Source organism: Populus alba, chromosome 14, assembly GCF_005239225.2.
Source record: "Populus alba chromosome 14, ASM523922v2, whole genome shotgun sequence".
Taxonomy (NCBI): domain Eukaryota; kingdom Viridiplantae; phylum Streptophyta; class Magnoliopsida; order Malpighiales; family Salicaceae; genus Populus; species Populus alba.
In genome coordinates, this window is record NC_133297.1 from 5,337,209 (window position 1) to 5,407,343 (window position 70,135).

The 70,135-nt window shown below is 33.3% G+C and overlaps 9 protein-coding genes and 1 non-coding gene across 14 annotated transcripts in view; 5 read left to right on the forward strand and 5 right to left on the reverse strand.

The window, feature by feature from the left end:
* Positions 1-998, forward strand: part of LOC118041329 (auxin-responsive protein SAUR36-like) — a 1,227-nt gene extending 229 nt beyond the window's left edge. The window contains exon 1 of the mRNA XM_035048614.2: positions 1-998. This exon is cut by the window's left edge and continues 229 nt beyond it. Within this exon, the coding sequence (XP_034904505.1) occupies positions 242-754 (513 nt within the window). The 5' untranslated portion in view covers positions 1-241 and the 3' untranslated portion in view covers positions 755-998.
* A 5,230-nt stretch (positions 999-6,228) lies between these two features.
* LOC118041328 (plasmodesmata-located protein 8) lies at positions 6,229-9,030 on the forward strand. The gene is made up of 3 exons (XM_035048613.2): positions 6,229-7,091; positions 8,613-8,720; positions 8,811-9,030. Exons 1-3 carry the CDS (start codon positions 6,338-6,340, stop codon positions 8,813-8,815), a joined length of 867 nt encoding a protein of 288 aa, XP_034904504.1. The 5' UTR covers positions 6,229-6,337; the 3' UTR covers positions 8,816-9,030.
* A 2,320-nt stretch (positions 9,031-11,350) lies between these two features.
* LOC118041326 (pectinesterase 2) lies at positions 11,351-14,517 on the reverse strand. Its single transcript, XM_035048611.2, has 2 exons — positions 13,553-14,517; positions 11,351-12,340 (listed from the first exon to the last, which is right to left on the reverse strand). Exons 1-2 carry the CDS (start codon positions 14,406-14,408, stop codon positions 11,652-11,654), a joined length of 1,545 nt encoding a protein of 514 aa, XP_034904502.1. The 5' UTR covers positions 14,409-14,517; the 3' UTR covers positions 11,351-11,651.
* Positions 14,518-25,009: 10,492 nt separating this feature from the next.
* On the forward strand, positions 25,010-29,897 carry LOC118041325 (methionine aminopeptidase 1A). Its single transcript, XM_035048610.2, has 16 exons — positions 25,010-25,264; positions 25,371-25,421; positions 25,499-25,657; positions 25,775-25,850; positions 26,126-26,173; positions 26,294-26,338; positions 27,386-27,485; positions 27,631-27,682; positions 27,767-27,808; positions 28,067-28,128; positions 28,213-28,311; positions 28,627-28,700; positions 28,792-28,861; positions 29,037-29,102; positions 29,190-29,278; positions 29,564-29,897. Exons 1-16 carry the CDS (start codon positions 25,182-25,184, stop codon positions 29,639-29,641), a joined length of 1,194 nt encoding a protein of 397 aa, XP_034904501.1. The 5' UTR covers positions 25,010-25,181; the 3' UTR covers positions 29,642-29,897.
* A 671-nt stretch (positions 29,898-30,568) lies between these two features.
* Positions 30,569-39,152, reverse strand: LOC118041324 (tubulin-folding cofactor D). Its single transcript, XM_035048609.2, has 17 exons — positions 38,780-39,152; positions 38,156-38,703; positions 37,966-38,068; positions 37,637-37,813; positions 36,615-36,806; positions 36,066-36,182; positions 35,854-35,958; positions 35,235-35,405; positions 34,935-35,150; positions 34,365-34,563; positions 33,471-33,676; positions 33,152-33,376; positions 32,503-33,060; positions 32,136-32,405; positions 31,741-31,785; positions 31,269-31,454; positions 30,569-31,170 (listed from the first exon to the last, which is right to left on the reverse strand). Exons 1-17 carry the CDS (start codon positions 38,945-38,947, stop codon positions 30,880-30,882), a joined length of 3,777 nt encoding a protein of 1,258 aa, XP_034904500.1. The 5' UTR covers positions 38,948-39,152; the 3' UTR covers positions 30,569-30,879.
* A 141-nt stretch (positions 39,153-39,293) lies between these two features.
* Positions 39,294-39,366, reverse strand: TRNAE-CUC (transfer RNA glutamic acid (anticodon CUC)). Its single transcript has one exon. It is a non-coding gene; the product is annotated as a tRNA-Glu (tRNA).
* Positions 39,367-39,974: 608 nt separating this feature from the next.
* LOC118041323 (pectinesterase inhibitor 9) lies at positions 39,975-40,837 on the reverse strand. Its single transcript, XM_035048608.2, has one exon. The coding sequence runs from the start codon at positions 40,769-40,771 to the stop codon at positions 40,157-40,159; it is 615 nt and encodes a 204-aa protein (XP_034904499.1). The 5' UTR covers positions 40,772-40,837; the 3' UTR covers positions 39,975-40,156.
* A 1,424-nt stretch (positions 40,838-42,261) lies between these two features.
* LOC118041322 (protein GRAVITROPIC IN THE LIGHT 1) lies at positions 42,262-43,432 on the reverse strand. Its single transcript, XM_035048607.2, is given in 7 exon segments — positions 42,262-42,399; positions 42,401-42,424; positions 42,426-42,492; positions 42,494-42,713; positions 42,716-43,146; positions 43,148-43,351; positions 43,353-43,432. Coding segments are annotated over 7 exon segments (1,143 nt in total). The 5' UTR covers positions 43,412-43,432.
* Positions 43,433-46,456: 3,024 nt separating this feature from the next.
* Positions 46,457-49,186, forward strand: LOC118041321 (arginase 1, mitochondrial). 2 transcript variants are annotated; one of them, XM_035048605.2, is made up of 7 exons: positions 46,457-46,618; positions 46,780-46,907; positions 46,979-47,138; positions 47,262-47,395; positions 47,817-48,026; positions 48,414-48,524; positions 48,630-49,186. In XM_035048605.2, the coding sequence occupies exons 2-7, from the start codon at positions 46,782-46,784 to the stop codon at positions 48,888-48,890; spliced, it is 1,002 nt and encodes a 333-aa protein (XP_034904496.1). In that variant the 5' UTR covers positions 46,457-46,618; positions 46,780-46,781; the 3' UTR covers positions 48,891-49,186. The 2 variants fall into 2 exon arrangements, with proteins under 2 accessions (XP_034904496.1, XP_034904497.1); XM_035048606.2 differs by lacking the exon at positions 46,457-46,618 and having other exon boundaries at positions 46,625-46,907.
* A 2,470-nt stretch (positions 49,187-51,656) lies between these two features.
* On the forward strand, positions 51,657-56,997 carry LOC118041319 (probable tRNA N6-adenosine threonylcarbamoyltransferase, mitochondrial). Of its 4 annotated transcripts, XM_073404178.1 has the most exons (14): positions 51,657-51,990; positions 52,072-52,116; positions 52,286-52,360; positions 52,466-52,562; positions 53,127-53,217; positions 53,423-53,472; positions 54,083-54,273; positions 54,411-54,530; positions 54,619-54,705; positions 54,807-54,890; positions 55,015-55,129; positions 55,747-55,835; positions 55,935-55,990; positions 56,477-56,997. In XM_073404178.1, the coding sequence occupies exons 1-14, from the start codon at positions 51,727-51,729 to the stop codon at positions 56,502-56,504; spliced, it is 1,392 nt and encodes a 463-aa protein (XP_073260279.1). In that variant the 5' UTR covers positions 51,657-51,726; the 3' UTR covers positions 56,505-56,997. The 4 variants fall into 4 exon arrangements, with proteins under 4 accessions (XP_073260279.1, XP_034904490.1, XP_034904492.1 ...); XM_035048599.2 differs by lacking the exon at positions 55,935-55,990; XM_035048601.2 differs by lacking the exon at positions 55,935-55,990 and having other exon boundaries at positions 51,658-51,990; positions 54,411-54,496; positions 54,630-54,705.
* Positions 56,998-70,135: the final 13,138 nt, after the last annotated feature.

Genomic DNA, 70,135 nt, shown 5'->3' on the forward strand with positions numbered 1-70,135 from the left:
TAGACACAACTTGATACTTTCTGGAATGAAAATCTCATTTTGCAGCATAAGCTGAGATGTCCAACATACCAACTTCTCTTTCTGAAGTATGTCTTACTCTCTCTCGTTTAACCATGTCCGTAGCAGACCCATGGCCCTTTTCTTGAACCTCATCACGCTCTAAGTAAGCTCCCCTCTACCTCTTACAACCTCAAAAAGCACCCCTATTTTTTGTTTTCTCGTATTGTTAATATAACAAATTATGAGAAAGATAAGAGGTTTCAAGATTGGCAAACGGTTAGTCCGGATCTCCACATGGATCTTCCGTCGGACCCGGATCCACCCACCGGGTTACAACCTTTTAGGCCAATCAGAATCAACATGCAGGTCCAAGCCAAAGCCCATATCGAAAATCATCAACTGGGGTCGTCGTTTAACGAAAGGAGCTAAATCACTTTGCGGTGCAAAACCAGGGTCGGGTTACATACCCATGGGTCATGAACTGGTTTGCGATAAACCGGTTACTGTACCAAAAGGGCATTTGGCTGTTTACGTTGGTAAAAAAGACGGCGACTTTCACAGAGTTTTGGTGCCTGTGATTTATTTTAATCATCCTTTGTTTGGTGAGTTATTAAGAGAAGCCGAAGAGGAATATGGGTTTAATCAACAAGGTGGGATTACCATTCCTTGCCGATTCTCGGAGTTTGAGAGTGTCCAAACCCGTATTAAAGCTGGGTCTGGAAGGAAGCCGACGTGGAAACGTAACCACTATTGAGGAAGTGGGGTTTTTCCCCCTAGTGATGACGATGATGACGATAATGCTGTTTAGATGATGATTATGTATGGAATTTTTATTTAGGTAGTGGTTTACTTTCTTTTTCTTTTTTTTCTTTTCAAAGCTTTACATTTGTCTTTCTTTCTCTTTCTTTTCTTTTTTAGTGATGGATTTGCAGGTGTAAATTGTTAGAGGTGAGTTGATGATGAAGATAATAATAGTAGTAGAGATGTTGATAGTAGAATGATGCTTGCCATTTTAGTTGATTAGTTATTAATACTACCATATAATATAATCTCATCAAATTAAGAATATTGGAAGACCTTATTATTACGGATTACAATCCTTATAATTGCGATCACCTAAACAATTTTCTTTTATTGATGATTAGTGACTTTTATTTACAACACGTTCAAGGAAGAGATTCTAACACGAAACCTAGTGAAAATTAATGGGTGCCGCCAGCCAATTGCCACCAAAACCATAGCATGTTAAAGTTATAAAATAATGGAGACTTGAATTTAGATGTTCTGTGTTTTCAGTACTTTTTGTTGTACGGAAAATAATTATTCATAGTTTATTAAGGTTAGATCTTGGCTTCTCTCCTTCGGATAAGAATGGCACAGTGCATTGAAGTTACGGTACTCACTTGGGTGGCATGAAAGCTCCATGAAGTGATACGTGCTTGACTTGGGTGGGCATGATGGGTTCACTTACGTCTATAGATGTGAAGTTCTGGTTCCTACCATTGAAGTTAAATCTTGCTATTGCTTAGAAAAATTGTCTGATTTTCAGTGAGTTTTGCAGCCATAGATGGCATACTTTTTTACAGTTTGGGAGGCTAAAGAATGCAAGGGATTCTTCTGTTATGCAGAGTTTTCAAAGAATTTTTTCGGGTAAGATTTTAGGTAAGAAAGAAGCGCCTAAATGCTACACGATTGGACAGCGATTGAGGAATTTGTTTGTTTTTTTCCAATTTCACCTAAACCTTTAGTTTTGATTAAAAGGGATAAAAAGATAATTTGCCGTCCCTTCTTTAATCACCATTGGTGTCCTTATCAGCAGTAGTGGAGCATCTTATGACCGGAATCAACTTTAATATTACGCATACCAACCACAACTTGATAGGGCAAATACCAGTCATTTGATTGTGTCGAGGTCTCCGGATCAAACGGTGTATTGCTGTATATTGAAGCTTGGTGGGTGGATGTGAGCGACCCTTCAGCGAAAAATTATCAATTGGCAAGGTACTGTACCATGTTTCCACTTTCCAGGATGATATCAATCTTGCAGAATCTGGAAAAGGAAGGTGGGATTGGTTGTTGGGTTCATGTAACAATCGATTGCAAGGAGCAGCAGCAAGTATTTGCAGATGAAGAAGTACTTTGGCAATGGAGTTCCTTCGGAGTTACGAAAAATTTAAATGGTCGGTAAATTGAAGGCCCATAAAATTAATTGAAATATACATAAGCTGATTTAAATATCCACGTTAATAATGATATTTTGACAAATAATAATACTAGGGACCAAAAAATGCCTGGATTGGAAGATTTTGCTCTAGGCTTTTGGCAATATTCCGAAGAAAATATCTATAATGGCCAGTAAACATCCTTGTGGTTTGGTTTTAGCCGGTGTAGCTTTCAGTCGAAGTGTGGATGGTTCAATAAGGTCAAGAAAGGCAACATCAAGGTTCATAATTGTCAAGGTCAATGGACAAACTAGAACATTCAGCTCCCGGCACTTGAGAGTCATTCCTTACGCAAGGAATATCTTTAATCCGGTGTCTATTATTCACGTGAAGCGGAAAAGAAAATCACAAAATTTTGTTGCCATGTTCAAGATTTGCCAATTTGCACTGGATTTGGACCAATAGAAATAAAACCCATTTTGTGATCCAATCTGAATTGAGTTTTTAAAGGCAGGGATGCCAAAGCTTGGAAAGGTTCATTCTTTTCTTGTAGATAATGGCAGAAGGCTATGTTATGCGTGTCAATCCAGGAATTGGTCAATTGTCCATTCCAATGAAGTTTCTGCCAAAAATTAAGCAAGTGGCTGATGCGAGGGCGACCAACGTAAAGGCCACCTGGTCAAGTAGCTGAAGTGGTCCAATGGACCAAGCCCGATTTGCGAGGCCCCAGCAAATACGTCGCCGTTCTAGCAGTGAAAATTTATGAACAAGTGCGACGTCGTTTTGCAATGAAACAATAATTCTGAACCAGGAACAACGACTCTTTAAAGCATAACGCTCCCAACATTTGGGAGCCAAAGCGAGAGCAGGGGAGAGAGGGAGAAAGTGATCAACGCCAATTACATTTTTTTTGAAATTAGTGTTGATATTAGTTTGTATGAAAGATTTTTACTTACGCGGAAACCATTAGCTCTTGTTTTTTAGTCTTTGTAAATCATTTATTCCTTGCTTCAATCATTCACGTGCCTTTGTGCTGCACCAAACTAACTTACATACCATGCATGCATAATGATTCCTATAGAAGCTCTGTGTGATGCTACGCCAATTACATCTTGATGAAGTTTTGTTTTCCTTTTCTATTCATCAAATTAGAGGAAAGAATTTTAGTCAGCGCTGCATGATGCCTGCTGTCTTCTGCCAATATACTAAGAGACCTTTCACCCCTCTCCCGTAATCGAACTGACATCATTGCCTTTTTGAGTTAGCTTAATATAAGTGGTGAAAGATTTAATGTAGATAAAACTATTACATGTGATAGTGAATGATGTTTGCGTCAACCTTTAGAACTCTATCTCTACCATTATGACACAACTGTGTGTGTCTAGCGAATTGGAAATTTTGTTGCTATTGCAAAGCTTATTTGTAAAAAGCAAATGCCTCGTCACCAAATTTGACTATTGAAGTGTTTTCCCTTGTATTCAATGCTGCTTGTTCCTAGTTGCAGAGGTGGTAAAGCAAGTTCTTATGTTAATCCGACAATTTAACTGACTGCAAAACCGTTAGCCAATAGCCACTCTGTTGTCAGTAATGGAAAAGATAAGATTGTTTAGAGTGTTTTTACTTGTTTAATTAGCAACTTGGCATTCAATATTGTTTCTACTTGTCTCTTACAATGAATTACATTCTTGGGAGAGCCTCCTCAATGCCTTAAGCCACAAAACACTAATAACAATGAAGTTTCATCGGTCCTTAGAAACGTAAAAAGCCAAACCTTTTCTTCATTTAAATTATTTAAGAATTAGTGTCACGGGCCTCGGAATAAAATGGAAGAATACAATATTTAATAATTTGAGATTAAAAAATGAAACTAAAAACAAAAAAAAACTTTTATAAAAATACCAAGACCAAAAATAAAAAAGAAATGACTAAAGTTGAAATACCAACAACCAAGCAGGTCAAGTTATAATTTCCAAGAAAACAAGAGAAAAAAAAAAATCAACTAATAACAAATCAGACTACCACTAGAGATGTGTGTTACACCAACAGGAAGATGGAAGATGACATAACGATGCTTTTAATGACAATGTGAAAATATAGTTTTGAACACTAGGAGACAGAACATACATCTCCCACGCACCGTTGGGTGTGTCACACACTCACATCCTTTCTTGTTTTTTTTTTAATTTGCTAAATATCAAATTACTCCTAAGATGACTTTCTAATTACAAAAAAATAATTGTGAAAAAACCAGAAACACCTCTTGACCTCAAGCTTATTTTTTTATTTTAAGAGTATTTTCATCTCTTTATTGTGTATTTTAATTGTTTATTATATTTTATATTTGGTCAAATAACAAATTGCCAGCAACTTAAAATGTAATAACAAAAAAATCATTATGAAAATACTAAAATATCCTTTATGCTAGGTTTAAATGTTTTGCTTCCAAATGTATTCTAGTCATTTTACTATGCAATTAAGATAAAAAAAATACTTATTTATTATTGATCAATTTGAAAATGATAAATAGATCATATAAAAAGATTTCAATGCCCTTGAAAGCAAGCATTAAGTGTTTTTGGATGTAAAGGTAAAACTATCATTACACTGTTTCAATGAATAGTACTCGTAAGTCTAGAGCTATAGTGTTTTTCCATAGATCGATCCTTATATTCTTTTATTATTATTAATTTCAATTTTGATATTCTTGTATTTTTGTATAATTGAAATTTAAGTCATTTTGTTACTTTTTTTTTCAAAGCTGGTTTATATTTTTAAAAATTGTTATGGCATTTAGAAAGTAATTAGTGATATACTATTAGTTACTCACTAGATTTACTTTAAAGAAAAAGGTAGATATAAATAAATAAAAAAAGAATAAAATACATGACCAATAAAAATTAATAAGAATATTTCCATCTACAATTTCTCATATTTATTTGTATTTATCTATTTCTTCAAAGTCGGTTCATAAAATAGTTAATAAGATGCTACTAATTACTCCATATAAACACCATAAATTTTCTCATATTTTTCATATAAAATTAATTAAATAATTTAAATAATTGCAACTTCAATAATCTTTAATCTAACTTATCTTTTTTAATAATTTTTTCTATAGAAGTAATTTTATACCTCCCTCTCCACGATACATGAACAATAACGAATAGGATCCACATTGCAGTATTCACATTTCACACATAGAATTGATGGTGACGAGGTACAGAATGAGTAATGCAACAACTTGAGACAGGACAGGTCATCTTCTGTATCCTTACTGAGTCAAGAGGCACATATACACCGCTTGGTATAAAGAAAATTGCCACGAACTACGAAGGGGCACAATCCGCAGAATCAAGATGTATTTTCTTCTCTTGTGATAGTGTTTAGGACGCGGGAATCAAACTGAAAAATTGAGTAGGAACAGTGGCAAGACTTTCTTCTGCTGCTTACCTCTTTCTTTGAAAGATTAATTATTAACGATGACTGTTTTAAGGTTTCCTGAGTGCCTGCAGCGTTCACTGTAGAGGAGTTTAATCTTCAGAAACTTCCGATTACCGTGCCAAAAAAACAATAGTCGAGACAGATGGAATGGATCTACTCTGGCGAGCCTTGTACGTCGGAAGTAATTAGGCAAACACAAGAACAAGATAAATGTAACAGGCAAATAAACTACGCTTTCTTTTCGCGATAAAAAAAAAAAAGAAGAAGAAGCAGTTCCGGCATAGCATTCCCTGATCTGGTTTTTGATTCTTGCGGAACTGATCATCTGTTCATGTTTTAGACTTCTAGTTAATAGCTTAGTTACCTAAGCAGAGTGTTTTATATCGTGTCGCAAATATGTAAGAAGGCATCGTTACAATCTGATTGGCTGTGGCAACAATTTTCTCACTATCAAATCGGAATAATACTGATTTGTAACTGCTTTTTAGGTCTTGGCTAGAATTAAAAGCAATGGTATATGTTAATCTTTATCGAGGTTGAAGTAAAAAGTTGAAATGTCAGCATAAAAAAAAAAGGCCATGAAGACTAAATGGGCCCTTTTCTTGGTGGGGAAAAATTCTCCAAATAGAAATCCAAAAAGCAACCACATTCCCACTCTCTCACCATCAGAGCAAAGCACAAAACAAAAACAAAAGAAAGGAAGGCCAAGCTAGAAAAAAAACAAGAGAAAGGAAATGTTGAGAAGGCTTCACTTGCACTCCACTCACAAAACAATCCCAGCTCTGAGACTCACTGCACTCTTCTTTCTCTTCCTTTCTCTCAGTAACTATGGCAACTTAGTCAAAGCTTATGTTTTCATCTATGCAGGCTGCTCTCAAGAAAAGTATGATCCCAACTCTCCATTTGAAGGAAACCACAACTCGATTCTGTCTTCAGTTTTTAGCTCATCTTCTGAAGCTTCTTATCATAGCTTTGCCATTGGAAATGGAAGCTCAACACCCCCCGAAGGAATTTGCTATGGCTTGTACCAGTGCAGGGGTGATTTGAGGACTATTGATTGTTCAAGATGCATTGAAAGTGCTGTTAACCAGATAAGTTTGGTTTGTCCATACTCTTATGGTGCTGCTTTGCAACTTGAAGGTTGCTATGTAAGATATGAGCATGTTGATTTCTTGGGAAGGCTTGATACGAGCCTGAGATACAAGAAGTGCAGTAGAAGTGTAAACAATGATGTTGAGTTCTTTAAGCGTAGAGATGATGTTCTTGCTGACTTGCCAACAGCGATGGGATTTAAAGTTAGTAGTTCAGGTTCAGTAGAAGGTTATGCACAGTGTTTAGGGGATTTGAGCTCAAGTGATTGTTCTGCTTGCCTCGTGGCTGCTGTTGCGCAGTTGAAGAATCTATGTGGATCAGCTGCTGCAGCTGATGTGTACCTGGGTCAGTGCTATGCTCGTTACTGGGCATCTGGTTACTATGATCGCTCTTCAGGTTTGCTCCACGCTTCCTCCCTTCTTCATGTGATTCTAAAAGTAGAAAGGTGCCCTAATTTTTTCACTAAACACAAAGGTAAAATCTATTATTTCATCCTTTGTTTTCATAAATTCATCAAAAGAGCCCCATTATTATCGATTTTTTTCAAATGAACCACAACATTTTTTTTTCAAAAAATTAAATACAATCTGTCAAAATTAAATATTTATCTAGCAATTGAATTTTTTTTCACCTTTGAGTTATTATCATCAATTTTTCTTTCATATCCTTTTTAAGTTAGCAAATTGTATTCAATTGGATAAAATAATCAAAATTAATAGAGGGATTTTTCTTGATAAATTAGTAAAAACGCGAGCAAATTAATAATGGGTTTAGTGAAAAAACAAAAAAACAAAAGCTTATGTTTTTTCTGTTCACCAATCATAGAGGTAGGCTGCAAACAAACACATGATCCCTTTGTTACAAAAGGGGCTTAAAACACATTGAAATGGTTTTGAAAACCAGAGCAAGATTTTTGTAGAAGTTTCGTAGATATTAATATCTGTTTAAAATCTTTAAATTTGTATTACATTATGATCCTATCGAATGTCACAAATTGATTCATATAACCCATCCTAACTAGCTAGTTGGAAATCTAGCCTTGGCTGTTGTTGTTATATGCAACTGTGTCGCCATGCCTCCATGGATTGCTCTAAAAGCACAGTAGAATTTGCCCGCAGTGACAATGTATGCCATTCCATCCTTTGTCATTTTGTGCATCCACTAATCATTGGTTGTATTAGGTCAAGAAAACGAAAGTGACCACTTTAGTTTTTTTTTCTTTTCTAAGCAGTGAGAAGGGCGGTAGGAGACCATTTGAATTTTCTTCCCAAACAAGAAGTCAACAAATATTTCTTTAATAAAGTAAAGCATCAAGGGATAGGGGCACTTTGGTCGCTTTCTTTTAGGCACTTTCATTTCTTAATGCATTCCTCTCTATTCTATCTAGCTTTTCCCCCATCTTCTTCTTTTTTAATTACTCAAAAAAAGATTTCTTTTTCGTATGAGGCGTTGTTAAATAGTCCGGTGGATAGAAAAAGTGTCGACTTCCATTATTTTTCAGTGATCAGGTCACTTGCACACTTCTACTATGCAGATGGCACAATTAGGTGCCATGATTTCCCTCAAAGTTCCACTTGAAAGAAGAGCAAGATGGAATCTTAGAACAATGATTTTATACCCCAATTAGTTGAATGATTATGATCCTAAATTCCTTTGTCTTGTTACAATTCAATGGATTTAAAGAACAAAAATGTCTGAACTTTTCCAAGTGCGAAAATCTCCTTTTCACTAAATTATTTGCCACAATACTTGTTTATGTAGAATCTATTAATAACATAGTAGAATTGAAAGGTTGAGGATAAATGCTTTAAAAGGAACAACGTTATGTGCTAGTGGCAGCTTTGTTTAGTCTCTTTTCAAGCCAATTGCAGAGGACTAATTATTCTACTGCTTTTGCTGCTTTTGGTGTTCGTATAGATTCCTCCAGCGAGGACGATGTGGGAAAAACAGTAGCCATTATTGTTGGTGTGCTAGCAGGTCTATCCATCCTCATCGTTTTCCTCTCGTTTTGCAGAAGAGCTATGGGTAGGAATTTTTCTGCAAATTTATGTTACTTTTAGTCTCATTTTAATTATATATGATATAGGTTATTGAATGATAGCTTCTTCAATGCAGAGTAAAGCACAGACATCTCGCAAATTATTGAAGGGTAGTCATGTGGAAGCTAGGTCCCTATATCGTTTTTTTTTAATATTTTTGTGAGAGACCGTTTTTTTACTTCTGTCCTTTCAATTTTCAAATGTAATGAATTTTGACACAGAAAAAGTTGGTGTTATCCTCTGGTATAAAGTAACACTAACCTCAATCAACTTTAAAAGAGCTGCTGATTCCCTTCTCTTCAATTCTTTAGCATATTATTTTATTTTATCTTTGCTAGGTGTGTGTTTGATGATAAGCTTTTTTAATTTGAAAATACAGGTTTTGAAAAAGCTAAAAAGATTTTTAGTATAATTTATATAAAATTATGATGATTAATCAAATAATTTTAAATTCATGATTGGAACGAAACGCAAACTTTACCGGACCACTACACATAAATAAAGGAAACCTAATTTACAAGGCTATACATTTCTCTTCAATCTCTTTTGTTATCTATTATCTATTAGCCTATTACCACCTTGCATTATCGTGGGGTAATTCAGTTTTCTGTCAGCAGCACTAGAAATGTGTTAACTGACTGTTCAAAACCACTAAAATGGAATTTTTCTGACTATTCACTTTGCATTTCTTCAATTTCTGAAAAAATCTCTGGTCTTTTCGATCAGGAAACGGTTTTTCTTTAGGTTTTGATGGAATTTGTGATCACTATCACCTACAGGTCAATGAGCTCTCTTCAATATCTATGAGGTCTCGACAATTAAATTAAGAATCTTAAATTCAATCCTTTTTTTTAGTATTCTTAATCTTGAGCCAGAACCCAATTCCATGCATGGCCTTTTGTTAAAAATCTTGGATGATTTATCTGTTGTCTGCTGCTGTACCACTCCAACAATAGGCCCAATATTGACACCCTGCTTTTTAATGCCTTATGATCAGGAATACAAAGAGAAGTAAAAAAAATTATAAATCTTTTAATTATATGAAGAATATTTTTTTTATGGGATAAAAAGTGAACTTAATAACGCTTAACTATTAAACAAAAAAGATTTCCAGTTTTTGTGTATTCCTTGTTTTATAGAACATTGAGGTGTGGGTTGGGCTTGGGCCTCAAGGAAAATAAATTCTCCGGTTGTAAAAATATTTTTATTTTAGACGCATCACAGAATATTTTATACTCAAGACTGTTAAAATATTTCATTTTAGTGTATTTCGTATGCACCATGTGGTTTTGTAATTCTTATTTTCCAATATTCCCATTATGAATTATCATAATTAATTATTATTTTATGTTTTGTTTGATGGATGCACTTTCATATCAGACTGATATGTTGAAAAAAAACATCTATTATATTAATTTTAAAAGTTTTTAAAAAGTAAATTTCATTGATCCAAAACCGATGTTTTGAAGTTCAAAATTAAGTTATTGAGTATTAATTAGGACTTGGTTGGGCTTGAAGGGAGAAAAAAATATTTGGTTTGTGGAAATATTTGAGATTGTTTTTAATTGATTTTTTTAAAAATAATTAAATTGAGAATTGAATTTTATAATTTGATTTAATTTTAATTTTATAATATTATAATAATCTCATTATATGAGTTACAGGTTTGGAAAGTTAATACAGATTGTTTCAGGTAATTGTTTAGGTTTTTTTTATTAATTGATTTTTTTAACTTCAACTTTTAATTATTAGATTAATTAAAAATTAAATTTTATTATAAGATCGCAGATTTGACAGACCAATCGAATTGATATAATATATTGTTGTTTCAATAATAATAAAATAAATTTTTTTAACAAAATTATATTTTAATTAGTCATTCAAATAATTTTTTAATCCATCAAAATTAATCAGGTTATATTAAATTAAACCTCACATTATTTATTTATTTATTTTACTAAAAAAAACTTGTTAAGAACGCTTATCCGTGAGAGGAACATCCTCCAAACGCTAAAGTATGTTCCTTTCGTTTTCTTTTTGTTTTTGTTTTTTTCTTTCGTATGTGGCATTGTACCTCGTGGAGTACTTCTAAACTTGCTCACTTTCTTCAGCATCTAGGTGTACAAAAAGTCAACATTTATGAACACAGTAAGCAATTTTGTCGGTTGATTTACATGGGTTTGGGTTTTTATTTCTTCTAGTCTTTTGCTTGACCAAATTGAACACGTATGTTAACTATATATATAGACTCTAGTCGGATTAGAAATTTATATTAAAACCATGATGTTGTTTGTGACTTTTTATAATATTTAATATGGTATTCTGAGATTTAAAAAAAATAAAGGTGGTGGAAATACAAAAACATGTTTTTTATATTTTAATTTTTAAAATATAGGAATTCATTTCAAAAAATTTTATAGAGACTGATTTATTTCATGTTTATATTTCTTTAATCAAATATTTTTTATATTTCTTGTATCTATTTTTTTATCCTGAAATACTAGTTAAACAGAGTAAAAAAAATTAGATAAGTGTTTGGGTTTGAGCATTAATCTTGCCGCTTTGACTAGAAAAAATAATCATTACAAGATAAAATCAAAACGCTCTTCATCAAAATAATAAAATATATTTTTTCCAAGGAAATCATTAATACAATTGATATTACAAATGGTGATTACATTGACATGAATGAAAAATCACAATTATTTCTTATACTGAAAATTACAAAGAAAGAACACTATACTTGCTGGAATATACATCATGATAAACACCTTGTTCTTCCCTTTTTCTGCAAATGAAGATTTAATATTATTTTTTTTTTCCAAAAGAAACTAAATTTACTATACCCCAGAAATTAAGAACATTATATGTAAATAACAGCCCCTTAATCAACCATCTACATAATCGGAACGAATAATTAAAGGCCGGCGGTGAATGGCACGTTGGTGGCCGGCAACCAATTATTTCCCGAAATGAAGCTGGCCACAGTGAATTGTGATGCCACGGATGCACTAGTGATAACGTGGTAGCCTTTCCAGTTAACTCTATTGGCAGTAGAGGATCCAGGGCCAGTATTCATGTATTCTCCATAATATAAAGTATCGAGAGCAAAATTACCACTCCATGGCATCCAACCAGCTGAGTTAATCAAGCTATCAAGGTATGTTTTCATGAAAACAGTCCTTGAGTATTTTTGCCATGGCCTTCCGAGGTATGTTTTAACGGAGCTTTGGACTGACTTTAAGTCGGAAGCAGCAGTTACCTTACAATTGTGAATTGAAATTCCGGTGTTTTGGTTAGGGTCTGTCCTCCCCTGAGCGGTGACGGTGTTGGTCTTGTTAGGAGGGTTTCGTGCATAGATGTTACAGTTTTGAAAAACAACTGCAGCGTTGCCAAATATGAAGTCAACAGTGCCATAAATGTCACATTCTCTGTAGAACTGTCTCTGAGAATGGACATAGAGAGTGTCTTGGTATCCTTCGAAGCTGCACTTGTAGAACACCGATAAATCGGAGCCGGAACGTAAGGCAACTGCCTGATGATTTTTAGCGCCGGCTGTGTTTCTAAATGTCATGTCTCGAGCAATAAAATTATCTCCAACCACGGCTGAAGATATTCAAAACGATATTATTAGATTTCAGTAATTATATATTTTCATTAAAATAAATCATCGCGATTATAATATTGGTATATGCATAAAAGATGAATAAACTTGTTGCAAAATAGCAAATATCGAAATTAACTAATTAATACCTTCAGACCGGAGTATAAAACTCAGGATAATTATATAAAATACATGTCTAATCATTGATGGAGTTATATCATAATGATTAAAGTATATATCATGAACCGAGTTTTCTTGACAATATAGATTATTTTAATATTTATACTCTTCAAAGAAAGTTGCGATGTTAATTAATTACAAAAATGAATAGCATTCTGTATCGATATCAGTCTGATGAAGCAAAGTAAATTAATAAATAATAGATAATAAACAATTTTAGAATATAATGATTGGTGGCACAAAGACAATGCTTGTACTAAATTAATTAATCCTAGGCTAGCCTATAAGACCTTCCGAGTGGGGAACCCCCTAGCTTAGGCTTCTAGCTAGTAATTGCTAAAAATAATGTAGTTCCTTCCTCTCAACGCAATCCAGAACCTATCCGCTACCTTTTAGCATAAAGGACCATCCAAACCTATGTAGATACTGTGTGGTCCCTAATTAATATGAGAGACGGGTTCCAAAAGATTTAAATTTCTAATTATCAGTTTTGTCTCTTTCAAGATGATATGCAAAACTAATTAAGGACCCTCGTGATTTACATTTTCTTGATGTTGGAACTTCGCAAATTCTTTCATTTGTAAATTAGTAAAATAAAATTACAAATCTAACAATATCTTTCTATAGTTTCTTATTTTTTTTAATCCAATAACATATTTAGTTAGTGTTTGTGCTCACCATTTAAATAAGCTTTGATAAATATTTAATTTTTTTATATAATTTTAGATTATTTTAATATGCTAATATTAAAATAAATTTTAAAAAATATAAACTATATTATTTTAATATATTTTCAAATAAAAAATAATTATAATTACAATAACAAAAATTAATCCAATAATCTATCCAAACTTTGATGGGACTTTTTTTTTTTGTTTGACGTGACCGTGTGACCTTAACTAAAAAGCAATATCCATGTATCAAAACTTTCCAGCAATGTACAATTAATTCTCAACAAGGTCAAAAATATTCATTAGGTTATAAAGACAAATTGATTGAAATTAAATGTTTATGAATTGATTGGGGATACTCACCAAAAGTGGCTGACTTGAAAGTTGTAGAGCCTCCTCCGACGCTTTTGCTACCGGTGACAATTGTCTTCCCAATGCCATCACCTACCACCATAACATTCTTCACTTTTTGTCCTACCTCAACGTTTTCGTTGTATGTGCCTGCCTTCACATATATCACATACCTCCCTGACCCTGATCTTTTCGATGCCGCATCTATGGCCTCCTTAATGGTCTTGACGTTCCCTGACCCATCTTGTGCCACCACAATGTTCGCCTGAGAAGCTGGTGAAGATGATTGCAAGAGTTTCCGGTCGCCAGGTCTGACCCACGAAGGGAACCCACCATTGAAACTAGGTTCGCTATACGGTGCCTTGTTAATAGCCAAAGTATTGCTGATTAACTGGGACACATTATTACTCATCAAAGGCAGCATATAGTCAGTCATCCCGAATTCAGCGAACCCGGTTCGGCACGTTTCTAGGTTGGTTAGAGCCGTGCTGAGCCATGTTTGTGCATCATCTTTTGTGCACTCGCTGCCAGTAGTTTTGTTGAGCCAAAGAACGATCTCTTGATAGAGCTCAAGGCAATCTTCCCATGCAGCTTTTTCAAGCCCATTTCTACATTTTGAGCCTAGGGAGTACGTATTGACTTTGCCATACATGGCACGTTCCAAGGCTAGTTCAATAGAAATTTTGAGAAAATCGGACTCATGTTGGATGGGGGTATTTTTTGGGTCATGGCTTAAAAAATACTCACATGGTTGTGGATTAGGTGTTTTGCTACACCAAGAATTTACCTCATCGTGATTGTACCCCAAAATGGTCGAGGAGAGAAGGAAAGACACGAGTAGAAATGTCAGCATAATTCGAATAGCCATGGATATTGGCTTATCGAAGGTACACGATGGCAAGTGAAAAATGGATTTCGAAGAAATGGATATGACTTATAGAGAGCTGATTAGGGTTTATGACCAGTTTGTGTGGATTCGTGTTATAAATCGATCGCCTTATATAGCAGCTGAGTAGTGAGTTGGTTGTAATAAACAATGGGTTACAATATGCTTGCACAACCTTCTTTCTTGATTCGGCGTTATTTGATTTGACAATTCGCTTAGGCACCAACCGGGCTAGTTTTGGACGAGGAAAAATTGTAGATGTTGGGAAGCAAGATTAAGTCATGAATTAGAATAAAATCAGGCGGGGTCAGGATATTAGTTTTAGGGGTTAAATATTTAGAAAAGAATTAAAATCTATTAATTTTAGAGTTAAAATTTGAAATTATTCAAGAAAGAAGCACGGAGGAAATTTTGTCTCATGTTAAGACTCCCGTGTAATGATAATTTATGTTAAGACTTAAAACTGGAAGAGGCACGAAAAGCGACAGTTAAAATTTCTTATGCATGCAGCATGCCATTAAGAGTTATTAATTACTAGAACAAGGAATTAAGGCTCAATTAAGAAAACACTTGGATGAATTACACCCAGCTCCTTCGCGGATAGGCAGATCGTGTTATTCATTACTAGTCAACCATTTTGCTCATCCGTTGATACTAATTATTTATATGGATGGCTAAGTTAAACATCGAAACGGTGGCTTGTTAGGTGACTTGATTTTACTAACTGCTTTCCACCAAGGGAAAAAGGGGCCGAAGCTGCAAGTTGAATAACAGTATTAGACACGTTTACTTTTTGTGATTAAATGAAAGTTGACAATTATGCGAGGGACCTTATATTAATTATGACCTTTTATTATGTAGTTAAATATAGTCAAATAATCATTTAATTTACAATTATAAGGTAAAGAATCAATAATAATTTTATATTATTATATATTTAACACATCATAGTAAAAAAAAAGTTGAATTTAGAATTTATATAGATATACTATTATCTTGTATTTTAAAAGTTATAACAGATCAATAAAAAATTCCTAAGATTAAATCAAGGAAAGATAAATCACAAGTGAAAAGAGTATTTAAAAACATATCTTATGTTAAATAAAATAATAGATAATATGATTGATATAAAAAGTTTAGAATATGTCACCAATCTTTTTTTTTTAATAATCATGGACGAGAGTATATTTTTATAAATTAAATGCTCACAACTTTAGTGACATCTTCAAATTTAAATTTTTTTGTATTTATATTTTTAAGTTTTCTCTTTTAAGAGCATCTCTAATGGGTGTACTGAATGAAAAGCTAAATGTTAAAAAATATTATTTTAGTTTTTTATGTTTATTTTACACACTCCAAAGGATGTATTAAACAAAATACTAAAATATATTTTCTCTCTCACAAATATTATTCATATATATCTTTTAAAAAAATCAAGACCAACAAAGTAGGACCAGTAAAAAATTAAACCAATTAAATACAACCAAATAAAAAATAATAACATTAAACTTATTAAGAAGTAAGAAAATACTCGTTTCTTCCACTCCAATATAAACTCTAATATAATTGGCTTTTTAAATAAAAAAATTTTATTAGAGTAGATATAATAAAAGAAGAAAAAACTTATATTTATATTATTTAAAATACTATTTTATTAATATAACTTTTCAAAATAACTCTTTTTTTAATGGGAGATGCATAAAGTCCGTAGGCTAATTGAAGAACATCACCTGAAAAGCCAATTTTGTTTTTTTGGGGGACCACAAATTCATGTAGTTCCGTTTTATTATTATTATTATTATTATTATTCGGCTTTTAATTTGAAACCATCCTAGATGGATAGAGATCATAGTTATTAAACCCGACTCGAGGGTTGACCCGATAAAGAGGTTGGGTCTCGGGTTTTATGGGTCAATCCGGATTAACCCGGAAAAATTAAAAAAAAAAATTAAAATTTTAATATTTCATATGAAAAAATACATATAAATATAGATTATACATATTATAAATAATGAAGTTTAAAATAATATTTTAAAAAGTTTTTTATCCCACATTAAAAATATATTATATTAAGCTTTTAAATTGAAGTATTTAAATTAAAAAAAAAATTTATCCCACATTGAAAAAACATAACTTTTTTTTTTTGGAATATAGAGTATATATACTAATAAGTTTCAAATCCCACATTAAAAAAACATAACTTTTTTTCATGAGAACATAAAGTATATATATGAAAGGGCTTCAAATCCCACATTGAAAAGATACTATATTATTCTTTTAAGTTGAAGTATTTAAACCAAAAAGTTTTTTATTCCACATTGAAAAAACATGATTTTTTCCTTGGGAACATAGAGTATATATACTAATAGGTTTCAAATCACACATTGAAAAAATATAATTTTTTTCATGTGAACATAGAGTATATATATGAAAGGGCTTCAAACCCCACATTGAAAAGATATTATGTTATCATTTTAAGTTGAAATATTCAAACCAAAATTTTTTTTATCCCACATTAGAAAAAAAAAAACCTAGGTCTCGTCCGGGTTCGCCCGGGTCACCCGGGTCTCCCGGGTTTGGCCGGGCTATTGCCACAGCTGGTCTTTTATTAAACTTGGACCGGTTCAGCCACCGGGTCTCAGGTCGACCCGCTGTACCAGGCCAATTTAATAACACTGATAGAGACTGACAGAGACTGTAGATGATGGCCTGGAGACTTTATTTCTACTTGCGAGCTACGACTTTTGTCACTAGCTACGACATCAAATAATTGAAAAATCATGAAAGCTGGAACTAGTAAATAACAGTTAGACAGGTATACTTTTATCTAATTTTTTAAAAAAGTTAAGAAGGAAAGCATGTAATTTTGACTGCCAAGCTGAGTTCATTTGTTCAACGCAACTCTATTGAGATGTTAGTTGAGATTTTAGTATAGTATGGTGCTTTTTTTAAAAAAATAACAATAATAATTAAAAATAGCAAATTTTTAGAATATTTTTATAATTTTAATACTAACATATAAAAATTATTAAAAAACACTAAAAAATTATTATTTTAATATATTTTTTGATGAACAACAATATAAAAAATATTTTAAAAAATTATAAGGTATCACGTCACAATGTCAAACTAGGACTTAGTCTCAATTTTCTTTTCTTTTTTAGGATGAATTTTTTTTTAAAGGCCTTTCCTTTTCTTTTCTTTTTGGCAAAAAGAATTGTATATATAAATATGTCCATTGTTTTACGTAACGAAATGCATTAGGTTTGTCAAATCCATGCATATCTAGAGGAACGGTAGGCAAGCTACGAAGCATTGATTCTATATTCATTAAATAATGGCCAAAATCTTCTTGTTCTTTCAGGTGAAGGCTGTCTTAAGCATTTGGGGGACATGAAATCTATTGGCGGTTTTCATTTACAGAAATACACAGCTATCAATTTTCCTTGAAAATAATTAAAAGAATTAGAGTAGCTAATGTCAAACTGGACAAGGAATTTAAAACAATTAGTTGGACACTCATGGTTAACCTGTTTTGCATATTCCCTTTCCATTATATCATGATATTTGTGGTGTAATTAAAGTGTTTTTTCAAGTTTTTTTTTTCTCTATTAAAAAGATATCAAAACAATTTTTTGTTTATATTTTGTTATTATTGATATTAATATATCAAAATCACCTAAAAACATTAAAAAGTTAATTTTATTTTTTTTAAGATAAACATATTTTTTAAAAATACTTATAAATAAAAATTACCACATTTCCAAACAAAAATACTATAAACAATATATAGTTGTGCGGATAAAATATATATGCATGGTAAATCAAGTTTCTCTATTTGGTGAAATAAACACCTTCATTTTATTTTTGGTGAGGGGTTTGATCTCAAGTGTCCATAAAATATATAAGTTTTTATTGACAATAAGTATGAAGACTCGATCAAAGGTAAACTTCTGCTAGCGCATAGCCGGCAAAAGCTACACTTTGTGTTTGTGTTTATATGATACCAAGTGATTTGAGTCCCTTCTGGCTAGTATCTGGAAAGCACATAGAAATAACCGAAAGAATTTCTTTGGTGAGAAATTAATTTGAACAGATTTATGCTTTGACATACTGCATACATATAGTTTATCCTGAGGTCAATGACCATTTCGAATCTGCCTTCTGCAGTTAAAATCTACTGAAAATGCAGGCCTACCAACTTTAACTAGTTAATGTATGTGTGCCTTTTTTATTTATTTTTCCTCTTCTTGAGAAAAAATATATACATTGTTTTTGTGGTAAAACATGAATTAATTGTGTACCATTATGTGCACGGTGCATCAATGTGGATGCTTCACGCAATACTCATTTTTGTTGATAATTAGTAACATATATATATATATAGCTTTGGAATTTAGGCTCAACACGGGAGATGCAGTTATCTATTATATGTTTCTTTTTCACATTAGTATAAGAATTTTTTTATTTGCAATTTGCAAATATTTTAGTTTTGTTTGAAAGCCTTCACCAAAATTAATCCAAATTGTCAATCATTTGTGCATTTAAGTAACAATCTCTAGTTTTAAAGGGATTTATGCACTGTGAGCTTCATCATCATTTTTATTTTTATTTTTATTTTACATATGGAAAGTCAGCAATAGAAATTAAGTACATTTTTTTTTTAATATTATTGTACAGCTATCCTGCTCTTATCTGACAAGCAGGATTATGCCTTCCGGTTAGCTTAATGTATGGATATTTATTAACAATCATGGAAGAATGAGATAATTTGGCTGTTGGTGAGGATATATACGTGAATCATTCTCCTTGCATTTATTAGGACGACATTCTTGCATCTTTTTTTAGAAAAATGATATAGATATGGTTCTCTCTCCGCGACCCGAAACCACTATATGAAAAAACCATGCTACAAACCGTCTCTTCATTAGCTACAATTGTCAAGATGGATACAATATTGAAACAATGCAATTTTGTACAACTATCTCATGCTATGAAAGAGGGGGCCGGGGACGTCGAACATGGAATATTTTAGTAATAGGGACTCCATATTTGGATTGAACTCTGTCAAACACAACCAATATAGAGTAGTTTCTGTTATATGATAAGAAGGGGGAAGACGAGTAACTTATATTATATATTAACTCTTTTAATAGAATTACAAATGGTTTCATCAGTGATATATTATATTTATTAATAAATATCCTGACAAATAAATAAAACTATTAATGAAATTACATATGATATTCCGTTAGTTATATAACAAACTTCTTGAGAAAAATATCAATAGAATGAAATGGGTAAATATTTTTTTGAGATGCTTTGTCCATCTATAAATTTCTTAACAATTTATTATTAATAGACCAAAAATTATCAATAAGAGTTTTTTTCTGAATTATTTTTATTTGTGAATCTATTGATAAAATATTTATCAATAAATTATAAATATAAATACTTACAGAAATTTTGGTAGATAAAATTATTAAATCTGCAATGGTTAGGCTTTACACCCTAATTTTATTTAAAAAAAAAAAAAAAAACACGCACACATAATCATTAATGGAATATTTTGACTTCCTCCTGTCCACAGCCCGCTTGGGTTCATCATTCAAAACACGGCAGTACCACAAAACCATGGTTGGTATATCAATTCAGTATATCAATTTCATATTGAATTGCTAGCTAAACCCTTTTGACCAAAAAGTTATTGTACAAAAAGTACGTTCTTCTCACAAATGTTTTCCTTCACACTTGAAAAGATAGACTACGAGTTTTAGAAGTTAGGAGTAGATAAATATACGATAACGGTTGTATTTTAAAATAATATTTTTAAAAAAAATATGTTCAAATAATATTTTTTTTTATTTTTTAAAATTTATTTTTATCAGTAACACATCAAAAAAATATAAATCAATAAAATATATATTTAAAGCAAAAAAATAATTTTTATTTTTATTTTTTGTAAAATTATTTTCAAAACACAAAAACAGAAAAGCTAAAAAAACATGAGTATAAAAGTATCACACATTTTTCAATTGGGCATCACTGTATTACATAATGCATGTCACTTGGACGGAAAACCTCAGCAGACATGGATAGGTGGACTGAATTGAAAAATGTCTAACACCTTTGAGAAAAAAAAATCAAAGTTTAGCGGGTACATGAGAATTGGTAGATAGTCGATGAGCTACTCTAAGGTTGGCTCATATCATTTTCATTTACTTAAGATTTGGTTTGAATTGAAATAATTCTCATTGTATTGTATTATAATAATAATAATCTCTTCCATCATATATATGCGTGTGGCAGACGAAATAAAACAAGATGCAAAATTGCAAATCAATTATCAAGGACAGTACTGCTAATAAGTACGTTGTCTCGTAAGACAAGATCAACACGTATACTGGTACGTACCCAATCTACCACCTTGCCACATCATCGCTATCTCACTTTTATTAAATATTTTTTTAAAAGTGTAATAACGTTTCTTTTTTAAATAATGTTGAGAAATTTATTAAAATAATATTTTTTTTATTAAAATTATTTTTAATATTAATTTATTGAAATAATCTAAATATATATATATATATAATTTTTTTCTTTCTAAAACAACATAATTACAAACACATTTCCACACAATCTCTAGCAAAAACGTTGTTACCGTTACAAAATCTACTTCCGTCCAAAAAGCTCAAAGCCAGCACCAGTGTGAGAGTCTTTTAGTGTTTTTATTCATCTCGTATTGATGATTAAACAAAATCTCATGATTATTGTAGCATCTGCGTGTACATCATGGCAAGGGTCAAATATACATGGAGAAAAATTAAAGTTGTTATTTAATAATTAAAATAAAATTAAAAATTCTAAAAAAACAGCATTGGTTTTAGAGATTAATATAAAAAATTAATTATGTCTGAGAAAATAACGATGTCACTCCCATTAGATCCTTTCTTATTAAAAATTATTTTAATTATGTGCTTTTTATTTGAGATATTTTTTAATTGTTATTAATTATCTTAATATTTTACTATATTTTTTATTATATAAAATAAAAGAGTTTTAACGGTCCTAAAAAATAAAAGACTCATTGATTTGATTATTAAAATTTAGAATCAATCTTAAAAATGATGAAAATAGCCCTTTGATGTAGGTCCTAAAAGAGACTTATAAGAAAAAAAAAAAGAATAAATTAAGATTAAAAAATTATTAGCAAACTGATGCCAAAAAAATAAAAATAAAAATCAAATTCCCATTTGCTTAAAATATTGGCGAAAAAACTTCAGTGATATATATGAATTAATCTACTATTTAGTCTGAATTCACGCTAATTTAAACGAAACATATCAACTCATTAGCCATGCAAATCCACACAGAGCATTTGTGAGTCCACAAGAAACATCTAGACCTAAACAAAACTAGAAGTCCAAACCAAAACAAAGTTGTCGCCCAATTACATGAAAAAGGAGGCCCGCAATCGGAATACAGAACAACAAAAGACGGACTCAACAAGCCCAGTAAACATTGTATAGGAACCCATTTTCACGTTTTGAAGATCAAACTAATTAATCACTAAGAACTTGCCCAGCATCCATTGCGTTCTTTTATTGGCATGCATATAGCTAGTTAGAGCCGGGGGGGTGTCGGTACTGATTCAGCAAAGACCATAACAGCAACGAAAAAAAAAAGGAAAATGAGCTTAAGCCTTTTCTACTGCCTAAATTGCAAATCTCATTACTACTGACCCTTGTTTGATACTTTTTTGTAACAATAAAAGCTGAAACTACCCGTGTTCATCTGGCTTAAAATCATTGATCCCTAAAGTTGTATAAGATACAATCATTTCTTCCGTCCTTTTTTCTGCTAGAAATCTGCAAATATTATGAATAAACTACGTTGTTTCCTTCTCATCTTTAATAAACTTGTTCTTCTCTAATTTAAGCAAAACGCATCATTTCACTTAGGTTTTGTTTGTGGTCCAATGTGGGTTCATGGAGATTAACTTATGTGGAAGAGCATGAGTTCTGGCTTCTGAGTTCTTTTGACCATGAAGAAGTCTATTGAATGCAATGTGGAGATGGCCCCGTGTTTTGTTTTCTGCTGGTTAATTGACATTCATGGGATAATGGAGCATCTGGTTTGGATAATCAAATGTCAAATGATATTTGACATTTGATTAAAAGAGATTCTTGTATGTTATGAAATCCAATTCCACCATCAAAAGACCTCTTAGCTTCCCAGTTTTTTACTTGGTGTTCTTCACTTGTTTGGATAATTTTTTTTTAATCATTTTCCTTTACTTTTTTTTTTTAATTTTGCCCCTATCAAATTACATCATGCCCTCTAATTTTTCTATTACTCCCATATCAGTCCCTGTCACGCTCTTTGTGCAATCCCCAAGGCAATTTTATCGGTATTGTCACATATATGGCACTATTGATTTCATATTTGGTGATGCATCTGTGGTCTTCCAAAATTATGACATATTTGTAAGAGGCCAATCAATCACCAAGACAACATGATAACCGCACAAGGAAGAGACAATGCTAATGAAAATACAGGAATTTCTACACGTGGATGTCGAGTGAGGACATCACAGGAATTTGCTGCTGTCAAAAGTTCGTTTAGGACTTAATTAGGCAGGCCATGGAAGAACTACTCAAGGACAATAATTTTCCAGTTAGATCTTGATGGTTTAATCGATCCAAAAAGGGGTGGAGAGAATGGAAAGACAATTATGCTCTTTCGACTTTGTTTTTTGCAGAGTACCAAAATACAAGTTTTGGTGCATCTACCGCTAGAAGGGTAAAACGGCCTGGCTTTCATGTGCTTAAGAGCCCCTTGTTGAAAAAGAAGGATAAAGTGTGGTAATTAATTTATAATAACAATGCAAGCTAAAGAATAAGAAGAAAAATAAAATGAATGAAATTTTACTGACAGTTTTTTCAAAAGATACACCGCTCTTTTCTATATCTTTCTATATTTATGTATAATATTTAAGATTATAAGTCTATTTATAAGCTTTTAAATCCTAGATAATCAATGAACTAAACTATTTAAAAAATTCATAATCTAATAAAAAAATCTAATATTTTAATTAAATAAGCTAATATTTTAATTAAAAAAGAATTCTAATAAATTAGTTTATTATAAATCTTTTTTCATCAAGAATTCCTATATTAACTAAAATTTATTCTTTAGATAATATTAAAACTCTTATAAACTCTAAATCATATTAGTCTAAATCTTAGTTGATATTAAACTTCAACATTCTCAAGAGGTTAATCATTTTACTTTGAGTAGGTTAATATAAGGCTAATCTAATCCTTTTAGATTGAGCTTTTTAATTTTTTTAAAAAATTATACTAGCAAGTTTTGCAAAAGATTAATTTAGATAGATTTAATATATTTTTATTTTAATATTAAATTAAATAAAAACATCATTCAATTATGGTTAAAGATTAATATTTTACGAGATGCATCATCAACATCTAGAAATTGTTTTTGCACTTAAATTATTTTTTACTTCAACCCACGATAAGATAATTTGCTAGTTTATACATAAATCTAAGTAATTCCAGGTTGATACCCCTAGTAAGGAGTATTGAGTATTTTATATTATATATTTGGAGGGACTCCAGTGTAGCTGTATCCATAAAATCGAAATTTATAAATGAAACTAATCATACATGGATATATCAACGGACATGGACATCATCTTTGTAAGAAATTGATTGCAAAACTTGAATTTGATATATGAAACGTAATAAATTAGCTAATCATCATAGGCAATCATTACCGTAGCTTATTTTCATACTTACTGAATAGTTAATCACTGAGATTTAATATTCTATGCTTATCTATTTTTAACTTAATTCTCTTGATGAATGAAATTTCTCATTTATAGAATAAAAATAATGACAAGAAAGAATCTGTGAAAGAAAACAGGGAAAGTTGTAACCATTTAAAAGACAAATCCATAAATGAAGAGTTAATTATGTATGATGAATTTGGTGAAAAACTTCAATAAATCTCTTGGACTTTTTCATGGCCAGTAATGAATTAGGTTATATTGTTGTGGATTGTTTTGATTAATATTATGGTAATGATTATTTTTTTAAAATTATTTTGTTTGGAAATATATTAAAATAATTTATTTTTAATATGGACTAGAAAGAATTTTTTTTTTTGTGTATTAAAACAATGGGCATGTGAATTAATAACTAGACATACATTTAAATAAATGATACAATAAATATTAAGAAAGTCGGAAATTATTATCCTCGCTGTAACCACCACCTATACCTTTTGGATTTACTTTTTTAAAGGTTTGTGACGGTTTCTGTGAGATATTATAGCATGTTTGGGGATTTTAGGTTAAAAAACAAGAGAAAAGTAAGAAAAAGTATGAAAGGGGCAAGTTTTTGTTAGATATTTAACAGTAAAAGGTAAAATTAAAACTTCTTAAAAACTGTTGGGGTTATAATGGAAATGTAACAACTTAAAGGGCAGAAATGAAATATTGATGAATCTTAAGGTCAACATTATATATTCTACCTTCTTTTCTTGTTGCAGTATGCGGCTCAATAAAAACCCACCAGGTGTCTCGGTTGACCTTGGTTAAAGCTTTGACTTATAGACACCTTCAAATTTCACCGGTTCATCTACGTCTCCTCCGTTTTCCTTCTTTCAAAACCCTAGCCTCCATCACCAATCCCACCGAAGCAGTAAAAGCAAGAAACAGAACTGATAGGTTTCATGGCCGGTGGCTCTGATGCGACTGATACTACAGCTACTATTACCTTATCGTGCGCTCGATGTGGCAAACCTGCGCATCTCCAGTATTTAATTCTTTCAAAAATATCTCTCTAAACCTGAATTATTTTTTAATAATTATTATTATTGTGTGATGTTTATATAAATGTTTGTTTATTTAATTAATTTTAGGTGTCCAAAATGCATGGAATTAAAGCTTCCTCGTGAACCTGCCGCTTTCTGGTAATCAATAATTCTATGATTTTTTTTTAAATTAAATAGATAAATCAAGTTTTCGTTTGTCTGTTTTTTTGAATTAGTTCGCAGGATTGTTTTAAGGCGTCTTGGAGCTCTCATAAATCAGTTCATACGAAGGCCAAGGAGGAAGAAAATAGGGATGGAAGCAGTGAAGGTTGGCTATATTGTGTGAGGAGAGGACAGGGTCGAACTCCGAAACTTCCACATTTTGATTGGACTGGGTATTTCTCTACGATTTTTGTTGTTTTCGATTGGATTGCATGTATCTAAACCCTTTCTGTTATCCGAATTTTAGTTCTATTGGTTGTGAAATAAGAATAAGTTTCGTTTTTGTGCAGGGGGTTAAGACCGTATCCAATATCTCCCTATCGTGTTGTTCCTCCTCACATTGATCGACCTGATTGGGCAGTTGATGTAAGGGTTTTTTTTTTTTTTTTTTTTTTTTTTTTTTTTTTTTTTAATGTACAGTAGTGGCTTTAACTTATTGTTGATTTTAGCGAAACTTGATCATAAATTTTCCAGGGTGTTGACCACTTTTGATCCGTGTATTGTCCATTGACTCTTTATTTCTCATTTGTTTTTATCATGTTACATAGCCAATGAATGCTTGTTTCCATTGAACCTCTATTTTTGTTTCACGGGCATGATGTAGTACTGATGCACCTTTCTTCGTTGACAATAATTCATAGGGAATTCCTAAGATTGAACCCAGCAGTGATTTCCAGCATGTTGTGGAGGTAAACCGTATTCTTAACCTTCTACATGGTTATTATTTCATTGTTTGACGTGTAGTCATGGTGGACTTTATTTTCTTTTTTCTATGTTCCTCTTTCTAAATCTACTTACCTATGTCATAGATCAAAAATCCTGAGCAAATTGAGAGAATGCGAGAAACTTGTCGAGTAAGTTGTTGCCTGCCTCCCAACTCTTTTAAGTATATTCGAAAGTGAACCTGTCTTGCTTCATTCTTGTCTATTAACCTTCATGCCAATTTCGTGACTGTATTCTTAAGCTACGATTGCATTTGTGGATAATAGTAATGTCAAAATTCTCTATAATGGGATTAATATCTGATGAATCATTAGTGTAATAAATTATATTTAAGATCTTCCATGCTGTTTCTATAAAGATAATTAAGTAGGATCTGCTTCATACCCAATCAACAAGCACTGTACCAGCATCATCGACCATTGCTCTATCTGTTTCTTCCTTTATTAGGTGAAAAACAAGAGCACAAAGAAATATATGCCCTGAACAAGGAAATCTAACTTGCAGATTATAAAAATAATGGACCATCTGGGATGAGAAGCCAACTCCTATGTGAAAATTAATGGATGATATATTTTTGCATGGACACCACACATGTAGGAACAGTTTTGTTTTCCAAGTAACTTCAAAACTCTGTAGCTTTCCACAGTAGTTCACACTCACACACACACACACACACATATTTTCATGTTTCTTTTTTGAAGGTTTTTCATTCGAGGTGAGGAGCCAGGGGTGGATTTATTTTTCTTTAGGTTAGGTGTGATTTTTATTTTCATATTTAATGCAATCAATCTAGGATATGGCAATCTTATCTTGATTTAGCATTGCAACAGCTTACAAAGTGTTTAGGCTATAAAGAATTGAGTGAAGAAAGCAGATCCATGGTCTGACTCCAAGTTGGTGGAATTGAGACTTCATTAATGTCTTCATTTTAAAGCTAAATAATGGACTGCAAATGAGTAGAGGACGTGGGATGTTTTTTCTTGAGAAATTGCAATTGAAGACAACTTCCACCTAGTTATAATATTGAACATTTTCTGAAGAAATCAGCTTTTTTGCATGTTCTGACTCTTTTGTTTGTAAAGAATGGTGCATTATGTAACCATAACTGGAATTGTAACAGCACTAGTTCACCTTGTTTTCTTGTTTGTGTGTGAATTTAAAACACCTGTTAATATCAGATAGCAAGGGAGGTTCTGGATGCTGCTGCACGGATCATTCGCCCTGGTGTGACAACAGATGAAATTGACAGAGTTGTTCATGAGGCAACTGTTGCAGCTGGTAACTAGATGTTAATGATTTCAGTATTTATCCTTCTAGCTGTGCCTGAGAGTTGTTCACAATTCATTAACTCCTAGTGAATAGGTGTCATTATTCGGTCTTCACTTTCGTTTGCTAAACCTTTTTTTCTTGAACCGTGCTGTAGGTGGATATCCATCTCCTTTAAATTATCACTTTTTCCCAAAGTCATGCTGCACGTAGGTAGTCCTATTGTGTACCATTTCAATATGTTTCCTTCACTTGTGATCCATAATTTAAGAGGTGGTAACTGTCTGTTGTAGGTCAATCAATGAAGTAATATGCCATGGAATTCCTGATGCCAGGTATGAATCAAGTTCAATCCTGTAAAATATTGTAATCTTGCTTTCTCGTGCACTGAATGTGCGCTAATACATTCTGGAACCATGGTGTTTTAACCTATTTGTTTGTCATATAATATATACCTTTTAATTTTACCCATGCATGCTATCATATTTAGTCGATAAAACTCCATTAACATGAGTGGACTTTACAACCACTATGACTGCTTAAGTTCTTATAACTTCCTGATTTTTCTTCTATTTTTCTTTTTATTGCTTCAGGAAATTAAAGCATGGTGATATAGTAAATGTTGACGTGACTGTGTATTATAAAGGTGTCCACGGTAAGAATTTTTTTTTGACTTGTTTGTGAGCAAATCAAGTGTGATGAAGTTAGTTCTTGATCTAGTGGTTGATTCATTGTGCAGGTGATCTTAATGAAACATACTTTGTGGGAAATGTTGATGAAGCATCTCGACAATTAGTCCAATGTACTTATGAGTGCTTGGAGAAAGCAATATCGATTGGTATGTGCCATTTTTTTGTTCTGGTTGTACGATCTGTTGAACTTATGTTTGAATTCTCCATGTTCTATCACACTCTGGCTGATGTCATGCTTTGCTTGTATAAGTTTTCACCCAGGAAACTTATCGATTTTTAATTTTAAGAATAATAGCTAATTTAGAATGTAGTAACTGAAAAGGTCAGATGTTTAACCAAGTTCTACCTGTTTGACTTTGATATGGATTTGCGGTGTTTTTTTGGGGTCCAATTATCTTGTTAGATCATCCCATCTAAATTCCGAGCTCTTATTTCTGAGTTTTGCGCCCTTTTACTTTTAGTGAAACCTGGTGTACGATTTCGTGAAATTGGAGAAGTAATTAATCGTCATGCTACAATGTCGGGGTTGTCTGTGGTAAAGTACTTCAGCACTGTCATTGGATGAAATCTTCATAGTTAGCTGTTGACCGTGTTAATAATTTCCCTTGTTTTTTTTGTCAAAACAGGTGAAATCATACTGTGGTCATGGTATTGGAGAGCTTTTTCACTGTGCTCCAAATATTCCACATTATGGAAGTATCCTCAGTAAATCCAGCTTTTTTTATCTAGTATTTAGTAAAGAAAGTAAACCAATGTTTGAGGCTTTGAAAATGCAAAAGGATGCTGAACTGCCCCTTCAGTACTATATAACCTAATAGATTAAGCCTTTTTTTTTTTGTTTGTGCGCATTGTTTGCCTTAAACCAGAGCAGGAAATAAAGCAGTGGGTGTAATGAAGGCTGGACAGATCTTCACTATTGAACCCATGATTAATGCAGGTAAATTTACAAGGTTCTATAATTGATGGAATTTCTCTCAAAGCTTTCATTGCCCGTAGCTTCTAACTCAAATGATTTCCCGAGTAGGGGTTTGGCGTGATCGGATGTGGCCCGATGGATGGACTGCTGTCACTGCAGATGGCAAACGCAGTGCTCAGTTTGAGCACACCCTTCTGGTAACTGACCTTTTGGCTTTATCGTCATGACCCACCCATTTACTTCTGCCTTGAATAGTTATTGCTGTCTACTTCTGCCTTGAATAGTTATTGCTGTCAATTATCGCGGTCGATTTAGACAAGTGGCCCTGCATCTTAATTGCATCTGGGTACCATATCTGGGAATTTCTTCGCACTGCAGTGATTTATCACTCTTCAATTTCTCATTACTTGATAATGACAACTTCATGTATAATCATCCTAGCATCGCATATTTATTTTTTTGCTGATTATATTGTTATGCAGGTGACAGAAACTGGAGTAGAAGTTCTTACCACAAGGTTGCCTTCATCGCCAAAGGTGTACCCCTGGCTAAATGAATAGTTATTGATAACTTGTTCCAGTGAGGGTGTAGTACCATCAAGATCCGTTCCTACGTTGTGCCATTCATGACAGGTCATGAAATATTTCGTGAGGACTTCTGGAATTTGTGTTTGTAACAATCAGCACACTAAACGTTCAATTTTGCATCAAGGCCCCTACCTTTATTAGAGATGTACAATAATTTCATTTATATTTTGTTATGAATTATGGATGTAACTTTTTTTAAATAATGACGATGAGTGTGAACGTTTTTCAATTTTTTTTTAAAAAGCATGCTTGCAGGTTTTTGGCACAACCTAATTAGTGTTTTATGGATTTTCCTAGTGATATAAAAGAATTTTGCACATTCCAGCTGCTTGGGCCTTTGCATTATTGCTTGGTTGGTGAGGTTTGGATTTTTTATTGTTTCTGTTTTTTTTTTCCCTGACAACGAAATTGACTTGATCTACACTTACATTGGAAGACATGTAGTGTCTAGCTTGTGCCTCGAAAGGCTTCTGTTCATAATTGATCTTCAGGTCAATTTCATGTCTTTTCTTCTACGTCGTTTTGATTCCTTTGAAAAACTTTAATTTTTTTAAAATTAATATATTTTTTAATATTTTTAAATTATTTTAATATACCAATATTAAAAATAATTTAAAAAAAAATAAGAACATTTTGAAAATCAATAAAAAAATCTGTTCAAATAAAAATTTTCTTTTAGCCCATTTAACGAGAATAAAAAATGTTTTTATATAAAATATTATTATGTATTTTTTCTGAAAAAAATGAACCAGGGAAAAACTAAGTTTTTCTAAAATAAAAAATTAGAAAAAACAGATTGGTAATTTTAGGGAGGCTTTATTAACAAAGCACAGCCCAGTATATGTAAATTTTCCAAATAAAAAATTAGAAAAATGGATTGGTAATTTTAGGAAGCCTCTATTAACAAAGCCCAGCCCAGTATCTGTAAATTTTGTGCAAAACAGCAAACGTGTTCAGATTTGGTTTGGAACCAGATCAAGAAACACGTTCCGACAAAAATTCACTCGTTTACACTGTGGACCGGCCATGACCTTCGAAAGGGTCAGACGGCCCGGACATTTTACTGTTTTAGACATGGTACAATTTACAAAAAGGATACACGGACTAATCGAATTGTACACCTCCAAAAGTTAAAGGGAGTCCTCGCTCCATGAGAAAAACCTTAGGAAACGTACCTCGGTAAAGCGGGAAGAGGGGTGTGGGGATATGAATCAAAACCCAGATGACCCGACTAACGAGGAATATGATGCATTTTCATCATTCGTGGCAGGCTCTTTCCCGCTGTCCTTGTTTGGTAGTTTATCTCTAGGCTTGACAAGAAGTCCCAGATCCACACCAGCCATCTCGTACAATTCTAATTTTTGAAGCTTGGTTGCCTCAACGTCTCCATCCCAGCAGGTTTCAGAAATAATTTCCAGTGCTTTCTCCATCTTGTCCTCAGGTACAAGATTCCCATTTTGTAGTAGGACGATGTAAACTTGTTCAGCAGAAGCTTTCCTGATCTGAGAACATAAGAGACAATGTAGATTTCAATTCACTGGGTTGCTAATCAACAAAAGAGAGTTCACACGCGATATGAATCAAATGCCAAATCCCAAACCTTGGGATATCGGTGGCCAAGCAAAGTGAGAAGATGAGTGAATGCCCGAGCATTGATGGTTTCCAAGAGTGAAGCAATATATCCAAGTATAGCAATACCAGAGTATAATTTTGCAAAGTCCTTGGATCCCTTCAACTCAACAGCAAGGGAATCCAAAACACTAGCACAGAAGACTGGAGTTTGGTCCTGGAAATTGAAATGGAAAGGTATTTCAGCACGTCGTCAAACCATGGAACAGAACAGAAAAATAACAAGGCCGCCCGGAAATTTCATTCATGATTTCAAGCAGCAGTTTGTATTTGTCCGAAGTAATGTTGAGATCTTCACTGTTAGTGACAGCAGATGTTTGCATCAATGAAATCAGAATCTGAAAGCAATATTCTTCCTGTGTACTAACAGTGAGATCCTCACATCAATTTACAAAAATAAGTAAATTGCGCAAGCCAACAGAAAAATAAGATAGACAACTAACCTCCATATCCAAGAATATTTTTTTGCTGAAAAGAATCTCTATTGTCTGAAATACACAAGACTAATGGTCAGTATTCTGGAACTCCGTTGATAAACTTGAAATTCAGGGGAAAAAAAAAAAACTTAGAATGTCATTGTCCCAAATTAAACAATGTGTACAGGCGCACAAACATTTGTTGCATAGAAATACTAATAGAAAGAGGAAAAAAAAGACAGCTCATCAGCTTATGGAGGGAAAATATGAATTGCAACTACCTAAGCATCATCAGCAAGATTCTTTAACTAAGCCTTTAAATAAAATTATTTTGCTATTAACTAGTCGCTACAGGTTTACCTCAATTACTTGTTAAAGCAGAGAAAATGCATATCTTTAAGAAAAAACAAAAATTCCATTACCTTCAAAGTGGGTACAATAACTCTATCACATTTCTTGTACTGTTGGAGAACCCAAAGCATGTCAGCAGATAGCATATGCTCTCTTGTCCTTCTATCATTGGACTCTTCAGTTTCAACCGGTTGAAGATATTTCAATAATGCAGAGATTGAAGCCTTCCGTAAAGAATCTTGCAACCCACCAATCGAAATAACTAAACCAGACAATACAGATCTGCTATAACAACTAAACCAGAGTAATTGTACAAAGCGTTGATATGAAAAGGTGGGTACCTACAAGCAAGCCACAATCACCTCCTTGTCAAAAAACTCAAATCACAAATAACAACTAAAATGGAGTAACTGTACAAACAGTGGACTGTAAACTTACTCCCCACTTTAAATCCGTTTCATTAGGAACAATTTCTTCCAGATTTTCTCTGTAAGGGATAAATGGAATAAATATTGCCTTGTTGTACAAAATCCTCTGCAGAACCTTTGCAGCAGCTTCTCTTATTTTGTCCATCTTCTCCACAGCTTGCTTAGCAATTCCGCCAATCACATTGGTAGCGAGATTTGCATCAAAAAACGAGACCACCTGGTTATTATCAGCCACGTCATTATTAGGCCTCTCTGACACAGACTCAACACCATGTGATTTTCCCTTGGAATCCTTAATGCAAAGGATGTATGTACATGTTTCAAGGCCTTCCATAGCAGCCTCACGGACCCAAGAACCCACATCACCTCTGTTATCAACAGAATAGTCATCAAGCGCTTTAAATAAGCTCAGCATAACTTCATTTTTTATCAGATGATACAGAGACATGCCATCCTCTCCACAACAAATACTGGAACAGTCTCTTTCCTGAGTTAATGTCTTCAACACTAGTATGAGTCCTTTGACAGCATTAACTCGTGCTTCAGCATCTCTGTCCTCAGGTTTATTCTATAGAGATTATCCACAAACATGAGTCAGAAGTCCAGTAAGATCCAAAGCAAGAGTTTTCAATAAGAATCACAACTTTCACAACACACACCTCTATCATGCAAGCACTAGAAAGCTTCAGAAGCACATCTCTCCACCTGTTAGCCAAAAGTTCATATGGCAAAACACCTAGCGCCATTGCAGATCCTCTTCTTACGGCAACATTTTGATCAGTCAGCTGTTCCAGGTATTTTGATGTTATACTGCTGGCACCTTCATTATTTGTGGTGACGAGGTATGCTCGAACAAAGTGTTCTAGGGCTTTAACAGCATCATTCTGTACATGTTTGGAGCAACAGATTCATCAATTCAGACTATCAGCAAGAAAAAAAGGTACTGGCAAAGAAAATCTAACATTACAACACAAACACCTGTATTTGAGAATTAGGATGCCGTAAATTTTCGCTAAGAGTATCGAGCAGACTCCTTTTTATCTTTTCTGGTAATAACAAATGCGATGATGAGATACATTCAATGAACCGAGAAACAGCAGAACGCATTATTTCTCCACCCTTCCCGCGATAAAGTCGTGCTTTCTCAATAGCAGGAACTACACCAGCAACTTGTTTCTGTTTTTCTACAAAATAAAAATTGCAGATACTAAAACCTGGTTTATGCAAGTTGTAAGCTCAAGCTTCTTCCTTGAACTGGGATTCTAGAACCAGCATAGAGAAGATAGCATAAACTGAGTTGTAAAATTTTGCCCATGTACCAATTCTTATCCATCAAATAAACAGGAATCTCATTTCCTCAAAATGAGAAAGATTGAAAACCCCCAAACCTTGTTTTGCAGCCATCTCACAACAAAACACCTGAGTTAGTGCAGTTCACATCCAGCATGAACTTTAAATTATTGTCTAAGATTTCAAAAAAGTTACTTCATTTGAAATCTCAACAATCATTCATAAAAGAAAAGCATGTGGACAACAAGTGATTTTCCTACGTAATATATTAATAATGTAGAGGATATAATCAAATTGGTTGTATCCAATCTGGATTTCTTTCTCAATATCATTTCTTTTTCTCTCACATTGTTAGAAAAACAAACTCTGAAATTATTCTAGCATAGTATTAATCACATAGCCTTAAAGCTACAAGCTCTTAAGGATATAAGCATAAAATGGGAATAAAATAGAAAATCCGAAAAGTCTGTATTTTTAGAAACCGAGGAACCATGTGCATTAAATCTCTCAAAGTTCAAATAAGAAGTTTTCATTGCATTTGTGAGAAAAAGAAAAGTTGAAAGAAGAAAAAAGAGTACTAACCAGTGGCAAGATCATAGTCAAATCGGTGCAAAGCCAAAACAATTTCTGCAGTCGCTAAGGTTGCACCATGGCGCATGCAAAGATCAGATGAGAGAGTAGAAGGAATTAATTTCTCCAGAACAAAGCTTGCAAAATACTCGGGGTCATATTTGACAAGAGCAGAAAGGGCTTCTCCAGCAAGTTCTCTCAAGCCTTTATCCTAAAGTAACCAGCTACAACAGTCATACACTTAAAACTACAACAACAGTAAAAACCATATGACATGCAAGAGTTAAGCCAAATAACTTATGTTGTGCCAAGTGCTATGAGCATTTTACATCTGATAATCCTAGGCAAACCAACAGATACCCACCCAAAAACCTCAAAATGAAAAAGGTTGTTGAACTTAACTAAACTTGATGATGCAATGCAACCAAGGTAGCAATGACCAAGGTCATATATAATCTCTAGTCTCAATAGATAATTTGAAACGAAAAGATATGACAAAAGCAAAGAGAAATAGATATAGCTAGCATCATTGTAGAGATAAAACATAGAAGAAGCACAAAATATAAGTGCATGAGAGCATACCCAGTGACCGATCTTGTTGTGCAGCAGTTCTTCTGCAAACGGATAAAGGTATCCTTTATACTGAGCAATGTAGACAGCAACATGGAGGTAAGAGTTTACTCGTGAAGAAAGTGAAAAATAATCTGCGGTATTCACTATGTCAATGCCATGTGGGTAGTTCCCTTGTCTTCCAACATTCTCCTGAAAAGCAGCTGCAGCTGCTCTTCTGCAATTGACCTAAGCATCATGCATCATAAGTTTTGACATTGACATTGGTACAATAGGAAAAGGCTAGTATATCCTATCAGAGAGTACTCGCACCTCGCGGTCATAGCAGGCCACTGTTAACAGGTGTGGAGCAAGCTGTTCCAATACATATCTCATATCAACGTGATAATATGCACGGCCAAATGCCCAACAAACATAGGCAGCAGCATCTCGAACATGAGACCCTACACTATGTGGACCTCTTCGAATATCATAATGCAGCGCCTGTTGAGAAAAATATAATATTGTTCAATTCCAATAAATTGATTCTTTGAGTCTTAGCACAGGTAAAAAAAACCATTTTCTACTGCTTATAAGCCAATAGACAATATAGATGTTGAGAGAGGAGAAACCAATAAAACTGCAAAAAATTAGTTCACAATCACACCAGTGTTCATCGTCCATGTGCAAAGTAGTATATTCTTTCACTGGGTTTGACTTTTTTGCCTTTTGATGCTAAGAATAATTTACTTTTCAACCATTTCTTCTGTCTCCAAATAGAAAGATATCAGCACTAATAACTAGAAACAGTTAAGAAAAGAAAAAAAGAAAAAAAAAGAAAGAACTGATCAACCAAAAATAATGCAAAATTATAAATGGTCCACAAATCTTTCAATAACAAATGATTTAGCAAGAAAGAAAAGATTATCCAATCAAAATGCAATCATCCTACCTTCACAACATAAGGTACAACTTTGGGAAGACTCATAGGCAACAACAATCCTCTACGTGCTAGTTCAGCAAGTGCCAGGCAAGCTCCATGCCATGAACCATCACCCTGGAAAGTTATGAAAGTTAATTATGGCTCTATACCTCAAAATTGGCAGAGAAGGATCAAAATACTAAGAAAATTTGAAAAGAGAAAAAGAGAACATAGAAGCATACCTCTCCAGGTGAAAACAGCTCCAATATTGATGACAAGACCTCATCTGACAGAGCAGATGTCAATCGTGAAGTTATGCGGCCTATACCTTTGGCAGCAGACCAACGTACAACAGTGTCCTGCATTGTCAATGGTATCAACACAAAATTGTCCAGAAAAATGGTGAAATTAAAAACAAAGCATGTTCAACTTCTTTTCATGGCTCTAATACGTTCTGTTCATTGACAGACAAGAATAGCAAAGAAGCAAAATGCACAACAGTACAATCCAGACAATCATGTCAAATTTTGGTAGATTATGCGTAGATCAGGAGCTCAACAGGGTAGTTACTTTATTAAGATGCCTGTATGTTATTTTAAATATAGCAGCTATTGATGAGATAACAAAGTACTGTCCCATTAATGATAACACTCATCTGCTTCTAATAATAACTTTTGGACAGAAGAGTAGGAATGGGTAACATTTTATCCAAAATTTAACCTTTGAAGCTACTTAGTATTTGATTAAAGAAAGCAATAAGCTCTAAATGGAATCTCACCCTTTTGACATACCGTGTCTCTTAATCCAGCCAGTAACATCTCGATGATCTCTTCTACAATTTCTGGAACATCCATGGCTTCATCTTCAAGGCAGTTTGCACTTTCTTCTGGTTTGACAGAATCAATATTCTCATCATGACTGCATTGATCAGCTCTTTTAGATACATTTAAGGAGACATTTTCCCCAAGAGAACTGGTCCTGCCCTATGGATAAGGCAAAAGAATGTCATGAGAGTAGCATTCTTTGTTTTGTGCTTTTGATTATTTAAATAATGGTAACAACTTTTACAAAATAATCATGTTAGATATAAGCAACAAGAAGTGATAGAGACTAAATAACTAGAGCACACAAAAGAGAATGAGATAAATAATTAAGGAGCTTATAGTTGTATATACCATACGAGTTACACACATAGCCATGCACTCAAGAAGTGGATACAAGTGAGGATCTGTAAAAACCAGCAGGTTAAAGAACTATTGATAATGTTTAGAGATAATGGCCTCTGCATTTTGCAAGGAAAAAAACCCTCAAATCTGTCCTCAGTTTATCATTAATTCCCACTTTGGAGATGCAAAGTGGTCTTGTCCACCTGACATAACAAAAAAGCATGACAAGTGACACACAGGATGGCTTGGCACCCTGCATGCCCTGCAAACTTCAATTTCCACAAGATACATGAGTCATGTTACAAGCTGAACAGCCAATGTACTTATATCATATGAAAGGCACAGAGATAATCGCTGGCCATGGGACATGTCAATATTGATGTTGAAAGAGTAGTTTCTTACATTTAGTGCACAGAAACCAGAAGGAAGATTCTAATTAATTACGCACATGTTAAAATTGTACTTTAATTCTGAACTTGGTGCTAAAATGCAAAGTCCCTTGCAAGCATAAGATTCATAAAAGAAACTTTCAAACTAGAACATGTTTTAAAATTTTCCTGAAGATAGTTAGCAGCTCCCAAGGCCATACATTTGTCAAAACCTTGAAGTTTAAACCAGGATGTCCATAACTATTCAGCAATACTAACCACATAACACCAGGCTGGTGAACGAGGAGCGAGGCAAGTAAGACCTATCCGTTGTGTTAACTTCACCAAATACTTGCGAAGCAAAGGACTATGAGCAGCAGTACCGGACTTTTCCAGCAATGACACATCAGTCCAAACAGTGGAAACCACACCCATTAACCCTTTGCGACCACCAGCCTGACCACAACAAATAGTATATGAGAAAACTATAAATTAAACAAGGCAAAGAGAAATGCACACAAGAAAGAATACAAACAAAAGGCATCATCCATTTCCCATGCAAAACTTATTTGCATCATAATAATATGACAAAATCAACAAAAGCAAACCTTGAAAATGGCAGCCAATGCCTCCACGGCACCCAATAACTGAAAGTGAGACGAGAAATCATATGTGCCAGAAGATAAAACTTCATGCGTCCATTCAATAAAGCTGAAAAATAAAAACAAAATACAGATATTCAACCATGCTTATCCAACAATGCTTCAAAATAGACACCAACAAGTGCAATGTTAAAACCTGGTAAAGGCCATTGGCATATCAGGACGCGAAATAAGCTTAGAGAGCACTAATCCAGCCATAGTCCGCATAGGACCAGCATTCGAAAGATAATCTTTAGAAAACTTCAAAATCCTCAAAACAAGAGGAGCTAACTCAAGTTCACCGAGCTCATTACTACTGGCAATACTAGTATCAACAGAAGAAATATCAAACGGAACCAGAACAAGAATAGAAAGCCACAAAAGCATCACACATTTCGCCTCCATCTCTCCCTTACTTTCCTGCCTCAACGAGGTAACAGAATTCACGCCATGGCATTTCTCTAACAGAGAAACCGCAAGCTCTAAATCCGAAACTTGATGTGGAAAAAACTTAATAACCGCCTTGTAGCCGCAAACGGTAACTAATGTGTAAATAATAATACAGATCGGCTTTATTATTTCAAGAATTTCATCCGATTCAAAACCTAATTCGATCGTTCGAGTACGAATAATTTGCATTAATGGAGAAACTATACTCTCCAGGTACGGCTCCAAAAGCTCACCCTGCTGCTGATACTTATCCATCTGCATAAAAAATATTATAATAAAAATTACAAAAAGAAACAACAACAAAAGTTGGAGAGGAAGCGGAGAGTAGTACAATGGAGCGGATCTTGTGGACGGAGGAGAGATCGGAGACTTGTTGATTGGAAACAATGTCGTCAAGAAGGGATTTGACGAGTTTCCATTCCTGTAAGAAGTATTTTTGGAGAACTGTATCTTTGGAATCGTGCTCATCGTCTTCATCTACTGATTCCGATACCGGCATTTTAAAGAAGAGTCGGAACTTCTCCGGTTGCGGCAGTCTTTGTTGATATGGAAGAGAGGGAAGAGAAAGGAACGATTGAATTCCCGCCTGGATTTATTTAACACTGTCTTTGATCTAAAATGGAGAGTGGGTTTTACAAATACCTGTAAAAAAAAAATGGTCTATTGCGAGTGGTTGTACGTTGTGCTAATATTTGTTGTACACTGGTTAGTTAAAAAGGTAATAAAATGTTTCTAGGGTTTATATCATTTGGATTTTATTTTAAAGGTGCTGAAAGATCTGGTACGGTTATATGCAAACATTCATTCCGTGCACCCGCTCAGAGGGTGAGAATGGAACTCAAAAATTCCGTTGCCGGGACTTGAACCCGGGTCTCTCGGGTGAGAGCCGAGTATCCTAACCAACTAGACTACAACGGATTGGTTGAAAACATGATCTGGTATTATATTTATAAATTATATTTGTTTTTTCTTAATTAACGAATTAATTTTCCAACATTTTAAATAATTCATGTGGAGAATATATATGCTAGCTCAATTGAGAGATTACAATATAAAAACAATCCCTTTTCATGAATCTATTTTATTTCCATATGATATCTAGCCAAATATGTTAATTGAGGTATTGCTTCTAGCTCCTTAAAGCATGTAAAATACTTGCTTAAGATCTAGCTTGCTTTATGATCTTCATGGCATTGCTTCAAGTTTTGTTTAGGTCTTTACTAAGTTTGAGAACCGTTGTTTTATGGCACCATTAGCTTAGAGCTAACAAGCTAAATAAGATAGCTATATAATTAATTCTGGATAGACTTTGTGATTAAAAGTGTATTTAAAAATTGTTTTTCAAAGTATTTTTTACTCGAAAATATTAAAGTAATATTTTTTATTTAAAAAAAATATATTTTTTTTATATTAACATATAGAAATATTTTTTTTTTTTATATATAATATATATATATATATATATATATATATATATATATTAATTTTAAGCAATAAAAGCTGATGATGCTTATTTCTGTTATTACTGATTCTTGAATGTAATTTGTTTTACTTACACTTTGTATATAACTTCACAAGAAATTCACAGAACTCACACTCAAATGCCTCCTTTGAACACTTTCGTGCATACATCTATATTACACAATAAGAAATGTTGAACTGCAAAGTTTGATCCAGAAACATAAGCATAGCTTAATTACATCTAGACTTATGGCTTGTACTTTGCAGCATACCGGTGAAACAAGGCTAATGCATTGCTAGCAGTCTGAGCCACGTTCAAAACCTTGGCCTTAATCATGGCCCTTGACTTGTCCATATTCCTCCCCGGAAACCCATCCAAACATGTGCTAGCATCAGTCATGGCAGAGCTTACAAAAGTTTCAACATTACTTATGTGCCAAAAGACGTTATCACCTCCTTCAACATCTGGGCGTTCCAAGCGATGGAGCTCTCTAACTGATTGACTAAGTTGATCCACGCTATCACAAATTTGATCTAAGCAGTCTTTCATTGCTTGGTAATCCTTGGATTTCCTTGCCTCGAGCTCCTTCACCACTTTCAACATGAATGTTCTTGTTTGGAGGGCCTTGTATAGGCTCACGGATAAGGCAACTTGGGCTAGTTGCTGTGGAGTTTGTATTGTTATGTTTGCAGAGAATGATAGGTATTGGATGCACAGGGACGGATAAAGGGTCTTAGTGCACGCGTTTTCGATGTAGGCCCGAGATCGGGAGCGTCTTGGAAACCTAGCTGGTTTCTCCGCGCCCGTAATGCAAACTAGAGAGAGTAGTAGAAGCAGTATGAAAAGACTGAGACGAGCCATTAATGTTGAAGGTTTGTAGAATTGAGAGGGAAAGGAAATATGTCAAACACTGAGTTGAGGACATTAGGATGAGGTAATGTGTTCATATAAAGAGGCTGTCACATGCTAGAACTTCATCTACTTGATTTAATTACGTACACGTTACTTGTATTAAACCCAAATTATACTCAATTAGTCCTTGAAGAAAGCCTGATAGAAAAGAGGATCATGCTTATCTGGGTCGGTCAAATCATTAACACTAAACCTGCATCATCAAGAGTTTCTTAGATAGGCGGTAATGGAAAACAGACCTTAATACAAAGATAATGGTTATCTGAACCTCAATTTAACCATCAAACACTGGCACGGTTTCTCGGGAAGGAGCACGTTCATCTTGTTGGTTAATGTTTCAGGTTCTTTAAGTTTCTTATTGATTCAGAAAATCGGATCAACTTGACAGGAGGCCATATGATGATCCCTTCCATGTAACGCATTGATAAATCAAGTAAACTTTTTACTTGGAATGGCCAGAATTCGTAGGATCAACTGATTATCTGATCCCTGCCGTTGGATCAGTTGTACTAGAGAGGCTTCGGCGATGCCCGCGGCGGCCTGTCTGTAAACATGGCAATAGCGATTATTTATTGCCAACAAGAATCATAGACTAGGTCTTCCAGGAAATTCAAAAGCATTTTTAATAATGTAGGGTCTTAAAGTCGTGTTCAATGGTGACGATACCTCGCAAACCATGTGCTACTGAGGATGAGTAATCTTTCGGCAAGAATCAACCACAAGCTCAATCAAATCCACTTTTTTTATTCTCCTGCGGATCCTCGAGCACATCTTATACTTGTTTTCCATTAATAGGATTATCTTACATTTTCGTCGATCCATCCCAGAGATGATACCACAATTCCAAGCAATACACACAAGTAAATAGCTCTGGTTTTCTCGTAACAATTTACTGATCATGAGACGGAGACAGATTGAGGGGCAGTGAGGATATGAAAGTTCATCTAATCTCATTCAACGAGAAATACAATTACATAGATTACGACATAATACAACGAAACACACCACATAAACAATACAACAAATATCTGTTAGGGTTTGGTAATTGATGAGGTGTGTCCCATATCCGCAGTATGGTAAACCCATCACGAGGTATTGTACCATATGGGTTTCAATGAATTTAATCTTTTAAGCGCCTTGCAGAGAGAAATGTCATTGGTGTCATATAAGCAACCAAAACCCTTGTTTCCTCACCGATGTTGAATAATAGCCTCATTAGAGCCCCTAGACAAGGAGCTTGGATAGAATACATTACTTGTTCTCACAGACAGTGTCAATTTATGAGATCTGTTCATATCTGCAGCATGGTAGGCCCACCATAAAGTATTGTCCCACATGACTTCTAGTGAGTTATATTCCTTAAAAGACGCCTCGCAATAAAAGAGATGTCCTCAGGCACTCGTTTCCTAATTGACGTGGAAAAATGGCCTCATCAGTAATCATTTATCAACCTTCACACCTGAGAGATAAACACGGCTCTTAATCACACAGTCTCCTATCCAAAAACCAGGCATAACCATTAGGCCAACCCTAGGCTTTGGATCATTTTCACCCAATTTCAAATTTTTTACAACACTAAATTTCCATATAAACCTCTGAGAATTAACTCACTTCCTCTCATAACTTGGAAGACCTTGACATTTGGGTCAAAGGAATAAGCAAGCCTGTGAGAAAGCCTGATAGAAGGGCGTTCTTGGATGCCATCCCCTTTTTATATAGTTTCGCTGATCTAAATTTCCAAAGAATGAAGCCTCCAACTTTGGGTGAACCACCACCAGGTACTTGCTCGTGCAAAATTTCCCAAAAACAGAATTTGGGTTCTGACATAGCATGTCTAAAGGATCCATTTCCCTCGTAGCAAGAAATTGATGAAAGAAACTCTCCCTGGAAACTGCCCCGCCGTCTGCTTTCCGTCTGCTTTAATTGAGAATTTCTCGTGATGAAACCCACTGAACATTCTTTGAGATATATGAGACTCAAATGCATACTATTTGTGAGCTCCCTTTGCATAAACAACGTTGGATTCAATGGAGTTAGCTGCGACATCAAGATCCCACCCAGCTGCTTTCATCATATTGATCAATGGTTTAGAAAAATTATGAATGGTTTTGAATGCAGTTTCTATGGCAGATGTGAAGAGCTCTGGGGTCCGATCCACAGAATAAAAGTCATTTTCATCTCCAGAACCCTCTGATTCTTTGGTTGACAAACCCCTGAGCTTAAGATTCTTTTCCAGTTCTGCTCGTTTCTGGCTTGCTTCCTTAATCATCTGCTCAAACTGAAGAATCTCAGAATCTTTATTCTGGATTTCAGTTGGAATTTTTCACCATAACCTCGTATGTTTTGAGCAGGCTCAGTTGTTCTTGGATCTCTGCAGCTAACCGAGAGTCCTGAGGAGAAACACATATTGGTTTGGGGTTATTTTCCCTGTAGATATGCTTGAACTCGGATAGATTTTTCAGCTCAGAAATTAGAACTTTGTCAGAAGCTTGTATTTTATCAGGATCATAGGGAGTATGAGCAGCTTGTAAATATTTTGGATATCAAGGCTTGTCCAGCTTCTGAATTTTGATTTGCAGAATCTTCCATGGGTTGAGGGTGGACCTTCTGACAGCTGTTCTCACAGGTTGATTATCTTTCAACGCAGTGGGCTGCATATCTACTTTCAATGGATGGGTAGTCTAGTAGGATTCTTTCTGAAAATACACCAGTGTGGCACAACCTGCAAACTCCCACAAAAGCGTGGATAATATCCAAGACTATCAACAAGGCAAGAAAGCAGAACCCAAGCAATCCCCAGCAACACATGCTAAATCCAAAATAAGCCTAAAATAAGTCCAAATTAACAAAACTCTGGCTCATGCCATTGAGCAAACTGAATGGAGAATGCTATGTTTGCACATGATGCAAGAGCAATCTCGTGAGCAGTGATCACACATCACATCACACCAAAGAGTTTATGTGAAATGACAAAAATGTTTAATAAATACATTCAAGAAAACAAAATCTTGCTTCTCGTTGCTTGCAACACTCCAAATTCACAAGATGATACCCCAAACATTGTTAATGAAACTTTAAAGGGTGAAACCCGTAGAAGTATAAGCAGCAAGTATCCACGGATTGAAGAAACCAAAGATGTCATGAGGTGTTTATCAACATGACCCCAACAGGACAAGAGAGTCAGGAATGCCAGTATACCACACACCATCACATTTTCTTTCAATAAAAGATTGTGTGTGGTGGGAGTTGTAACTAAAACTCTTACCAAAACGCCAGATTGATCGGAGGCAAATCCCAAAAACAAATTGATTAGAAGGAAAACTTTCTGTGCTCGACAGTTGAGCCCAAAGAATCAGGAGCCCAGACACACGACACCAACTAAAACCTTAATATTGTTAGAGAACTAAAATTATGGATCCTGATGATGCATGAAAGATCTGATACCGTCTCAGTTCTTGAATACTCAATCTGATTGCAGGACCTTTTTCTGGCACAACCAACTAAAATATAAGGATTTTAATAGCTAGTTTGGATAAAAAAATATTAGCTCGAGTTTGGGAGCAAAACTAAAACTGACAAAAAAGTAGGAAGTGCGTGAAAGAATAAGAAAAGACCACCGAGCATCCATCCAAAAATCCCTTATTATCAAAGAAAAGCTCTTAGAATCACATAATGCCATCTATAGAAGAATTTTCAAAGTCAGTCCACCCTTGAAAACAAGTCGATTTTCAATAACTCACTTGTTAGTCCATCCTAAAACGCAACAACTCACTTGACAAAAGTCAATCCTTATTGTTTGATTTCACCCCAGATAATTAATTAATAATTTAATATTAATCAAAATATATGTAAGCTAATTCCTAGTAATTAATAAAAAAAAAATCATTCCGAAGAAACTTGCAGTATGGAGTGGAGATTCAAACTTTACATATATTATGAGCTTGCAATGACTCACTTAACTAATGTGAATCTCAGTAGAAACTTGCCGAGTAAACTCAAGATTCGAACTCTATTTATATTATGTGCTTGCAATATATATCCTATGTGCATATCTTATAGTTAGAGAATATTTGAGTCTAAAACTCCAAAAATGGCATGCATTCCCAATATGTGCATATGCTATAATAATCAACTTGATTCAGACAAAGGCAAGTCACAGCATGGAACAACATTTGACTCGTCAAAAGAACATGCTTCGAGCCCAGGTAGAGAAATCCGTACATAAAAATACACAAATAACCAGAATTATAAGATTATAAGTTCAAATCTAGCACTTTCACTCTTTCACGAACCAAAACAAAAACACTCTTCAAAAACACTCATACCAGTTCCCATTTTTGGGCCTTAGAATTATATTTCTCTTCACTTGATTGCTTAAATGGAAATCGAATGAGAAAAAATTCATCCGAATCATGAATAAATTAATATTCTTGCTTTATCTATATTTACTTACTAATTAAAAATCAATCATTTTGGCAACTCATAACATGCATGATAACTATAGCAGAGCGATTTAGAAATATAATGGTGATTTTTTTTAAAAAAAAATATTTTTTATTTAGAAATATATTAAAATATTATTTTTTTAAATAATACTATATAAAAAAATTTTCATTTTAAAAAACATGGTTTAAAAAGTAAAAACATTCTCAAACATTACATGTTTTCGAAAGGACACAAAAAAAAAAATGCACCTGGAAGTAGGTGACGTCAGTTCCCACTTTCGGGATGGTTAGTTCGTCGATTTGCCTCTTGACTCGGCAAATCACCATAATTGACGACAGACGTCATCACTCTCCCTGTCTTTTGTACTTTCCTCCAGACCGCTCCTTTTTCAGTTCAATAGACAAATCTACCCTTCATTTCAATAAAGCTTGTTTGTTTGTTTGTTTATTTTCCACATTCGATGCCCGCCCGTAAGTATCTTTTATCCAATATTCTTTTCCTTGTCAACATAAATCAAATTTTAACTTTATATTGGAAAACCAAATCTCCTCTATAGTTGCACTCTATCTTTTTTTTTCCCTTTAATTATTATGTTAATTTTTGTTTAAATTACCTTTACCAAAAACTCTGAAAAATACAAAATGTTAGCTATTCAGCATTATAAATTTTTTAAATAAAAGAATTGTTATATTTAATTTTTTTTAATCATATAAATAATATTCGAAATACATTATGTATTATCTGAATAGGATAAATAGATAAGTTTATTGTATGATCCATGTAAAAGCATAAAAAACAAGAGCAGAATAATAAGAGTGGTTAATTTATGATAATTAACCTTTTAACATATTGAATAGTTGATTAAATAGACCATGTATAAACGAAGTCTATTTAACACATTTTTTTAAAAATTTAACCATTATAGAATAATCTTTTTTTTTTTTATGTAAATGGCATTTAGATGATAAATTTAATCTCAATATACACAAATGTCGAATCATCCACTGTTAGCCAATCACTTGTTACTTGAAAAATCAATAAGAGAAGTGCCCATTCTTGCCAAGGATGATAGAGTCTTTTCAATTCATAAACTCGACGAGTGCCCGAATCATTGTAGCAAAATCAAACAAACATTCATTCTGAACCATATTATATAATAAAATAAATCCAATATCGCACCAACCGGCATTACCTATTTATTATTATTATTGTTATTAATAATAACAATAATAAAAAAAAAAAACAGATCATACTCCAGCATAGGAATTCTGAACGGCCATTTCTCCTTAAATAAGCGCCAACTCCCCAAATCCCTTAGCTGATTCTTCTGCTAATCACTGTTTCCTATCGGTAAACATAAACCATCACCTTCTCTTTCTTTTACTGCTGGAGTAATTGAAATCGTGCTAGAATTTTGATGATCAAGATTTTGTTAATTAATCTTTGGATTTAAATTGTGATTAGTATGAGAATCGGTTTAGGTGATTAAATTTTAGTTTTTGTTTTTGCAGATATGAGAGGAATCCATTACTTGTCAAAGCTGAAAGCTGCAAATCTCCCTCCCGAATTGCTAGAAAAAGGCCAAAATCGGGTCATCGATGCTTCTCTCACGCTTATTCGCGAGCGCGCTAAGCTTAAGGTATACTTATAATTATCTTAATTGCAATTAAATAACTTGTAATTATTTTATACATTCGTTTATTCTCACAGGGAGAACTCTTACGCGCATTAGGAGGTGTTAAAGCATCTGCAACGCTTCTTGGAGTTCCTTTGGGACACAATTCATCGTTTCTTCAAGGTCCGGCGTTTGCTCCTCCGCGTATTAGAGAGGCCATTTGGTGTGGCAGCACGAATTCGAGCACCGAAGAAGGTTGTGAGAACAGTCTCTTTTTTTATTATTCTGCTTATTGTTGGATTGTTTCTGAAGGGGTCCGATTTGATTGATGATGTTAATTTTGATTAATGCTGAGATAGGAAGCTTGGCTGCTCGCAGGTAAAGAATTAAACGATCCGCGGGTGCTAACTGATGTTGGTGATGTTCCGGTTCAAGAAATACGAGATTGTGGTGTGGATGATGATAGACTGATGAATGTTATTAGTGAATCGGTCAAGCTAGTAATGGAAGAGGTGACTGCTTTTATCTTTGGGATAATTACAAAATCTCTTGTTTTTAATAACATTTTACATCCTGGACATTGCATTTTGTTTGATTTTTTTTATTAACATTCTTTTGTTTGATCTAGGATGGAAAATGTAATTTATAAAAATATATAATTTATAAAAGCATGGAGGAAAAGTAAAGTTCAGATCAACCTACGAGGGTTTTTGTAATTGTCCTTTTTTTTTATTACCATTTACTATTTTCTAATTTTGCAGTTCAGCATCTGTTCCGAGAATCAAGTTAATTTCTGTGTTCCACGTTTAATTTGTATGGTATCAGTGATTCTGATAAGTGGGAAATTTTAGGAATTTTGAGAAGTTTTTATCTGAATGAATGTCAGAGGCTAAGAAAATGAAGTTTTTCAACTTGTTTGATGAACTCTTTCAGGACCCATTGCACCCGTTAGTCTTAGGTGGTGACCACTCAATATCTTTTCCTGTGGTCAGAGCTGTCTCTGAGAAGCTTGGGGGGCCTGTTGATATTCTTCATCTAGATGCCCATCCTGACATCTATCATTGCTTTGAAGGAAACAAGTATTCTCATGCTTCTTCGTTTGCCCGAATCATGGAAGGTGGTTATGCCCGGCGGCTTTTGCAAGTATGTGTGTATGTCTCAATATGCTTTTCTGTGTCTCATGTTTCATGGTTAATTTAGCATATATTTCTACTTTCAAGCTGTGGTGTTAACTTTCTTGGTTCATGTAATTTATGTTTGAAGCTAGAATTGATTATGATATGATAAATACCCAATTCAAAAGGTGTATATTGGTGATATCCCTTTAAACCTTCCAGTGTGATTGTATTACAAAAGCTTCTGGTTATTGCAATATCAGAGGTTCTTAAAGTTGAGGGAAATGATATGTATTTCTGGCTCATTGTTTCAAAAGTTACAAGTGCATCTATTGTTTGCACCCAAGATTTTGAGGTGTGAAGATAGCTGATATTTTCTTAATGTTATATTGATGAGTTTGAATGCTGACTTTAGGTGGGTATCAGATCAATAACAAAAGAAGGGCGTGAGCAAGGCAAACGGTTTGGAGTAGAGCAATATGAAATGCAAACCTTCTCAAGGGATCGGCAGATGTTGGAAAATCTGGTCTCACTCTCTCCCTCCCCCCACACGTGCGCACACACGACATATACATGTAAAAGTTGGTTTAGGGATTTAACACGTTTTCATTTATGGTCTGTTCTTGGACAGAAACTAGGGGAGGGTGTAAAAGGTGTGTATATCTCAATTGATGTGGACTGCCTTGATCCTGCCTTTGCTCCTGGTGTATCTCATATTGAGCCTGGTGGTCTTTCTTTCCGTGATGTTCTCAACATTCTCCACAACCTCCAAGCTGATGTTGTTGCAGGAGATGTGGTTGAATTCAATCCGCAACGTGACACCGTTGATGGAATGACTGGAATGGTTGCTGCTAAGCTGGTAAGGGAACTGGCAGCAAAAATTTCAAAATGATGTTACAGTTCCCTATTGAGATGTTCCAAAGTTAATTAGTCCTTGCTCTCGACTCATAAAGTTTGAGCAAGTGGCCCCAAGATTCCATCATACAAAATTTTCCACCCTCTTTTCAAAGGCATCACCGGAGGAATTGCTGAACACTGACCTTCAAGTGAGATATCTCTCTCATGTCACTCTAGTTCTCTGGTTGCTACAAAATTTTGGTAATAATTATTTTGTATTCCACACCAGGCGTATTTTTGTACCTCTTCTCATGATTGAAAGTAAAAGAAGACTAATATTTTCGAGTTCAATATTGCTTCCCGTTATCTTCTTGCGTGTAAAATAGTTAAATCTTGCATTTTGTCGCTCAAAGTGAATGTCAGATGTTGATGTTAGGATTCAGTATTGTTGTTTTTATTCCCAAATCTCGGTGCTAGCTAGGAGCTGAACTTTTTGGAATTTACTACTTGAGGTATCTCATATGCTCATGGATGTTATTTGTAAGATTTTAGCATTACAATCACTACCTAACAGAACAATTCAAGGCACAGCTTTGAGAGCTGCAGTCTGTGTTCTATCCGACGCAACTAAGCTGTGACAGACATTTAAGGCTGAAACAAGGCAAGATTCGTTAGGCGTTTTAGTGAAGTATAAAAGCTGAGCTCGTATTTAAAATTTGTTCACTCCTCAACCATTTAAAAGCTGAGCTTATTGAAACCTGAATTGAGGGTCGCTTCATAGTAAGGTCTAGGCTCTGTATTATAGTATTAATATAAAAATAAATTGATTATTATTATAATTTTAAACTTTGATTATCAACTCAGGACAAAGCTTGAATCATGATCTAGAAAAGTTAACATAGTTTGATCTAAATTAATTTAAAAATAAAATTTATTATTATTATATTTTTAGAAACCAATTTAGATATTGATTAGGGCAAGAATTAGGTCATAAGCTGGGAAAATCAACATGGGTTGGCCCGAGTTAGTGATAAATGAAAATAGTTATTATTATAATTTAAAACATGAATCGGGAGTCGACCTGATATAAGGTTCAAGTCATGAGTCAAGAAAATTAACCTTGTTTGACCGGATTTAAAAAAAAAATAATCAAAACAACCTTGTTTTGACTAATTTTTTTTCAAAAAAATTAACAAATGTTAGACTCGTGACCGGACTTTTTAACTGATCAAATCTAGTCAATATTTCTAATGATTGTTTTAAAATATACAAGTTTGATAACAATATATATTAAAAATAAAATAAGTTTTTTTATATTTTATATATTATAACCAAGTCAAATATACAGTCATTTTATTTTATATAATACTATTAAATATAATTATCTCTTTTTATTTTTTATTCTATTTTATCTTTTCTGTTTTCACTATTTTTATTTCTTATATACCGGACATCAACAATCGCTCCTTGTGATTTCCCCTATTATATATAGTTATAGGCTTATAGCAATGTCTCTTTTTTTTTCCTCGGGACAACAGCTATAATTTTTTTTTATTAATATTACATTAATTAATTTACATGAATCTTAGGCTCCGTTTGTTTGCAGGAAAGTGAATTCCTTTTGAAAAGTGAATTCCGGGGAAAGTGAATTCCTGGAAAGTGAATTCCGGAAAAGTATTTTCCGATGTTTGGTAGTGTTATGGAAAATGAACTGGAAAACACTTTCCAGTGTTTGATTATGTCATGGAAAATGGGCTGGAAAATAACTTATTAATATTTTATTTTTCTCAAGTTTATTAAAATAATGAGGAACAAATCTTACAAATTAAAAAGTTAAATGAGAATGAAATTGAAAAAAAATATAATTTCATAAATTATCTCAAATAAAACAAATAATAATCAAAATAATAGGGATCAAATCTAAAAAATAAAAAATAAAGAAATTAAAATAATAATAATCAACATTTCATAAATTATTTCAAATAAAATAAGTAACAATCAAAAGAATGAGGATCAAATTTGATAAATAAAAAATTTCAATAAAAAAATGATAAGAAAAAAACAAATAGTAATTATAAAAATAAGGACCAAAGTTAATATAAAAATAAAATTTTAAGAGATGAAATTGAAAAATAAATATTCAAAACAAAATATATATAGCAATCAAAAGTTTGAGGATCAAATTTGATATAATCAGCAAATAATGATATTTTAAATTTTTCACAACTTCCGGAAAGTGTTTTCCCCTCAAATTTTTCAGGAAAACACTTTCCAGGAAACCAAGCCAAATTTTTCTTTTACTGGAAAGTGTTTTCCATTGACCAACTTTCCTACTGGCAAACAAACACAAGAAAGTTTGGAAAGTGATTTCCCGGAAACCACTTTCCGGAAAACAAACACAAAAAAGTTTGGAAAGTGATTTTCCGGAAACCACTTCCTGGAAAACAAACACAGCTAAAAGGAAAACACTTTCCTGAAAACCAAGTCAAATTTTTTTTTGACTAAAATTGACTGGAAAGTGTTTTCCGTTGACCGGAAAGTATTTTCCGTTGACTAGAAAGTGTTTTCCGCTGACCGGAAATTGTTTTCCGTTGACCGGAAATTGTTTTCCGTTGACCAACTTTCCTAATGACAAACAAACACAGGAAAGTTTGGAAAATGGTTTCCCGGAAACTACTTTCCGGGAAACAAACAAGGCCTTAATTAATCTTATAAATTTTAAAATTAATATTTATATAAATCTTCAATAATCCTAAAATTTATAAAATTTAAATTAATGACTTAGGAAACAAACCTAATAAATAACCGGTTGAGGTGCATAACAGCTATAAAATCTTTTGCACTTCGCTTCCGTGTCTCTGCTATTATCATCCGTGTCTGGCTCTAAAAAAATGCTGTCCTCCCTATCTTCCACAATTTCCCGCCTAAATCTGTTCTACCCGAAACCCTCAATTCCTTACTCTCTGTCATCATGTCTCAAAACCCTTAAACCCCAACCAATAATCCCCAGATGGTCACCTCTCCATTCTCTATCCACTCATTCCACTTCAAGACTTTCAACTTCACTAAAACCCCAATTGGAAACTTTGGTTTCTAAAGATGATCTTGTTGTTCTTGGAATCGAAACTAGCTGTGATGACACTGCAGCTGCTGTTGTATGCCAATCGTGTCTTTCTTGAACTATTTATTGTTTCTGATTTTGTGCTAATTTTAATGGGTTTCGGCTCTTTTTTTAGGTGAGGGGCAATGGTGAGATTCTAAGTCAAGTTGTTTCTTCTCAGGTATTTGTTTAATTTCTTTAGTGTAATTTGTTTATAGGCTTTTGCTTATCTTGCCTATTAATGGACTTTTTGTTTACTTAATTGACAAAAATTAGTTGTGAATCTGTGTATTTGGGCAATTAATGTATGATTCCAGTACCTCATTTTTTAAATCTTAACTTTAATGAAGGCAGATTTGCTTGCAAAATATGGTGGTGTTGCTCCTAAAATGGCAGAAGAAGCACACTCCCAAGTTATTGATCAGGTATCATCTCTAACTAGGAAATTTAGTCTCTTTTTTTGTAACGCATGTTTTTAATATTGTAATGGATGTGAGTTTGTGCGGGAGTGCACATTTGTGATTTGACAGGTCGTACAGGAAGCACTTGATAAAGCTAATTTAACAGCAACGAATCTATCTGCCGTTGCTGTTACAATTGGTCCTGGTTTGAGCCTATGTCTTCGCGGTAATTTGATTAGCATATGTTTCTGTTTCATTTTTTCCCTTGTTGATCTTATTGAGAGTAAATTTTTGTCACCAATGTATAGTACTGTTGAACCCAGTACAAATTAGATAAAGAAACTCAATTATACTTTCACAGACAACATTGGATAATTCTGTCTGTGTAGTGTCTTCTGCCTTATTCTGCTTTATACAGGGTACAGATGAATTTCTGCCTGTAAAAACCTGTGCTACCAGGTTGAAAAATGGCTCTATTTCTAAGCCTTATCGTGAAGTGCTTATGGAATATGTCAATGTATGCTTATTTGCATAAATAGCTAGACAAGAGCATTGTTTTAGTTCTAAGAACCTTATCTAATATTGCTAGTGTTATGGTAGCTTGGCTTTCAACTTGGTATTTTTTTCGAAGTTCATGTTTGGGCAAGAGAGAACAAATAACTTTTCTTTCGATTTTATCTTGTGCTATGAGGTCGATATTCTGGCATCCCTCTGTACTGTTACGTAATTTTGTTGTTTCAAGTACAAAATAGCTCCTCAGGGCAATTTTTCTTTATGCATTCTGATGCAGTTGGTGTACGAAAAGCTCGTAAACTTGCTGGTAGCTTCAATCTACCAATCATTGGCATCCACCATATGGAGGCTCATGCTCTAGTAGCCAGGTATGGAAGCAAAAATGATATAATGAATGAAGAGCAAAGAATAGCTAAGCCACACAAGACAACAATGTGTACTAAAACATACTAAAAACATGTTTATTTCCATATTGCGCTGGACATTAAGAGGCTTGTATGTCTATGCTTTTGATTCATACTCAAAATTGAGATATAAAATGCTCATCTGTATCACCTGTGTTTCTTATTCTAGGTTAATTGAACGTGAGTTGCAATTTCCTTTCATGGCCCTACTTATTTCAGGTAAGACCATCATATGATTATTGATTCTTTCTTTTCCTCTGCTGAATGTTTTAATGTTAAGGTTAGCATGTGTGTGAGTGGATGGGTTGGATTGATACTTAGAAAGCTGGGTATTTTATCTTAGGAACCAAGGGAAAAAAAGTCTCATTCAAAATCAATGGAATTGCAAATATTGTTTGAGAAGATTTGGTTGGATTTGCTCTTTCCTTGGTTGTCAAATTAGGTCATATTTGTGTGATTTGAAAGCTGTGAGCATGCAGGTTCATGCAACACAAAGTAATTGCCATGTGATTATCAATGACTCAATTCTGCTCATCAACAGAGGCCCATCTGACTTAAGTTGATGTAGTTAAAGCTGATCAATCAATCATATTATTCATCAAAAGTTTAAGCTGGATTTCGATAGTGGTGTTTGCAAGCAAGAGTGAAGCCAACATACATGTAATCCAAACTTGCACTGACTGAATTGATTGCTTTTTGTGTGTGTGTGTATGTGTGTGAGTATCAAAATCATGATGCCATGGGTTTTAGCTTAGCTTTGGGCATCACATCTAAGAGAGTTGTTGTGGCTGCAAGCATACCATTGATTTAAGTTGCTTCTGTTTCTCAGGAGGACACAATCTACTTATCCTTGCTCATGACCTTGGCCACTACATACAACTTGGGACCACAATTGATGATGCAATTGGTGAGGCATATGACAAGACAGCAAAATGGCTTGGTCTTGACATGAGCAGGAGTGGTGGACCAGCCCTAGAGGAACTTGCTCGAGAGGGTGATGCAGAATCAATAAAATTTTCAGTTAGTTATCTATCATACTTTTTATTTGTTCATTTACTTAGTTTCTCATTGTTGTCATGTTTGCTAGAGTGCGTAAAATGAATATCATTTTTCTGTTTTCGAGCTCTCTTCAAAGTACCTTATTTGGTTTTGTTCAGACTCCAATGAAACAGCATAAAGATTGCAACTTCTCGTATGCTGGTTTGAAGACCCAAGTGAGGCTGGCAATTGAATCCAAAAACATGTATGTAGAAAACACCAAACTCCTACTATCTCTGGTAACTTATTCCCCCACGTGGATATAATGGCCTATGCAAACAATGAGCCAATTTATACATTTTTTCCTGCCTATTGATGTGTGTGTAGATTATGTGCAGCAATGCTGAAATTCCCATTTCTTCGGCAAGTAGCCAAGATAGAAGGTCCCGAGCTGACATTGCAGCTTCTTTTCAGGTTACCTTCCTTTGGTTAATTTTGTTTTTAATCTTTATTGAATTCTAGTATAAACATGCTCTTTTTGTTTGTTCTGCTCCCTCTAAGGCTGTTTCTTGCAGCGAGTTGCAGTATTGCATTTAGAGGAAAGGTGTGACCGGGCAATTGAATGGGCAAGGAAGATCGAGCCTTCAATAAAGCATTTGGTGACATGCCTTGTGATTTTAAAATTCTGTTTACTCCATCACAACCTATTGATATACTAATGCTTTCTATTAATTTCTGGCTTGTATTGATGATGATAGCTATCTATATTCTCACCTCCTGCAGGTGGTCTCTGGAGGTGTTGCATCAAATCAGTATGTCAGGGCTCGGCTTGATCATGTTGTGACGAAGAACAGTCTTCAACTTGTTTGCCCTCCTCCAAAGCTTTGTACTGATAATGGTAAGTTTTATCTCTGATCTCACGCTCAAACTTTTAAATGGATTGCGGTGTGGTAAAACATGATCTTGGGCCAAAAAGGAAGGTTAGTTATTGGGTCATTTAAAGACAATTTAATTTTGATACTATCCTTTAAAAGGTAATTTTTTGGAACCCCTGAATGACCTAGATTCTTCCTTTCTTTTCATGCTAATGAAAAGTGCTATACATTTTGATATACATCCCCTAAACGCAAATAACTTTAGCCCTTCTAGAAAGAATGTCCATAATGAGTATATGCAAGGGTTAAAAGGCAGCTTTCTAGTGAGAATGAGTCATCTCTGACTTGTCATGTTTTCAGAGCTTGAATCCCACCACCTTCCTTTCAGTATTCACCGTTGCAATAAGGTCAATTTTCCCTTTTGGTGGCTGAGAGATGAAGAGAAACTTCAATTTGAATAAAAAACCTAACTTTGCAGCAATCTAAGGTTGTCGGGCATGTATAGGTCTGCACTAAAAACCAGCATAGAGTCAGTTTTTGTAATTATGTAGATCCAGAAGTTGACAATCAATATTGTTTGCAAATACACTATCATCTCAAAGAAGAAAGTAACTGATGGTGGTGCTTTTCATCGCCATAGGTGTAATGGTAGCTTGGACTGGCATTGAGCACTTCTGCATGGGTAGATTTGATCCTCCACCCCCTGCAGATGAACATGAAGATTATATGGTTTGTTCTTAAACTCATGACTGACTTTTGTTTTGTTTCATCACTCTCTTCCTATCACATAATTGAATAATGTAACACCATTGTTTCAATGTTTCTTAGAACTGGTCCAAAAAATTTGGAGGCGAATCATCATCACCATCTTGTAGTTATCACATGTCAGTTAACTTCCAAACAATCAGCATCCATATTTGCTGCAGTAATTTATATTTTATTTATAGTTGAATATGATTGAGCTCTGGATATGTAAAGAGTTACGGAAGTGGGCTCATGCTTTATATATGACCCAGGACAATCTTTTCTCCCTCCTCTCATATCAAAGTTCCATTTGGACCCCGCTTTGGATAAACCATAAAAAGGATTTCAAGCCACAAAGTTTCCATTAGGAATTATCTAATAAATCTATAATTTCTTTTAGCAACATAATCATTTTATAAATGGAAGAGAATTATGGCTGAGACCATGCCTTAATGGTAGTCATACCTCTCTAACGAGCAGATTAATAGAAGAAAACCACTTTGTGCCTGATTAGTAGCATGGATGATGACATTTTTTTGTCTGACTTATTAAGTTACAGGTATGCTGTGTATGCTTAAGGTGTCTTGTTACACCTTTGACTAATACTTGTTTGCTGTGTGAATTAGTATGATCTGCGGCCAAGGTGGCCGCTAGGAGAGGAGTTCGCAGAAGGGAGAAGTGAAGCTCGCTCTTTGAGAACAGCTCGAATTCATCCATCACTTACATCTATAATTCAGGCGTCACTCCAACAGCAATGATACTGGTGTCTCTAAATTCTACACAGGTCCTTGTGATTAGCAGAGCAACATGTTTGGACTGATCATCCAGTGCCTTGATGCGGAACTTCGCAACCTGAACTGAGTTTCTGATGTATAGATCTTGCGGGGATATAAGTTAAGATTTGGGAAATGGCACCAGCACGTTATAACAGCTGTTGGAAAAACTTAAACTGGGACTTCCGGTTCCTCCCTGTAAGATGGCTATTGTTTAATTTTCAATTGTTGGTGCAAATTCAAAAGCTTTTATCCATTTACCTGGACCTTAGGCACGTAGCTTGAGCTCACTGTACAATCTGTACATCCTGGATTGCTTGTGTCTACAGTGTGCATTAATAAAAAGAAAAAACATATCCCTATTTTCTTACTGAGAGACCATTGTTTGTCAGCAGAGATTTCCTTAATTTTTTTCTCATCTAATTATCATTACGGGAACAAGAAATTCCTATTTTGGGAGCGTGGAATTATTCAATATTGCTCAGCTTGGTCTGCTTTGCTAGCCGAAGTGCGTACGTGGCAATCTCAATGAAACGTGGCCATTTCAATTATTATAGTCTGGGAATGCTGTCGGATTTTCATTTACTGTGGTGCTTGACTGCTTGTAAAAAGTATTTGATGTGTTTGGTAAAAGTTTTTCTTACAAGTGTTGCTATTGAAACGAGAAAGAAAGACAATCACATTCCTTGTACCAAATTTAATGAAAATATTTCGGGCAAAATGCAAGCACAGTGTTATTATTCGATGCAATTTTTTTTTAATTATTATTGTTGAACCCAAGTTTTTTGCAGTAATTTGTTTTTTGAAGTGTTTTTTATGTTAAAATGTATCAAAATAATATATATTTTTTATTTTTTAAAAATAATTTTTGAGATTAGTACATTAAAATGATCCAAAACATAAAAAAAAATTTAATTTTTAGTAAAAAAAAAATTGAATTTTCTCAAACAGGTTTGTTTGGAAACTTGATTTTTTTAAATTTGATTTTTTTAGTATATTTTTTTATATTTTTAGAATTATTTAATGTAGTGATGTTAAAAATAATTTTAAAAATAAAAAATATATTATTTTAATATATTTTTAAATAAAAACTATTTTGAATCATAATCACTATCATATTTTCAAACATATTTATTTTAAATTATAATTATTATTATATTTCCAAACACATTTAAAAGTAAAGAAGCACTTGGACATTTGTATTGGTAAGAAATGATGCAAAATGCTATTTCTTTTACCAAACGGCCACTAACTCGTTTAACGAATGGTTTTTGATTTGTGAACTCAATGGTTCTAACTTGAAATGCCTTTTCAAACATTTTGGTTGTTCTTCAGAAGTAACTGCCTGTTACAGTTGGTTGAGATTTTTCTCCTATTTTGGCCGCTGTTAGATTTCATAACTGAAATTGAATCTTATTTGGAAAAACTTAAATCTCGTAATGAATTATTTATTCAACATTTTTATATTATTTTATATATTTATGTAATAGAAAATTACCCTAACATGGTTATAGTTTAATAGCTGTTATAATTTAATCGTTTTCTCACTTTATTTTCATTTTCTTCTTTAAAAATTACAGTTTAAATCTAATATCAAAATAATTTTAAAATTTAGATGAAAAGTCGATCTCCAAAATAGGAATTGATTTCTTCTCTCTTTAATAAATCTCAATAAAATCAAAAGCTAATTTTTGGTTTTTAATCTATTTGTAGTTGCAAATTGTAAATTAATTATTCTTATTTTTTTCAAAACCCTAAAAAACTCCAAATTAATTTTAAAACCCGTTTTTTCCCTTCAAAAACTTCGATTATACTTGTACTTCTTGACGGCCTCAAGCGAACCGGTAATTCATTGCAACTTGTTTACATAATTTTTCCCCTAATTTGATTTGACCAAGTAAGGTTTCAAGTAAATAAATAATAATAATAATGTTCAACTTGTTTTTCTCTTTAGTCTGCCACCGCTCTGGTGATCCTCTCACTGGAAAGAGGAACTACAACTACATGGATGCTGTTCAGTCCAATCTTGGTAAAATTCCTGATGCTACATGGAGCTAGCTTGATTGAATCTTTTTAAAAACCCTAATTTATTATTTATATTTTCATTTTTAATTTTGTCAGACGATGGTCTGATGGTCAAGATACGTGGATTTGTCCAGCACCTGAATCATTTTGGAGTTACACAATTGCAGCATGTCTTCTTCTTTAAGAAGCTCATCGTTATCATTGAAAAGTACGGATTCTTTTGGCGAAGGTAGTGTTGTTTGCCAGAGAAAAAGGTGAGGGTTGCGATTTTTTTATTTTTTTTTACTATTATGATAATTTTGTTATTTTAATATAACGAGGGCTTTTTAGTTTTTTATTGATTTTTTTTTTTGTTGGAATTAGTGAGAGTGTAATATGTTATCAAATTTTAAAAATTATGTTCATATAAATTATAATTTCTAAAAAAAATAAAGATAAAGTAAAAAAATAACTGAACTATAGAAATATCAATATAATACTCACTTTATTTAATGTGAAATATATCCACTAACACTTCTACTCATTTGCAACCTATCTTTTAGTTAGTGTTTATAAATACACAGACAATTAGAATAAAAAAGTAACACTCTTTAGCCTAACAAGTAAGGTTTCATTTGCATTCTCCAGTATAAAAAATTGATGCGTGATAGTTTTAAATAGATTATTTATAGAGTGTTTGTTTAAGGAATAACAACTGCAGAGGTGGCTACAGCCATGAGAGACAGAAAGACAATAACAGAGGCGTTGGTAATAACAACAGAGGAATTAATCATGGTAGCAGATGAAGGGAAACCGCCAAAGAATTAATATCCACCAAATGAAGGAGCTACAGCAAAGGAAGGGACGTCAACTGGGGAAGGAATCGTTGCAGCAACAGAAAGAATCGGTGTAGCCATGTGCGAGTTTATGTTTGTAGAGTCCATTACAGATATGAATACCAAGTATACACCGAGAAGAGCAATAATTTCTCGGGGTAAAGTTTGACTAGTCAGGTTATTAATTTATGTTTTAGAGATTATCATTCAAGTTTAACAAATTTTAAAGATATTGAAGATTTCCATAATAATTAATTTTAAGATATGTGTAATTAGTCGAGTTACACATAAATTGACTTAGACATCTATATAAATAAAAAAATAAGAAAGCAATATTTTTTGCATGAATAGTAATGGATTTTGAAGAGAATAACAATAATCTTTTGTATGTTTAAACATATATTTTTAGGGTTGCGTATAATAATATTAATGGAATACACTACAAATGACAAGTAAACTATATACATACTGTAAGTAAACGAAAAAAGAAAAGAAAAAAGGAGACATCCTTTCCATAATACCAGTTGTAAGGTGATCTTCACTTAACTTTCCCAAGATTGCATGCCAGCTTTAATTAGATGGGAAAAGGAAATGCATTGTATCTGTCCAAAATACGTATAGCTAGATGAGCATGTCAGTTATAAATGGGTGATCAAACACCAACTCCACCGCAGATCTATAGTCTTACAGAGGGGACTGATTTGACGTTGTTGCATACAGTTAAGAAATCTCAAGATTTCTATCAGAAGTTTTTCCACTGGTAACGACGGCGACGGGTACTGCCGTACTGGAAGAGGGATGCAGCTGGTTCCCATGTTATCAATGATATATCAGCCCATTCAACGCTATGCATTTCCTGGCTGTAAGGGAAACTTTACAACAATTTTACACCACAGCACGTAAGCAACATTATAAAATATATAGAGAGAGTAACATTTTTCTGCAACTAAAGTTTCATTCAAAATGCTGTCCAGAAAAAAGAAAAAAGCTTCATTCAATATAATATTATGAGAGCTTTTTTCATGTAAGTTTAACCTAACAATTTGTATACCAAATTGGTCCTTCAATAAAGCATATTCCATTCATAGTGATTTCAATTTAATCTAGTAGTTATATAATAAAAGAGGAATATCCTATACCATAGCTCAGGATTCCTTCGAAAGGTCAAATTAGCTCCACTTGGCTCTAGGTGGTGAGTCTAGCTATAGTACGTACCAGGAAGACGATGGAAAGTGGAAACTCTCTTCTTCTGTTTTAATAATCGAGATTTTATTAAAAGAGAACCAAATTACAAATAAGTTAACGACAATCTAGTTGATAGAGAAAAAGAGTTCTAAACAAGAAAAAAAGAAAGACAGCAAAGTAATTAAAAGGCAGGAAAACAGAAGTAAAAACTATACACAAGCCAACATTAATTAGATTAGAGTAGAATTAATGCCTTCATGACCTCTTACCAGATCATTTCTACTGCACATAAAATTATAATTCATAGTTCTTAGCCAAAGTGCTAGCATATGAAGAACGAGATCAAAGATAATGTTCCAATCTAGCTCTTTATCTTAAAAAATGAGTTTGTTTTTGGCATTCCAAATTCCCCACAATAGAACAGTAAAGTGATTGCTAGCTCTACGCTGAAATCTGCATTAAATCAGAACACTCCACTGTAGAATGACTTTATCTATGGTGTTTGCATCCCAAACTCCAGGAAGACAAAGGGAACTTCGTGGTTATTCGAGGATAGTGGGGTTAATCTCAGCACTAAAGACAAGGGCAAAACCTGAGTACTCCACTAGCCAGTAGCCGCCCTTGAGTGGTATTTCATTTGGAGTCATTGGTGGCTAGCTAAAACTGAGTTATTCTTGTGATAAAGCAAGCGATGTCGCTAGAACAAGCACGGCCAAAAAAAAAAGCGTCCTCTTTCCAAAAGCGAATCCTGTTATAATGCAATAGATCTTCTTGTGAAGGTTGGTTTGCAAAATGGGGCCACCGTTTGCATGCGACAACATACAACTCAATCTCCAAACATCCATGGCGATAATATAATATAATTAAAGAAGATACATGGATGGTTTCTGTGTCTGAAATTTAATAAAATAAACAGAGTTTTTTACATAAAGCAGCTGAGATTCTGCAAAACTAAACAAAAGTATCCATGTTCCATAATTGAGTTGGGGAAGCAACGTCCCTTCTTTCTGAGTCAGCACTCTTCTTTTGAAAGATCTGTCAGTGTCATTCTTGTCCCACTGTCTTATACCGTAACGAACCATCCCGATAAAAGCATTACTAGCTATGTATATGGAATTTGTCTGTTTGTTTGTAAATCGAAATATACTAAAAGGGTTCAGTTACTACATAGATATAAGACATTATAGATTAAAGCAGTGGAATTGCAGTCCCGCCCTTAACATAAAAAGTTGCAAGGGCAGCAGAGAAGAGGGTGGGGTTAAGAAATACTTTTTAACATAAAAATTTAAAATACTTTTTAAAAAAACAGACAGGCCAAGTGTCTTCTAACTAAAGAAGACACATTCGTTCAGCTGGTCGGGAACTTTCTTTAGAATAAGAAAAGATATAAAGGAGCTTAAATTTTCAAAGAGATCGGTGGGTATCCTTTCATCGGTTGATTGGATCCGAGTCAGCAGCGCCTTTACGAAGGATCTTTCACTTTCAGTAATATTTTCCAAGGAATTGCAGTGTCCTTGGCAAGTTGATTTAAAACTATGAAGTGGAAAGACTAGTAAAACAAAGTAGCTTTATATTTTTATTTTCTTTTTTAAACCTCTTTTCTATTATACATACATACATCTTTTATTTTTCTTTGTATATCTTTCTTTAACTTTTTTCCAGGCAGAACTTCATATGTTTAATGGATTTTTGTAATCATTAATAAAATTGACTATTATGAAGAAAAAAAATATATCATATCTTTGTTATATGTATATATGAAGTGTCCTTGGCTTGGCATGCATATTGATTTAAAATTATGGAGCGTACATGTCGTGTTTATATATATAAATCATTATTGGAGCTTTAAAATCATGGAGTTCATGTTGTTCTCAATATCATAATAAAAAACATCTTAGCTTTAAAATAATTTTATATTAATTCTTTAGAATTTATAGGAATAATTTTATATTAAAATCAAACACAATCGTAAAATGAATGAACCAATGACAGAGTTAGGATATAATAAATATATAGGACCAAAATGAAGATATATAATTTGGGTTAAACTAAAACAAATGGGGTTATAAATAAAATAACCAACATTTCTAATGGGTTCGAAAGAAAGAACCCTTCAATATAAGGGTCAAATTTAGCTTTTAGAATGGACTAATTAAAATAATTCATCAATATAAGGGTTAAAATTAACTTTTGAAAACAAAATAGGCCCATGACCACCACATAGCAAGTTGTAGCGCAGTCATCAAAACAACCCCACTAGGGCCATTACTATTAACAAAAACTAAAAAATTAAGAGGCGCACTGGCGCAGTTACTGCAACAATCTCACTACTAATAACAAAAAACTAAAAAAAACAGGAAGCGTCGTCACCGCAACAATCCCACTGAGGCGGCCTCTTACTTATCACATGAACAATGAATCTTCTTACCAATTTTTTCTTCTTCTTTATTTCTGAAGTTTTTTTTTTCTATCAATTAAATCTTTCTATAGTCTAATTATATAAATTAGGTTCCAAATCATAGTAGAAACATAAAATTATTTTATTTATTTTTCAATTCTTAAGTTAGAAAAAAAAAAGTTGCTAAAAAGCAACGAAAACAAGAAAAAATAGTTAGTTGTCACGATTCTAACAATAAAAATGATCAAGTTTGGTATACACAAGTTTCCCAGGAAAATTTGACAATAGTAAACTTTTTTAAAAAAACTTACCTTAAAAATAAGATCAAGTTCTGTTTTGATTTTTAGATCATGGTTGATTTTGGTTTTCTTTGGTATTTTAAGGTTAGTAGGTTATTGAGGAAGATTTGTATGGCATTTGTTACGTGTTTTTAAATAAAAATAAGTTCAGAAATGAATTTTCAATCCAAAAACCCTTACCTCACAATTCTCTAACCACCAAAGTGATGGCCAAGTTCTGAGATGGGCATTAGTAGGTAACACGTTTTGTACCTAGTTTGCAGGTGGCATATCGCTTATTTCTTTTTTATATATATAAATAAGAGGCGGATGACATGTCATTAATCCGTTATAAAATAAAAATAAATAAATATGGCCTAGGAATGTAGGCCTAACCCATGCCCATGCACTTGAACTTATTTTTTAAGGCTTTGACATGTTGGACCTCTTAGAGTGTGTTTGATAATATGGTAGCGGTTGTTTTTCAAATAACTTTTCGTGCTGAAATGCATGCCAATAAATTTTTTTTATTTTTTAAAAATTATTTTTTACATCAGCACATCAAAACGATCCAAAACATACAAATTGTATTAAATTTTAACAAAAAAAAATTAAATTTTTTTAGGAAACCACATTCCCAAACGATCTCTTAGTCTTGAGCACCTAGCCTAACTTTTTTTTTTTATATAAAAAAAAAAACCTTCAACATTGGGATTTTGATGAATTCTTTTATTGTGTTTTTTTTTATCATTTAATATTATATTGATCTTGAATTCGTTTTCTTTTCTTACATCATTTAATTAAAATATAAAAAATATTACCAAACCTATTGGAGTTGACAACTGAAGTCACGAGTTTGGTGAATTAACCTCAATCGGTTGACCAGAATCAATCCAATACGTTATCTTTTTAGATGGTGTTTGGGAGTATTCAACCGTGTTTTAAAAAAAAATTAATTTTTTTTCTTTAAATTATTGTTTTTGGTATTTTTTTTATTGTTTTAATGTACTAATGTTAAAAATACATTTTAAAAAATAAAAAAATATATTATTTTAATATATTTTCAAGTAAAAAGCATTTTAAAAAGTAATCTCTATCGCTTTCTCAAACACTCCCCTGATGTATTTATATATATACGATATTAGCTTCGATTTTTTCTAAAATTCAAATTGTTTTTCACTGAATTTTTAGGTTGCTTTTAAACTTGTACATCTTGTCTTTGTTATTTTTTTGTCCTTTGATTTATTTATTTTTTTTGCATCTATCTTATCTATTGGATCACATTAAAGTAACTCTTTTTAAAATCCAAACTTGACAAGGAATTGAGTCAAAAGTTTTTAGGTTTGATTTCCTATAAGGGTTTAATAATAATGTCAAAGAGGTACATGTAGCATGTATATTTTTTTTCTTACAACAAAATTTTAATACAGCCTGCAACGTTGAGAAATAAACTAGTAATATACTAAAAAGTTTAGTATAACTAGAAGATGACAGGATTTATAATTCTGCTTACCTAATTAAAATAAAGAAATATTTGAATCTAAAAAGTTAAAAGGTAAGTATAAATGCAAGCAATAATTTTTTAAAACGTGTAATAGTCACAAAGCCGTGTGGCACACGGAATTTGTGTTTAAAAACCAGCTTCGTTGAGAGACAAAGCGCTACAAAACTAGTCGCTAGTACGTCAATTTCAGAGAGAAACTCGAAGTAACCCATGGCAATCTTTTCGAAGTTACTAACGAAGACTGACATTGGGACAAGATTGTCAGTCCCAACAAAGAGTCTCGAGTCTTTGCCATGCTTTGGAAGAGGCCATGCAATAGATTTTCACGTGCAGGATGCTCAGAGTGGGGAAGTGTGGAATTTTCGCTGCGTAATTCGCAAAAAAAGCCACCCAAAACCTGCTCTCTGTAAGAACTGGCGTAAATTTGTTTCCAGCAAGCGTCTCAGCGTTGGTGATAAAATCATTTTCTCTACGCTGGCCGAAGATCAAGCTAGGACTGGTGGTGCTCAATACAAAATTGAAGTGAAAAGGCAAACAAGGATATTTGGCGTCAGTTTGGGTTATTTCCCTTGATATATGTGTGTGTGTGTGTTCATAAGCATCTGTGTTCTGTAAGATATTTGTCCTCTGCTTTTGAATGACTCAGTGCTATTTTGTTATGCACGCATGTTGTTTGCTTGTTTTAATTTAGGTTTGAAGTCTAGAGGAGGAGTTTATTTGTCTTCTTCTTTGATTTGTCTTTTCATTTTGTCTGTAATGTTTATATTTGTTTCTGGTTTGTCAATGGATATGATCAGTTCCTAGCTATTACTGCGTTTGCTTTTGTACGTAGTTTTATAAGCAGGCCTTCATTTTCCAGCTGTTTTTGTTTATCAAGATATGGTTTAATCCGTGATTAATAAATGTTCCAATATTTAACTACAAATAAATTATATAGGATGTTCTTAGGACAGATTTAATAACCTTTTAAAACCTTACATGGCTGTTTAAAAACAAGAAAAAAAAATATTCTAATTATTGAAATTCTAATTAAATTGAAAATTGTAATCTAAATAGAAAAAAAATTAAGGAATTTTTTTTAGATAATAGCTTCCAAATCTAATTTGGGTTAGTTGCCATATGAACAAGTTTTTAGAATTGTTATATAAAATTTCAGCTCAATTCAATAATTAAATAAAAAATTATGATTATTTTTATCATATTATGTTTTGGACTCACTCTAACTCCTCAAAACTTAAGAAAAATCTTAATAATTAAGAAAAGAATACAGCAAAAAAAATAATGAAAATAGTGCCTCGTGTCAAAAGAGATCGATCATTTGACTCAATCTTATAACCCCACATATCTTATTCCTCCAGACAATAAATTAGATTCCCAAGTAACTAACGTTGTCGCGGAAGCCATGATCTTAATTAAAGATGTAATTTTAGCAACTATAAGGTTTATACCCTTTCCCAAAACATTTATTAATTGTTATCGTGAAAAACTCAAGTGCATTTTTCCATATTAATTTGGAAGTTTATTCCAAGTAAACTTATTTGAGAAAATTATATTAATGAAATGAATATTTCTATATTAAAAAAGAATTATAGCTCTATGTAATCTTGCAAGTCTACTTTTTTTTGGAGTTGGGGATTCCTCCCAATACGATCAACTGTGTGGCTTGATCACATCAAGTATGAATATTCGCGATCAGTATTATTGACTTACGACCCCTATCATCGATCCCAGCTGGTTGATTGATACAGGTAACCAAGCAAGATTTTGTCAAATTGAAAATTACCCCAAGTGAGTCCCAGAGTTCATGATTCCCATGACTTGTGTTCACCGATCTCGATATTTTCTTCATCTGCATTATTAATGATTAGGCTCCTCATTTTTTATGAGCGTGCTGCTAAATAATATTGGAAATTGCCAATTGCCACCCCGTTTAGACCATTCACAGTTATTTACCCATAAAAAAAAAAAAAAAAAACAAGGCAAAAGGTTTTGTCTGGCTTGGCAAACAGATGAGGAGCAACAGGGGAGTGGAATGAATGGTCGCAGTGAGCAGCGAGGTTGATGCGAGGGTGGGGGAGAGAATAAAGAAGGTACTTGGTGGTTTTAGCCTTTAGGTGTTGGTGGATTCCGCTTTCCCTGGTGGTTTTTTTTTAATTATTTTTTATAATAATTGAGGTATTATAGATGAAATAATTTACCATTAAAGCTTTCAAAACACTAAGGATTTCCAATTGTAAATATCAATTATTATTATCATTCAGGAATTTCAAAAACTAAAATAGAAAAGACTTAAGAATATCAATTATTGTTGTTGTTATTGTTCTTATTATTATTACAAAAGATTTCCTCGATCAAAACTAATTTCTTTCTTAAATGATTTTAAGTAAGCATAACTATATTATCCTAAAAAACAACGTGCATAAATAGATTTCATGGTTCAAATTTTAATGGTCTTCGATCCACATGTGACATGCCTCTCTCGTGCCCTCATTTAAGCATACGATGAGTCTCTAACATTAAGCATTTGTGAGTGCTTAATGATATAAAGTTGATAAATAAGCAATTATTTAGAGAACAGGTGATAGGGACTTAGAGGTCTCTCGTGCATTTCCTTGTAAAATACAAATTTTGTTTTTTTTAATGATATTAAATGTCATATGTAAAGCAGGAACAACAGTAGTAAGCTCCCTGTCCAGTGTTAGTTGTTCCCATTATGATTAAATTTGAATTGGACAACACTAACTCGATTAAACCAGTTAAATTTAACTGATTGGACCTGCAAATCAAGCATTAACCTGCTTTTTAAATAAAAAATAAAAAATTGTGGAGCTTGAAGTTGACACCTCCATCTACTAAACCAAACACCTATTATTTTATCATTTTTTTCCCTGTCTAATCACATGTAATTACAAATGACCCAATAGTGACCACATGACCTGATATCTTAATGAGTCATTGTTCTTGTCTGATTAGCAGGATTGCTTCTTTCTTTGCCCAATTATGCAGGGTTGCTGGGTGGCTTCTAGTTTCCCCTATGAGTTAATGATGGAATACTGTTAGTTGCTTTGCTTTTTGAGAAATGTTGGAATTTTGTAAAAGGAAAAAGCTTCCAAAAGGCGTTTTTGTGACGCGTTTTAATTAAGGCTGTCAAAGGATGAAATTCGGATCCAGTCATAATGTTTCGGAATCTAGAATTTATTTAATGAATGTGTGATCTTTATGAATTTAAATCGGAGTAACGGTTCGGAAAGAATTTGGATATCCGTCAATTCCTTCAAAGAAAAAATTGACTGCATTTAAAATTATAGTTTGATGCAAAATAAGTTTTAACCACAGCATGTATAAGAAAATATGTTATGATTATAATTGACATATCAATTTAAAAAAAAATTCAAGATAAATCGTTATTAAAAAAAACTCAATCAAATAATCATAATAAAAATTTATATTAATGGTCAAAATTAATCTAAAATACGAAAGAAACAACAAAGTTAAAAGAAAAAAATAAAAATGCCTACTCTAGACCATAATTTACAGACCCGGCTCAGTTTAAGGTCTAGATTCCGAGTTTTGACCAAGTCATCGGGTTTTGATATGTATGAATTTTTCTTTTAAAATTTTATTTTGAATATGTATGTTTTCACTTATTTTTTATTTTTTTAACAAAAACCTTTTTTTTGTAGAGAATAAAAAGAATAGTTGTCAATGTAGACAATAAAAAGAATAAAAGCACACATATAACATGATTTAGCATTTAAAGTACATAAATCCTAAATAAAAACCAACAATTGTTTATTTTTCAAGAATAATATATTTATAAAAAAACAAAACAAATATTAATTTTGAATTAGATTATTAATGTACCAGATCAAGGTAAGGCCATATTTGATTAATTTAATAAACGAATCGATGAACTCGGATCATAATTAAAATTAAATATCGAATTTATTTAATTGCTTTAGAGATTTCGATCCATTGACCGAACTGGAGTCAAGCTTTAAATTATATGCACCCCACCCTACACAGTTATGTAACCCTGTTTGTGGGAGAATTAACCGTTCTCAAGCAGTTCGATACGGTGCGTGTTTGTTAAGCCGCCGGCTAATATTATACGTGGGAATTAAACTGATTCCTATAATTTAAGTTTATCGTATCACAAGTATAATCCACTGTAATTAGTCACATTGATTTAAATTCCACGGCTTTAACAAACATAATGAGTCATTTATATATATAAAAAAAGAGATAATCTCAATTTAATTTGGATAATACAAACAAGTCTGCCCTACACAATTACACACACACACCCACCCACACACTAGGTGGTATTTTCAAGAAAATTTCATATATTAAAAATAATCTCATGTCCTTGATCGAATTCAATGGTCAAAAAGCACACTAAAACTAAAAAAATTATTGTTAAATTCGAGTGATTAAGTAGGGATATATGTTTATTTTAAACCATCAAGTAAATTTGACACTCGACATAGACAATGTATTCTTGACTGAACCAAAAGGGCGAGCTTAGTTGTGGTTTGAAAGCTTTTGTCTGTTTTAGGTGTTTTATCTGACCAACTACATTAATGAGCTAGGCATGGGGTTGGGCCATTAAGCCGACCCAAACCTATTAAAAGATCTTATTGGACAGCACATCTCCCTTACCTACCATTATGGATACCTTATATTCATCAATATTTCACTTATATCTCATGGTTTAAAATTCCTTAGATTTACCTTTATTATTTTTCAAGTGTTTCAATTCCCCTTTATTACTACATAGCTAACAAAAAGCTCGCCTTTTCCTTTTTATATATATATCATTTTCTCTCTCAAATTCCGAATGTTATTATAATATCTCACAATAAGTCTTAAGAACTTATAAAAAAAAAATCAAATTCAAAATATAACAAAAATCAAATAATAATAATAATAAAAAAAAGCAATCAATTAAGAGCATCATAAATGAAACTCTTAAAACTGAGAAGGGAAATTTTAAACTACAAGGATGGAAGTGGAATATTAATGAATTTAAGTGAGGTTTTTTTATTTTGCTCTTTTATTCATGGAATTCCCTGATCTCCTTTTCATTTCTCAACCAAGTAAAGCCCGACACCTCTTGGCTTCCTTTTTTTTTTTTTTTTTTTGGAACATACAATTAACAAGTACCGGTCGTAGGATTGACATAAACAAGTAGTTTCGATCGTTACTTTGTAATGGAATCTATCTTCTCTAACTTGTCATACTTGAAATTAAAGCTCAGACTTCTGCTACCACACCAGCTTCCTTTTGATACATAGAGTCGCCAAT

Excerpts from the sequence above, each read along its gene's own strand:
- LOC118041319 (XM_035048599.2), top strand. The coding sequence starts at position 51,727 with ATGCTGTCCTCCCTATCTTCCACAATTTCCCGCCTAAATCTGTTCTAC. Across the intron at positions 52,361-52,465 it reads ACTCCCAAGTTATTGATCAG|GTCGTACAGGAAGCACTTGA; the intron begins GTATCATCTCTA and ends GTGATTTGACAG. Across the intron at positions 55,130-55,746 it reads AAAGCTTTGTACTGATAATG|GTGTAATGGTAGCTTGGACT; the intron begins GTAAGTTTTATC and ends TCATCGCCATAG.
- LOC118041321 (XM_035048605.2), top strand. The coding sequence starts at position 46,782 with ATGAGAGGAATCCATTACTTGTCAAAGCTGAAAGCTGCAAATCTCCCT. Across the intron at positions 47,396-47,816 it reads TCAAGCTAGTAATGGAAGAG|GACCCATTGCACCCGTTAGT; the intron begins GTGACTGCTTTT and ends GAACTCTTTCAG. Across the intron at positions 48,027-48,413 it reads ATGCCCGGCGGCTTTTGCAA|GTGGGTATCAGATCAATAAC; the intron begins GTATGTGTGTAT and ends TGCTGACTTTAG.
- LOC118041328 (XM_035048613.2), top strand. The coding sequence starts at position 6,338 with ATGTTGAGAAGGCTTCACTTGCACTCCACTCACAAAACAATCCCAGCT. Across the intron at positions 7,092-8,612 it reads TTACTATGATCGCTCTTCAG|ATTCCTCCAGCGAGGACGAT; the intron begins GTTTGCTCCACG and ends GTGTTCGTATAG.
- LOC118041324 (XM_035048609.2), bottom strand. The coding sequence starts at position 38,947 with ATGCCGGTATCGGAATCAGTAGATGAAGACGATGAGCACGATTCCAAA. Across the intron at positions 35,959-36,065 it reads AGCTGTTTTCACCTGGAGAG|GGTGATGGTTCATGGCATGG; the intron begins GTATGCTTCTAT and ends ATAACTTTCCAG. Across the intron at positions 35,151-35,234 it reads TGGCCTGCTATGACCGCGAG|GTCAATTGCAGAAGAGCAGC; the intron begins GTGCGAGTACTC and ends CATGATGCTTAG.
- LOC118041323 (XM_035048608.2), bottom strand. The coding sequence starts at position 40,771 with ATGGCTCGTCTCAGTCTTTTCATACTGCTTCTACTACTCTCTCTAGTT.
- LOC118041326 (XM_035048611.2), bottom strand. The coding sequence starts at position 14,408 with ATGGCTATTCGAATTATGCTGACATTTCTACTCGTGTCTTTCCTTCTC. Across the intron at positions 12,341-13,552 it reads TTTCAAGTCAGCCACTTTTG|CCGTGGTTGGAGATAATTTT; the intron begins GTGAGTATCCCC and ends GAATATCTTCAG.
- LOC118041325 (XM_035048610.2), top strand. The coding sequence starts at position 25,182 with ATGGCCGGTGGCTCTGATGCGACTGATACTACAGCTACTATTACCTTA. Across the intron at positions 28,862-29,036 it reads AAATATTCCACATTATGGAA|GAAATAAAGCAGTGGGTGTA; the intron begins GTATCCTCAGTA and ends AAACCAGAGCAG. Across the intron at positions 29,279-29,563 it reads AGTTTGAGCACACCCTTCTG|GTGACAGAAACTGGAGTAGA; the intron begins GTAACTGACCTT and ends ATTGTTATGCAG.